At 38.3% G+C, this 61,187-nt stretch overlaps 8 protein-coding genes across 19 annotated transcripts in view; 3 read left to right on the top strand and 5 right to left on the bottom strand.

Moving 5' to 3' along the window:
* Positions 1-5,682: 5,682 nt before the first annotated feature.
* LOC112288221 (photosystem I reaction center subunit III) lies at positions 5,683-6,959 on the top strand. Its single transcript, XM_024532200.3, has one exon. The coding sequence runs from the start codon at positions 5,722-5,724 to the stop codon at positions 6,655-6,657; it is 936 nt and encodes a 311-aa protein (XP_024387968.2). The 5' UTR covers positions 5,683-5,721; the 3' UTR covers positions 6,658-6,959.
* Positions 6,960-8,268: 1,309 nt separating this feature from the next.
* LOC112288219 (aladin) lies at positions 8,269-12,575 on the bottom strand. Its single transcript, XM_024532196.3, has 14 exons — positions 12,409-12,575; positions 12,201-12,256; positions 11,756-11,962; positions 11,503-11,620; positions 11,179-11,278; positions 10,814-10,993; positions 10,592-10,650; positions 10,261-10,348; positions 9,940-10,015; positions 9,756-9,855; positions 9,593-9,644; positions 9,352-9,495; positions 9,031-9,118; positions 8,269-8,787 (listed from the first exon to the last, which is right to left on the bottom strand). The coding sequence occupies exons 1-14, from the start codon at positions 12,464-12,466 to the stop codon at positions 8,713-8,715; spliced, it is 1,401 nt and encodes a 466-aa protein (XP_024387964.1). The 5' UTR covers positions 12,467-12,575; the 3' UTR covers positions 8,269-8,712.
* Positions 12,576-12,713: 138 nt separating this feature from the next.
* On the top strand, positions 12,714-16,893 carry LOC112288218 (uncharacterized). The gene is made up of 9 exons (XM_024532195.3): positions 12,714-12,895; positions 13,086-13,324; positions 13,918-14,230; positions 14,439-14,631; positions 14,748-14,795; positions 15,026-15,185; positions 15,307-15,541; positions 15,914-16,049; positions 16,168-16,893. The coding sequence occupies exons 2-9, from the start codon at positions 13,184-13,186 to the stop codon at positions 16,487-16,489; spliced, it is 1,548 nt and encodes a 515-aa protein (XP_024387963.1). The 5' UTR covers positions 12,714-12,895; positions 13,086-13,183; the 3' UTR covers positions 16,490-16,893.
* Positions 16,894-17,242: 349 nt separating this feature from the next.
* On the top strand, positions 17,243-19,713 carry LOC112288220 (uncharacterized). The gene is made up of 5 exons (XM_024532198.3): positions 17,243-17,812; positions 17,977-18,175; positions 18,322-18,390; positions 18,495-18,642; positions 18,755-19,713. The coding sequence occupies exons 1-5, from the start codon at positions 17,584-17,586 to the stop codon at positions 19,010-19,012; spliced, it is 903 nt and encodes a 300-aa protein (XP_024387966.1). The 5' UTR covers positions 17,243-17,583; the 3' UTR covers positions 19,013-19,713.
* Positions 19,714-20,705: 992 nt separating this feature from the next.
* Positions 20,706-25,627, bottom strand: LOC112289130 (scarecrow-like protein 3). 2 transcript variants are annotated; one of them, XM_090254327.1, is made up of 3 exons: positions 25,491-25,627; positions 24,203-25,380; positions 20,706-23,119 (listed from the first exon to the last, which is right to left on the bottom strand). In XM_090254327.1, exon 3 carries the CDS (start codon positions 22,945-22,947, stop codon positions 21,304-21,306), a length of 1,644 nt encoding a protein of 547 aa, XP_090110453.1. In that variant the 5' UTR covers positions 22,948-23,119; positions 24,203-25,380; positions 25,491-25,627; the 3' UTR covers positions 20,706-21,303. The 2 variants fall into 2 exon arrangements, with proteins under 2 accessions (XP_090110453.1, XP_073393543.1); XM_073537442.2 differs by lacking the exons at positions 24,203-25,380; positions 25,491-25,627 and adding an exon at positions 23,300-23,471.
* A 6,738-nt stretch (positions 25,628-32,365) lies between these two features.
* Positions 32,366-37,583, bottom strand: LOC112288900 (transcription factor bHLH140). 3 transcript variants are annotated; one of them, XR_016505541.1, is made up of 8 exons: positions 37,376-37,582; positions 36,632-36,789; positions 36,163-36,320; positions 34,834-35,780; positions 34,071-34,679; positions 33,747-33,939; positions 33,250-33,595; positions 32,366-32,994 (listed from the first exon to the last, which is right to left on the bottom strand). XR_016505541.1 is itself a non-coding variant. In XM_024533622.3 (8 exons), exons 2-8 carry the CDS (start codon positions 36,777-36,779, stop codon positions 32,677-32,679), a joined length of 2,544 nt encoding a protein of 847 aa, XP_024389390.1. In that variant the 5' UTR covers positions 36,780-36,789; positions 37,376-37,583; the 3' UTR covers positions 32,366-32,676. The 3 variants fall into 3 exon arrangements, 2 of the variants coding, with proteins under 2 accessions (XP_024389390.1, XP_024389392.1); XM_024533622.3 differs by having other exon boundaries at positions 33,250-33,420; positions 37,376-37,583; XM_024533624.3 differs by having other exon boundaries at positions 33,250-33,420; positions 36,163-36,311; positions 37,376-37,577.
* A 2,875-nt stretch (positions 37,584-40,458) lies between these two features.
* LOC112288249 (calcium-transporting ATPase, endoplasmic reticulum-type) lies at positions 40,459-46,867 on the bottom strand. Of its 9 annotated transcripts, none has more exons than XM_090254324.1 (10): positions 46,143-46,613; positions 45,503-45,563; positions 43,871-45,330; positions 43,601-43,706; positions 43,358-43,479; positions 42,914-43,192; positions 42,373-42,756; positions 42,033-42,142; positions 41,701-41,929; positions 40,459-41,540 (listed from the first exon to the last, which is right to left on the bottom strand). In XM_090254324.1, the coding sequence occupies exons 3-10, from the start codon at positions 45,224-45,226 to the stop codon at positions 40,959-40,961; spliced, it is 3,168 nt and encodes a 1,055-aa protein (XP_090110450.1). In that variant the 5' UTR covers positions 45,227-45,330; positions 45,503-45,563; positions 46,143-46,613; the 3' UTR covers positions 40,459-40,958. The 9 variants fall into 9 exon arrangements, with proteins under 9 accessions (XP_090110450.1, XP_090110452.1, XP_090110449.1 ...); XM_090254326.1 differs by having other exon boundaries at positions 46,153-46,293; XM_090254323.1 differs by having other exon boundaries at positions 46,120-46,262.
* Positions 46,868-60,660: 13,793 nt separating this feature from the next.
* The window catches only part of LOC112288973 (alpha-galactosidase 2), a 3,881-nt gene continuing 3,354 nt past the window's right edge, over positions 60,661-61,187 (bottom strand). The window contains exon 11 of the mRNA XM_024533784.3: positions 60,661-61,094. Within this exon, the coding sequence (XP_024389552.1) occupies positions 60,760-61,094 (335 nt within the window). The 3' untranslated portion in view covers positions 60,661-60,759. The remainder of the gene's footprint in view (positions 61,095-61,187) is intronic.

Here is a 61,187-nt window from a genome sequence, read left to right as displayed (position 1 = left end):
TTTGTTTGATATGTTAATGTAGCAAGACAAGAATTGAACTCAAATCTAAAGACTTTTATAGGAGATTTTTATTATATCAATAATACCTATGACATGAATCCTTAAAAGAATTGCTTCAGTAAGAAACATCAACCTACAAGATTATTTTTGTTGAAATCCAATAATATTTTTGTTGATATAGAGGGCCCTATACAATGGTATTTAGTAGGTGACTTGAAAAATATTAAATATTTATACAACTTTATATATGGAGCTAATGAAAAATACTATTGCATCTATTGCACTCAAAAATAATCTAAATCTATAGTTTTGATTGTTGTCCAAGCATCTAAACAACAAAAGATATGAGATATTTTTTTATAGAAAATAACTTCAAAACCAAATAGAAGTGCTAATCTTAGTCCTTAAGATTCCATCTTTGCTATTTGTGAGGCCAAATTTCACCACTTGTTGAAACCTATGCCACACAACAAGTCCAAGAGGTGGAATTGGAGAGCTCCCAATTGTGTAATTATTAGATTAATTTAAATCTTTATATTAAAAATTCAATTAGTTTTAGGCCATCCAAGCAATGGTTACCAATATCAAATTAACATGTTAAATAAAATTTACTATGCAAATATAGTAAAAATAATTAACTAAGTTATTACTATTAATTGACCATAAGAATAAAAACTTAAGTTTGAATTAAAAGTTAAGTTAAAAGTTAAGTTAAAAAAATTAAAGTTAAAAATTAAGATTAAAATGTTAAGTTAAAATTTAAAATTAAAAGGTTAAGTAAAAAAAATTAAGTTAAAAGTTAAGATTAAAGGTTAAGTGAAAAGTTAAAATTAAAAGTTTAGTTTAAAAATTAAAAGTTAAAAGTTAACGTGAGAATATTAAAGTTTAAAAGTTAAACTTAAAATTTATTAGCAAAAAAGTGAAATGTGAAGATTAGAAGTCATTGTGAGGATGATAGTAAAAATAAAGTAAGAGAGGTGAAAGCGAAGGTACCTTGATAACACATTAGGATTGAAGGCAACGACCCCCTTCTACTCCAAAATTTTCCAAAATTTTTAATTAGCTTCAATTTGAATGATTCTTAACTTATTGCAAGGCTAATTTGAAGGCGCTTTTGATTCAACAATCTTCGTTGCAATCTAATGATCCACTCGTGAGAATTCTTCCTTTGAAGTTGAGTGATCCAAACTACCATGGTGACCAACCCTCTTCACTTAGAAATTCACTAAAAATTCAGATTGTCTTCAAATTCAACAAATCTTTCATCCAAGAGCCAATCTCATTACCAAGGCTGATGGCTCTTGTCAGTGGTCAAGAAAGCATTTTTTTTATAAATCTAACTTCACTATTGTAATCAAAACACCTTTTTAAGCTAAGATTGACTATTTACATGCCTCAATCCATGCTCAATTATAATTTTCATGGAATTTTTACTTACAAGGATCTTGGCAAATTTTGTTAAATTCTTCAAAATGAGAATTTCATTGCTTCTCTTGTATTTTAAAGGAGAGGTTGCTGATCTTGTTTTCTTCACTCCACGAGGTAAATCTGGGCCACCATTGCATTAAAAAAACTCCCATTAAGTAGAAGAACCACCATGTGGCTTGAATTTATCGAATTTGGAGGAAAATCCAAAATTATCATTGCTAACTTCCTTAAATCTTTTAGAGAATTATAATTCCATCTCCTAAATCATGTGAATGATTATAGATGTACTCATAGGCTTTTAGTCAACCCTTATAGTAATGACTAACAACCTCTAAATTATTAAACTAACTAAATTGCTATTCTAATTTTCTTACTCTTATCATTTTAGTCTTAATTAATCTAATTCAAAGAATTAGGCTATACTTTATACCATCAAGGGTTGTAATCCTAAAAATTCTATAAAAATAAATTCCACTTACATAAATCCTAATCTAACGTGTTTAATTATCATAAAATAGGAAAATAACAAAAATTTAAATTTTAGAGTATAATTGAGAGCTCACACTATTATATTGAAATGAATGCACATATGCACTATATATTGTCACTTTCATGTAGTAGAAAAATTCTTGCACCTATATTTTATGTACATATAAAATATTTAAGATATTATACTTCAAAAGGTAGCTATTAAAGATGTTGAAAATGCCTTGAATAAGACTAGCATTCATAGAAGGAATATTATTATGATGACAAATACAAAAAGGTTGAGCTAGAGTAACTGTAACTCTAACAAATTATCACTCTTTGGCTCAAATTTCTTAAAAATCTACCAACCAAGTTCTTAATTGGGAATAGATAAAGTTTACAAAGATGTAGTGACCATTGAAAATAATATGTTATAAGATGGAGAAGCAAAGATAGGAAGGATTGTCATATGGAATACATAGAAAGAAATTTTTTTCTATCTTAAAGATTTAAGTTTGATGCTTGAATAATGAAAAGTGTATCAAACAAAAGTTGAAACTTGTGGCAAATTTTACATTAAATACTTCAGACAAAAACTCATTATCCATTATATAGTGAATAAAAAAATTAATGACATACAATACCTTTCTTTGAGTTAGTATCTTTATTTGATATTGACTTCTTGATTTGCATGGATACAACATATTCTAATCAAGTACTCACCTTTGTTTATGAAAACATATGGGAGTTTGTTTACTTGATCTATGTAAGGCATAGAATAGTTCCACTACCAAGCTAAATTTGTATACAATAAAATATAAACAACATGTTAGCTTCTAAAAAAAATATATGAATCCAACTTTATAAACATTGATATATATATATATATATATATAATATTAATGTATAAAAGAAAAAAATGATCTAATTTATTCACGACTTTATTAGTATCAATTAATATAAACCTAATATAAACAAAAGACAAAAATTATTTGAAAGGACATAAAAATGTATCTTAAAATTGTAATTTTCCATTTGAAAACTTCATTTCTTAATAACTTTTAAAGTATTTTTATTTAAATCCTCCACCTTCATATTCTTTTCATTTTATCCATTGACTTGAAATAAAATAATTCACTAAATAGATTTAGCAATGAGGTAACTATAATCATATTCAAAAACTAGTCTTTGTAATATTTACTTGCCATATTGAGCATTAGAGTATATGGAGAAAAGTAACCAATTAAAATAAAATAATATTCAAGGTTGTAATAAAGAAATAATAATATAAGTAATGAAATAATAATAACACAATTAATATCTTCTTATTACTTTTTTATGAGAAGATAAAAGATAGTATAGATATCCTTAAATATAAACAAAGTTTTGTCTTACAAATACAATTTGTAATATAAAATAAATCTACCATTACATCAATTGGCATCAACCAATATAAGCAAGTGTTTTGACTCCCTATGGTTGCTTTCAAACTTAGCAATAGTTGCTTTCAAGCTTTGTTCTAAAAGCCTCACTTATTGCCATATTGGATAAAGATCAATTAGAGTTGTCAAATTTAGTCAAAAATATTAATTCTAGTGATTCAAAACCATCTTGCTTTCTTGCACGTAAAATATCTTATGAATCATAGAAGAATATTTGAATGTGTAAGAATTTACTAAGATTGGAGTTGAAAAAGATTGCTACCTCTATTTATGATTGCATAATAATAATAACATCTTTAATGCTTTAAAGGTATATATCTTCTTAGCATAATACAAGATATATATTTTTAAGTTTGAAAGAATAATAATTATAGATGTTGATGAAAAATTCATTTCAAATTTTTTTGTCATATTGAATTTTGATTTAAGTCAATTACTTAATCAATCTATAATGCAAATAATAATTTTTGTAACCTAGTAAAATGATAGTCACTTACTTCTTTCATTTTAATTATCAATCATTAGAATAAATAATATTACATATAATTAATTAAAAAACTTACAATTGCATATATATAAATTAATGTAATGTAATTGGATGTGAACACATCCAATGTAAACTATCTTAAATTTCACTTGTGAATATACATAACAAAAACATCTCCAATGAGGAATAAATCCCTATTGTTCATATTCACAAAAACTTATACAAATTAGAGTTAAGTGCTTAAATTCCTCCACTTCAAAAGAATCTTTATGGAAATAACATCTCTAATTCTCATACTAAACATCGAAATATCTAGCAACAACTTTGCTAAAAATAAGAATCTCTAATCAAGCTCTAGTAACCAAACTTGCCTCTATAGGCTATACCAAGAGAAGAATTTGTACTAAAAAAAGAAGAAAGATGACACAGTCTGTAAAGGGACACGTTCCACATATTAAGTGGCTAAGGTTGAAGGTAGTGTATAAACGGACAGCAGGTAAGTTCTTCAAACTTGGGGCTTTTTATTCAACAAGACATTTTCTAATGTGTTTTTGTAATATAAAATTTTAATAATTTACTTATAATTTTAAAAAAAATAAGATTGTCAATTTTAAAAAGAAAAAAATATTAAACAATAGATGATTGGAAAAAAAGAAGTTAGATGGTTTATAAAAAAATCTATCATGATAATAGGTAAAAACTTCAATAATGGTAAAAAAAAAAAAATTATCCTATTTTTTTTAATAATAATTGATGGTATGTTGCAAAATACTACTTCATTATTTAATTATAATATTTTTTCTATATATAATAATTAATAAATATTAAATATAAATTAATTTCTATTCTTAATTTTATAAAAAAAAATTATTATGTAATACTATTAGAAAGTAACGTTGACTATTGTGCTAAAAGTTTTAAAATGTATATTTTCTTTTAAAATAGGCATATATTGGAGCAATTATTTTTTATAAATAAATTTATATATTTATAGAAAAAATAATAAAATATTTTAATGAAAATGAATATATCAAAAATGTCAATATAAAAATTTCTCAGTTTATAACAAAAAATCAAGTTAAATTATATTAAATTTTTTTATCATACAAAAGAATAATAATTTATATGTAAAAATATGATTTTGTAATGTGTCAATTGAATTATATATATATAAACTAAAATTAAAATATAAATACTAGAATTAAAGATAATATATTTATTTTTCATAAATTTTCTTAATAATATTTTTGATAAGACTCTTTGCAAGATAGTAAAGATTCTTTTGTGTTGCTATCATAATAAGTTTAAATAAAAAAATAAAATTTTCTTTAAAAGACAACATATCAATAAAAATTTAAGTATTAGCTTTTTTTTGCAATTTATTGCAATAAATTTTATACAGATTATAACTATCCATTCTATCCGATTTTTATCATCCTAAAATAACACTATTATTTAAATAAAAAAACATTGTGCTAATATTTTTTAAAATCATATTCTAAAGACTTAATTGAAATCATATTCTAATGTGCCATCACATATAAAGAAGAAATCTACATTGTAATGAGAATAAGAATAGCACTATCTTACAAAAAAATGATGCAATTTTGAAAAGAACAACAAATTTCTCCGACATAACGTATACTTTCACATTCACTCAACAATGAAATTGATTGTTATCTCCACCAAAGAAAGAAAAAGCAAACGGGAACGAACGAACGTCCAATAGACGGGCAGTCGGACGAACGAACATAAGAACAAACGACGAGCGGACGGACGGACGATGGAAGGAAGGAGGAGGAGGGGGAAGAGAAAAAGGCAGAAGTGTAATCCAGAAGACAATTGGCTGTCCAGTGAACTATCTCAAAGCGAACTATCCAGAGTTGCCAGATCAAAATGAAACGAAAGGAAAGGTTGGTTGGTTGCCCTTCTTCGGATCAGATAAAGTTAGCTCTGGTGCTGCAGAAATTCCACATCCTCCCTCGCACATATTCTTCGTCCCTCCCTCTCCTTCGACATCCCTCCTCCCTCATCGTTCCCCCGCCCATTGCTCTTTGTGCTCCTCGTCCCCCCCCCCCCCCCCCCTTCGCCATGGCTGCGTCTCTCACCATGGCTGCGTCTCCTGCTCGACTTGTATCCTCCTTCACTCCCTTGTCCAGTTCCAAATCTTCCTTCCCCGCCGCTACCAGAGCCTCTGTCTTCGTGAAGAACGTCGCTAGCAGGATCGTCTGCTCCGCTAGCGAGGAATCTGTCGATGTCGCACAGACTGCAGGTAAATTCGCCACTGCGCTGGCGCTGGCTGTGCTCGTTGGTGCCGGTGATTTCGTTGTCCCTGAGGCGAAGGCTGATGTTGCGGGGTTGACGCCTTGCAAGGAGAGCAAGGGGTTCGCCAAGCGTCAGAAGCAGGAGATTAAGAAGCTGGAGGGTAGGTTGAAGCTGTACGCGCCTGACAGCGCTCCAGCGTTGGCTATCAATGCCACCATCGAGAAGACGAAGAGACGGTTTGAGTTTTACGGTAACCAGGGTTTGTTGTGTGGTACTGACGGTCTTCCGCACTTGATTGTGGATGGCGACCAGGCTCATTTGGGCGAGTTTGTCTACCCCGGGCTTGTGTTTTTGTACATTGCCGGGTGGATTGGATGGGTTGGGAGGGCGTACTTGATCGACGTGAGAACTTCCAAGAAGCCGACAGAGAAGGAGATCATCATCGACGTTCCATTGGCACTGAGGGTTATGTCGAAAGGTTTCACCTGGCCGTTGGCCGCTATTGGGGAGCTCAGGAGTGGTAAGCTAGTGGAGAAGAGCGCCAACATCACCGTTTCACCTAGATAAATGATTTTGAAGGTTGTAGACTTTAATCACAGTCCAGAACTCGTCATGAATCAACATTCCTCCCATAGTCATTTGATGGACTGAAATGCTGCCGTCCATGGATCCGAAGTTGTTGAGAATGTGAATTTAGCCTGTAACATCTAGCTTAGGTTTCGTCTTTTTCAAAGCCTAGTCTTCTGTGACACCAGTAGCTCTTAAAATCTGTCGATATCTCCAACGACCAGCAACTCTAACTGCTGATCAGTATGTTATAATGGCCCCGAGGGGCGATATCCTGGAATCAAAGTAGAATCTTAGTCCAATGATTGCTGTGTCCCACTGCCTGCTGACCATCTCTGAAATGTCCAGTGTATTGCTTTCAGATGGTTTGTGTCTTATTATGTATGACTAACACTTAACTGAGAGTCGTATTGCTCGAATTTCTTATCAGCATCTGCTTTTCATTCAAACTGTTATTTTAGTGTAAATGTAAGTCCATGTCGAACCGAAATTAGGATTGTAACACGTTACACACGCACACTGGGAAAAACTGAGTGACCTCGCTTCATCTAATTAACACCTATATAAATATCATTCAAGTTAACCCAACGTAAAATCTAATTCGACTCCTGTACTTGTGTCACTGTTGCGTGCGTCCGTAAATACAATTACTCCATAATAGTGTCAACTAATGTGTGTACCTGAAATACACCCCGGCTGGACAACAGCTTTAGAACAATTGTTTTGAACAGGTCTTTTGCACTCGCCCTCGCGAGTAGAGTCCACCATGGATTTTAATTAGAAGCATTTCAAGCAGAACGTTTACTGTATACCACTTCAAACCGCTCCATTTGATTCCGCATAATCAGAATTATAATTACAAACAGTTAATGAATGCTTCTAATTAAAATCCATGGTGCCAACTTGTGACACTTACTTTTCACAGTACTTCGCCTTCTATTTTTCAATGTTGTACGATTGATGTTGGCAAGCAATTCATGAGCAACAATTTCATACTATTAAGAATTTTTTTCCTTTCACAGTCTTTGAAAAAGGTTCATCACTACTGAATGGACGTCAAGCAATTCAAAAGATACCATCTTATCGTATGATGCTAAAATTCGACCCTCACATGACTATTTAAACCCCATTAATGCAAACAGTTACATGTCTTCATTCATTAATACACTGTATACATGTAAATTCACAATCATGTCATGTACATCAATGTTATGATAAGACGTGACTCACTAAACAGTACATTAATTTTAAAGGCCGCAACGTCCAAATTTGATCAAGTGCGAATTTTTCATATCAAAAGCTGATTTGCACTTTTGCGAAATAAACTGGTATTTTCAGAATAACCTAGCCCACAAAGACCAAGACTCACCCACAACCTAGATGCTCAATATCACATAAACACATTTAGTAGAACAGAATGTGTACTTGATCAGTTTCTAAGTTGATCGAAGATAGAATAAGAAAGATAATGGTCTTCGCAATGGACTTAACTTCCAACCACGATGTGTGCTATGCAATACTACGGAAGTACCTAGACTGTCTCAGGTAAAACTGTCCTACAACGTCTAGCATCGAAAATCAGCTGTGAACACAACCGAAAGACAAAGGCTCTGGCCCAGTAAAAAGACTCGCGTTCTCTTTAACAAAGGTCTTCACACTAACACAACAATTCTCTTGAAGACTGTACTTACAGATCAAGAAGAATGGACCCCATCCAGGGTATCCAGTCAATCTTCTGTTAACGAACTATTGGTGTCTACAAAGACCAGTAGGTTATGTATTTTGACGACATCAAAGAAACACCTTCATTACAATGAATGCAGTATCAAATTCTCCCAAGAGTTCCTAAGGGGATTTATAGTGATCTAGAGTATCCCTCCCGATTTAACTAGCTGACTAACCGAAGACTTACATGGTATTTAACTCATATGAGATATGTTTAGATCCGAATGATCTTTAGTCGTTCCAATCATCAACATAAGGACGTCTAGTTTTCAAGAAGAATTGAAAGTGACCAGCAGTTTGCAAAAAGGCCTAAAAAGACGAGAATCCACTCTAAGCTCGCACGAGTTGTCCACCATGTCCTCTAAACAACAGCGGGTATGTGCAACAAACTCCCGTACTCCAGCACTGCAAAATAAATCTCAATATTACTCATATGGGAAAATCCAGACGGTTGATTTGACAATCCTGACTTCTAAATGGCAGCCTAGCACATGAACATTCCAAACCAGAGGCAAATTATGGTACAGGCAAGAGGAGCCAACTGAAGAACAATGTGGAGTCCTAAAAACTTTTGTTTCAAGAAGTGTGCACAAAAATGGTCAAACAACTACTATGATAGGTACAATTCTGTTCAGAAGTGCCACTTACCACTGACAAAAGTGCACCCTGCTTCAAGTTGTTGTGGAAAGCGAGTGAAATAGGTTTTGAATCCACGCCAGGGCCGCGTATAAAGCCCCTGTTTGCACATGTAGCATTAAATTACACTTTCGCAAACTAACAAAAGAACTGTGACGGAATCGATAACGAGGTAACAAACGAAACCGGAATTAGCAACAGTAACAGAAAATTGTTAACACTGGTTAATCAACAACACATCTAACTCCAGTTAATCCTAAAAATCCACAAAGAAATTCAACTATACGTTTTGAGGCCGTCGTCAAAATAGAATGACGAAAACTGATTACTTACAGCAACGATGTCGATACTATAGGTGTCTGCCGAGTATCAAAGACAGCCACTAATCCAGCATGGTTAGCATTTACAGCCCTGCTGTAGGTGACTGCTAACCTCTCCCCAGTGCCGTCCCACGCCATCCTTTCTATTGCACCATTTCTGCAATACCCAAGTAATTCCAACTTGGTAAACCAGTCTTTTAACAATACCAATTTTTTTGGAACAGCAAGCAGAATATCAAGAGGTTTGACCTCACCTGCCAGTTATGGCTTCAATATCTGGCAAATCCAAGGGAAGCAGGTGTACATCTACGCAACGACCACCACATGTCAACATTCACATCAACGCTAGTATTAGCATGACTAATAACCATCTAATCATTGCTCCAGTGAAGTGAGATGATAATAGAGGAATTATACCCAGAGAGGGAGGTTTGCCGGCAAAGTGAAGAGCAGCCAAAGAAGTTGTTTGATCAAAAGCTGCCAGAAGAACTTTTCCATCTGGACTCCACATCGCGCTCTGCCAATTGAAATTATATCAGTTTTGCACATAGAGAAACATTATTTGACAAGACACATTATCATTGGCACTCTGATTACTTACCACAACAGATCCACCGGCTGATGTCCATGGCACAGATGTCCACTTGCTTGTTTCCCAGAGATGAAATACCCCATTGCTGCCAGCAAAACACGCACAACACATATGTATCAAATGTCACCACACTGGGCATCGCATAATTGTTCAAGCATAGCACAGAACATGATAAAAGGTGAACATGAGCAGCAACCACCTCCAGTCTTAAGGAATCAGTAGCTCTCTTTCACGTGTACAGTCTTTGTAAAAATACACACAAATGCGTAATTGCTACCAGGTACTTAAGTAGGCCAGGACCAATAAAGCCACTGGAAGATCACCACTTACACTTTGGCTGAGACGAAATAATCTCCTGTAGGCGACCATTTCAGCAAAGAAATATCACCAAGGCCACGCTGCAAAGGCGTCCCCACACCTGAACACACCAACCGGACATGCTCAAGTCGCTAGGAGTATACACAGAAGAAACTGTTAGGAACATGGAACTAAGTTAAGCAGTTTTGACATCCAACACAAATTCTTAAATGCATTAGAATACGGTGGCTACAAGAGGTATATCAATGGGCACATAAAGAAACAGCAAAATCCAAGAGACAGACGAAGCTTCAAGTGCGTGTATGACAGCCAATATCAAACAATCTGAGGACAAGAGCAGCACCTTGAGCCACATCCCAGATGGTAAAGGTTGAATCATGTTTCGAAGCTGATGCTAGCATTGTGTGATTGGTCAAGGTGGCAGCAAGTATCTTCAGAGTAAATCATCTTTCCGCTTACTTCAGAGTCACATCTCATATGGTTAGACTACTAGTAATTTAATTGAACTTTTGCAGTCATGAGGTTGAAGATGGCAAGATATACATGTCACAAAATTAAAGGATATCTGCCGCAAGGGCTCCACGATAACGCTGTAACAGGCGCATTGCTACCAGTTCGCAAAAAGTCGACAAGCGCCCAGCGAGCCCCAGCGCCTCGGTTAGGTGTACCGAGGATGGAGACAACCCCGGCCCGAACAGGTGCCATATTTCCTGGGTAATTAGCACTCCATATAGCAATTCCTCCCCTATACATAACACGATGATTTTCAAAAGAAACACACTAATCCTTCACAAAGTAGAAAAGAGCCAATTTGCATGATACCATTCGTAAAGGAACCTAAATTGCCCACTAACCTGAGACTAAATCAACAATTTTTAAGGAAAAGCGAAGCCACAGACACAAATACTACTAGAAGAAGTGGCAAAATACCTGCAGGCAATAGATAAAGTCGAACCAGCACTGGGCCTCCATTCCACACACTCGATGTCTTTATGAACGTCATTTGCGAGTACAGCTGGATCCCTTGGAGCTGCCATCAACGTGCAGGACGATCAGTGTTGACCTTATGCAAAGGCATACTGAGCTTTGATGGACTACCAAAATATTTTAAAAATTGCTCTACTGATGACGGCCTTGTTTGCTTGAATGCTCAAATTAAGGAGTAACGATAAAAACGTAAGTGCTCTACGAAGAGTAATAAGAGCTTTTCAGAATATATTATATAGGTTTTCGTGCCAGAAGGAGGACCCGCACCTGCATCTTCAAAATCGTGAACAAAGACTTGATCCTGGCCTCCAATGAACGCAACCCAGTGTCGGTGCATGTGCCAGCTTATCCCTTGAAATGAATATGATTTCTGAGCGCCGTGGGACTGCAATAATATCAAATAGTTACATCCTCAGCAACTTTTCAAAACATCGAACTTCTTTAAAACAGTAGATAGTTTCTTTTCAAAAACACCGCAAAAAGAAATTTTAGTCTTGAAGAGAACAGAGCATCCACTTACATTTTGCGAAAGTAGATTCTGCAACGCTGTAGACACAAGCGTTTTTGCATTTTCTAATTGCCTGCCAAGAAATCCACTGGGTTCGCTATCAGTCGTATTCAGTTGATCTGCGTCTTCATCAATTGGGCCTCCATCTTCCCCTTCACCTTGGCTATTACGTGCATCTGAATCCCTAGGCTGATACGGAATGCTGGGATACACGCGACCCTAAACCTCACCACGCCAGCCCTTCCTATTTAGGATTTTCTAAGATGAAGAGAACTAAATTCAAAAGCCAACTGAACTGCACATAAATTCACCAACATATCATCCTTTACAATCAACAACAAGATAAAACAAGATATGGTTGATCAGTACTCTAAAAACCAATGAATCAAATGTCAGACACTAAACCCTAAACCCTTCGACAGAATTGCATCACCACAATGAGCAGCTGGGTACAGACCAAGATTTTGCAGTAAGAGTCTTGCGCACTTTTATCAATGTCATCTTTCGCAGTCACTGCATAGACAAAAAATCACATCATTATCAGAATACAACCCATCTTCAAAGCCGATCCAAAATAGAGATGCAATCGCAATATGGGCAGGAGCGCAGCAACATCTTGGATGAACTGCCCTTTTCTTGCTACTTGAGTGAGATAGAGATTGTACGGAAATCGCGATTGATCTCGCAGACGGTGTACTCTCCAATTGCTGGAACCCCCGGCATTGTTTGATTAGATTCTCGGAGATAGAACCCACAAGGAAATTTACTCGACTTTCAAGCGGCAACACCATCAGCAGCAAAGCTCCAACTGATGGAAACTTCGAAGACGAGAAATATGTTGGTGCACTCTTTGAACCAACGGTCGGGAGCAGAACCCTAGGTTTCAAACCGGCGAGCGTCCGACGGTCAGTGAGCCCTCCCCTAGTTTGCCGTCCCACTTCAGTTGCCTTCACAATTACCACAACGCATGTGTCGCAACAATGTCTTATATCAAATGCCGAATGCTGCTAAGAGGATTTGTGTATACTCAGGGGTGTCCATGGAGTCACATTTTTCCAGAAGTAGAGAATCCCTAGGGCACGTCTGGATTGCTGAGCTTCCGTTTGCGCCCCTTATAGACAGCTGCTCTCAAAAATGTCATCGTTTTTCGGCGTGAGTGACGTCTTCACGTGTCTAAGTTGCTTCCCAAATTCCTTTGATAGTTTAAATTTGGTGCAAGATTCTTCATTGTTCATTGATGCAACATTTCAGTCGCTGTGACTCTTAGAATACTTTTTTCACCGGGAATTCTGATGTCCCTTCCTTAGGATTTAATTAGTGCTGTGTTGAATTCCTTGCGCAGGAATGAGATTATAGAGATGGGGCACTGGTGCTGATGAGCCGAAGTTGGTAGGGTTAGCGGGGTTAGTACGGGTAATTGGGTTCAAGAGAATCAAGTAAATGGCGAGCTCTCTGAAGCGACCGAGGTCGCATGAATCCAGTGAAGTGGGAGAGGAGGACGACGAGCTAGTTAAATTGGTCCGTCGTCGCGTCGGTGATGTGAAGAAGCTGGTGACAGATATTAAGAGGAAAGAAATTGAGGTCTGTCTCTAACCGCATCAGGACATGAATGCATTAGCCTGCTCGGTGCAACACTCAATTCTCGCAATTGGGATGTACGAAGTAAATGTTGTCCTTATCCTCTGCGAGTGTCTTCTTCTGACTTGGGAGTGATTTTGTATTGTGATAATTCTTCTTGGTTAAATCTCCATCGCAATTAAAGTCAGCAATTGCCTTGAAACGGCCGCGTGAAGTACTCCACACAATTTGTGTCCCCGCCTTAACCGATTAGGTCATAATTGGATACTTTTTTTTTGTCTATAGCTGATCGACCTTGGTTACTTGATTATAGGCTAGAAGATGTGTGTCTTTACATCATAGAATAATTTGCTACTCTGTAAGGCCGTTGGTTTTGATTCAGGGCTAAAATCCCCTTTGTTCATGTATTTGTTTGAAGAGAGGCTAATTGCGTTGGGGGAGGGAGAGAGAGCGAGTGAGGTTATGTATTGAATGGACACTAGTTCCGGGCGAGCTGCCGCAATGTCAGAAAAAGCCGACGGTGGAAGATGATAACTATTCAGCATCTGTAATGATGTAGAGTTCTGAATGGCCGAATGTCGCGTGATGGAATGTAGTTAGCAGATGCGGAGGCCAAGCTGGATCACGCAGTGGCTATGCTGGATCAAATTAGGGGTAAGAACGGTGATCGGAACCACCCAGCATCTAGACATCATGAAGGTGTTTCTAATGGTGCAAACGGTCTTGCTGATGGAGAGGAAAACGCACTCGCATCAGCCTCCCCTGCTAAGAAAGTTGCCACAGTCAATAAAACCGCTGGTGGGAGCTCGGCATCACGCCTTGTCTCCACCCGTGAACAGCCAAAGCAGTCTGTCGTAGGCGAGTCTCCTGCGAAGCGGAGCCAGGATAAGCGCATTAAGAGATCTTCAGGTGTGTGTCTGGAAAAGTCACTAGTATTTTGAGCATTCTGTATGTCAACCTTTATGCACCACCTCTATGGAGCGCGAGATATGTAGCTCTTCCATCAGTTTGGCCCAAATTCAATGAACATCGGAAGTGCCTCAGTGTATAATTTCTTCATGGTTCAATAACTGTATAGCTTTCAACAATGAAAATAATGCATCGAGTCATCATACAGGTGGAGAGATCAAGTTGAACAAAACCAAAGGTGTTGTACAACGGGAACACATAGATTTGATCGCTAAGATAAGAAGTCAGGGTAAACCAAAGAAGATGGATGTGGCAATGCCAAGCTACATTCCTCTTCAACACAAACGCAAGCCTCGGAGTCTCGTGCTGAGTCCAGCCATTGATCACCTATGCGCTACAAGGTAGTAACATTTGTAACTTTTGGTTTTGTGACTAGCTTTCAGCAGCATCGTTAGTAATTTGAGTGATACATTTTCCATGTCAAGGTCCTCTAACTGCTTCGGGCTCTTTTATGCAGTGCATTGGATGGTGTTGTAAATTTTTGGCAAATAACTCAAGATAAAGGGTAAGATCGATTCCTATCTCTATTAATCCCAAAAGTTTTCTTCCTTTGGTACGTGGATGTAGGGAACGTGGCTTTTCGGTGCAGTGACATCATTAGATTTTACGATAGGTCCAAAGAGGAAGAGAAAAATATAAGATCCTATTATTTTATCTTATATTTTGAAACCTTTTATTGCTAGAATTTTCTTCTACATAATGTGGCTGATGTCTTTTATGGACTTTTCAAAACAGGTTTGGAGTCAATTTGAGCCATACTGTAGACTGCATTTCACCTGGTCAGAGGAGGTGGCCTGAAGATTTGGCTTGGCATCCTCTTGGCGAGACATTGTTCGCTGTGTACACTGCTGATGGAGGGGGACCACAGATGGGCATTATTAATACGTCTAAAAAAGTGAGTTCATTAAGTTAGAATGTCTTATTCGTATTCATGTGTGGCATTATTTATATAATTAATTGTTTTCGGTACTTGGATGTTCCTATAGACTCACTCAATGTTTCCCATTTGTGTACAGAAACCTGGGGTCAAATTTTTAGATGACAAACCCCATCAGAAGGGAATAGTCAATAGTATTCAGTTTCTGCCCTGGAGCAATGGATCACAGCTTGTTACAGGGGGTTGTGATCATGGTGTTGTACTCTGGACAGAGAACGACGAAGGATGGCGATCTCGCCTTCTTCATAGATTTCATTCATCTGCAGTCTCAGGCGTGGGTGGTGTGTTGAGCAAGAAGTACATTATGTCTTCAGGTTAGTTAGTGTTTCCGATACATGGCATTTGTATCATATTGGTTCTCAAAATTCCATGCTTTGTAACAGTAATAAGAACAGTTATGCTCCGTTCTATTTTCACTGATGCCCTCTTATCATTCAATTCATGACCTTGACAGCTTTTATGAAGTCAGTTTGCCTGATTTATCTGCTAGCTTGTGGATATCTGGACTCCAAGTTCTTGCCCTTGCTTATAGTAGTCAATAATCATAGTGAACTATGATTATCATAGTTTAGTGACTTGAGCAGCTAAAACCTCAATTTTATATATATATAGATAGATAGATATAGATGTGTGTGTGTTTGTGAGACTGCATTTTCTAAATGAACCCGTGAACTCTAAACTGGCAGGATTGGATAAGCGAGTCTTTGCAGTAGATCCCAATTCTTCTCATGGCAGGCCAACCTTCCAGCATCAGTTAGACAGCAAAGCTTTGGGGGTAGCACCAAACCCTGCCGACCATAATTTAGTCATGATTCAAACTGGGTGAGTCTTCCCTGAACTTGATGGTTTCAGTCATGTGTGGAAGGTTAACCTCTCCAACAACGTGTGCTTCGAATGTCATGAACTGAGTCTAATATTTGATGATCATTTCGTTGGATAGGTCACCCGGAAAGCAGTTACGCTTGTTTGACATACGAGTACAAAGCACGGAGCTTCACTGCTTTGGGTGGAAGCAACAAGCTGGCAACTCACAGTCTGGATACATCAGCCAATCCTGGTCTCCAGATGGTTTGTACGCCGTGTCGGGCTCCACAGACCCTAAGATCCATGTTTTTGACATAAGGTACAATAGCGAGGAGCCCATTCAGAGTTTAGATGCCCATCAGAAGAGAGTCTTCAAGGCTGCATGGCATCCCAACCTGCCATTGATGATGTCCATATCCTCAGACCTCTTTATTGGAATGCACAAAATATTTGGATGAGCGGTGTCGCTGTGGAAGGCACTGACCTTTCACCAGGAAAAAGCTGGTAATCAAGACAAGTTTCGCTGGTTTGGACTCCTACGAGACTAAATGTTTTTAGGTGTACATTGCAAGTTGCAATGCACCTTTGATTGCTAGGCACACATATTGTGCTTCATCTTTAGATACCACGGATCTCGTTTCACCCAACGGCTCTGTTTCGAACTGGCAGTTGTTTTCAGGACTTAATAAGTTTGACGTCCTGGGCTTGATTTCGTCTGCAAGGCTAGCGTGCTGGTAGTTATTAAACGGAAGGAAAAACCTCCGCCAGGATGCAACGGAACAATTTTGTACCAACCATTGAAACCAAGGTGCAGGCTATCATCGACCGGATGAAGTATTGCATTGCAGCATCATAGCACTCATACCTTGTTCTCTTTTGAGGATTGCATGTGTCCGACTGCCATGTTAGGTGTTCTAGGACGTGGGGTCTGAGCTTGAAAAGCTTACACTCTTGACGAAAATATTCCCTCCGGAAATATTTTACTGTCCTCCAAGAGCACAGTGAAACGTGTTTTGAATCATTATCTGTAAAAGCTAAACAGATTCTTTACCTTGATAAGCTTGTTCCAACACAGACAGTTTTCAGTACAAGTGGAACGAGTCTCATTCGAGATGAAAAGTAAAAGTAAACGCCGCCGTAGTCAAGAATAAGGAAGGGCAAAGGCACTAACATATGAATCAAGCCCTAATATAAAGCCGCCGAAGACTGAATGCAGCATCGCAACCCATAAGATATCCCCGCACTTCACGATCTGGACGTTTGATCGATAGTTACACTGGGCAATGTGTCACCACAATGGAGAGGACAGCATGGCAAACAGGTTTCTCTTAAGTGCCTAAAATCTTATTCTGGGTCTCAGTGGAGAAGAATTCGATTATGTCAAGTTTGCGGCGATGCGAACTCTGGGGACTTAGCGGTTGGTGATTGTCGTAGCCGCAGACTCGTTTGGAACTGGCCTTCCAATTCTTTTAAGGCCGATACAACGTATTGAATTCTAGGGTTTTAGTAAAATTTTAGAGGAGTTTGGTTAGCCTTTGAGGAGGTTTTAGTCATGGGCACTACAGCGATAGTACCCGAGGATTCGGTGTCGGTGCCGGAGAGCAAGCTGTGTCAAGAGTGTAAGAAGAGTGAGTGGAAATATAAGTGTCCGAGGTGTGATCTTCGGTCGTGTGGATTGGATTGTGTTAAAGCTCACAAGGCGCGCACTGGGTGCTCGGGGAAGCGTGACCGGACGGCGTTTGTGCCACTGGCTGAATTTTGCGACAACGTTCTTGTTTCTGGTGAGTTAAACTAGTGTGAGAAATCACCGTCAATGTTGGATTCCTTGAATACTTCTATATTCTGGAGAATTTTCCCTCTAGAAAAATAAAATTAAGTTTTCGAAGGTTGTGATTGTGCCTTCTTGGGGTACATGGTCTTAAGAGGATAATTATCTCGGTTGCAGATTACAATTTGCTAGAAGAGATGTTGAGACAAACAGAAGCTGCGAAGCGAGCTCGTGCTCCGTTGGGTGCACCGAAGAACGAAATGCATCCTGCTATGAAATCTCTTCAACAGCAATGTAAAATGCGAGACACTGCGTTGGTGTATTGGCCGCACGGCATGAGCAAGAGGAAGAGCAACTCTACCTTTTTTGACAGAAAGTAATTACTCATATCTTATCAATCAATCACTGTTAAGTATCAAGTGACATTTCTGATATTTACAAAACCTCGCCATGTTAATTGAATCCTCATATTAATTTGAAAATTCGTCCATTCGTGCCTTTTGTGTTGAATTGCAAGTGCAGGCGTAAGTGTATCTTCTGGAGGATAGAGTGGACTTTTGAAGGCACTGATGTTAGAATTGTCAATGCAAGGTGAGAATCTTTACACTATCGCAACATGTGAAACAATCCTCATTCGAATTATAGTTGGTGCATTGTCGATTGCAAGTACTGATCACGGTGGTCATGTCTTGCAGAGTTGATGAAAATTCCACTTTGAAGAGTCTCATCGAGAAGCATTTCGAGGCTAGGGCAGACAATGTTCCCGTTATCACCCAACTCCGACACTTCACTCGATGCCATATCACTGAGTTGAAACTTTACTTTCAGAAAGAGCCTTGCGAGGTATCAATCAATCAACTCTCGCCCTTACACTGACCTTCATTCAATCTTTCATCCCGCTCCTTGTTTTAGCCAATGGTAATCAGAATATGTGTTTTTGTTGATTCTCTTGCAGGGCAACAAGAAGATATATTACGAATTGGATATGGAAAGCACTGTTCGTTCTCAACTATCACACAAGACTGTGTTTGAGTTTCTCGTCATCCATGTAGCGTTGAGCGCAGACCCTGTCAAGTTTCCTGTTGTAATTAGCCAACCTCCGCCACCTGCTGCACCTGCACCTCCTGTGTTTGAAGTAAACCCTGTTGATGAAGAACCCCAGGGCAAGTTCTTTCGGGAAGAAGATATCGAAGAAGGAGAGTTCGTCCCCTGAAAGCTACATTGCAGTACAAAGTTCTTCAGTTTATCTGCTCAAAGAAGGGGGGGGGGGATGAATGAACTGAGAGGGAACTGAGATAAGGTTCAAACTTTGGATAAATCCAAGATTTTGAGTGTAACATCTATACAATTTCCTGGAGACTGTCTTGCTAATCGTAGTCATCCATGGAGCTCCGAGATTTTTTCTAACCCAAAACTAGGCGGCTTTTGAAATCGGTTGCTGTCTGCCATCACTTAGATAATCCAAGAAATTATTGAGAAACTTGGACCTGCAAATTAGAGAACCGCATTATTAGCATATTTTGACGTAGATCATCAGCACCCTTAGGTCTGGTAGCGTAATTTAGGATTCCATTAGATTTCATATATCAGGACTAGACTGCCTGGTGACATATGACTTGCAAATAAGGAATTTGTCACCTTAGGAAATGTGTGCAGAATTAAGTAACGAATGAAGTGAACAAAATGTAGGAAAGATGGTAATATGGTGGTACTGTAGACCTCTGCTTTGTTCTTGTTTAGGAGGTTTTCCCAGTTTTACCGTCAATGCGTCAGTATGCACAATCTGTTTAACGGTTTGGACGTTTGGGAGCACTTGGCGCAACAATATTGTTACTTGCAAAGATCAGTTAGTCATTTGTGACTGAAAAACCTGAATTTATAACAATGCAGAGTACCATTCAATGTTCAGTAGAACATATGTACAGAACATTGACACGTATATTCTACATAACCAATGTTATTGAAAGGTGTGTGTCCACACCAGTTTCAGTAGTCTAAAAATGATCCATTAGAGTACTGGCCAATGAAACTGAAATCTACAAAACTTGGATGCGAGTGGCTTCGCTAGGTCAAGGTGGGCCAAATTTTACCATCTTTACTTTAGTTTAATTTGATATTCCAAGGCACCAGGTAGTGATGATGATCTAATAAGACTCCGGCAATCTGTTGTTTTAGAAATTAATGACGTACGCACGTCAATGTTGTTGACAGGCACGTGTTACATTTCAGGTATTCTAGGGATCAAGTGCAGAAATCGTGCCTCGAATTATGATTTTCATTTTCAATTTCTTTTTTAAAGAAGGCATCAAAACAAAGTTGAGTGTGTAAATGATAAGCCTGGAACTAAGCCGGCAGTGCTTCACCTATCACAGGCTGTGTGTGCGGAAGGTATTACTAAAAATATGACCGCATATGTGGGAGAATAAGAACAGCGTGCCTCGTGCACTAATTAAGGAGTACCAATTTTTCTTCACCAGTCTGACAAATGCTCTTAAGTTGACTAAACAAAAACCAAGCAACCATGGTGAAGTTGATGTGAGGAACTATGCTCTTGAGCAAAAGATCCAACGGTGTGACACAAGGATAATTCTAAAAATTCAAAGAAAATAACTGTAAAACTATAAATTCATCAGCTCACAAATGCTAACCTAATGATTAAGAACTATGGCTAAAGGCCTCGAGAATATGGGAAGGGCGTGACATGGACACAAAACATTGCGACTCATGACAGTAACATTGGTGGTGTCTAGAACTCATTTCCGATTCTGAAATGTACAAAAATTACACGTTACTGAAAAGGGGAGTCGGCAATTGAGACAAGCTACCACAAATGCCAGAGTTATTATAAGCAAATGGGAGTAAACTGCAGGAACATAATCCCAAGGATGGAAGGGATGGTCAAAAAATGGCAAATCAATGTGAACCAATTCAGTTTGAAACTGTCATAAATGTTCTGTTAATTACAGTGCACCCAGGTCCTGACTTCAACTACCTGCCCAACATACCTCCAACATCCAAACTTCTACACCAACCTTCACCATCAAAACCCCGTGCCTACGTGCGGTGACCAGCACAATCGACAAGAATGGATGACCCCCACCGTCTGATCATCTATTCTTTTCTAAGAGGAAATAAACCGTTCGATTATTCGCAAAATGTGGAGTGCCTACAGAACAGCGCCCTCGGCTTGCTTCCTGGGTGGGGTGGGTGCCATGGTAACCGTCTTTCTCAGTTATTAAGACGACTATTATCCTGTAAATATGACCAAAAAATAATCGATTAACTCCAGTCAAGCACTCAACATCAGTTCACCGACCACTGATCAGTAGAAAGTGAAATGTATCATTTTGTTGTGGGCTGTTGACAGCTCCGCTGGCAATTACAATCCCAGCAAACCCCATCAACCCCCTCCCCTGGGGATGAAAACGATGTCGAGTGTCGTTAAGTCGCCAGGAATTGATTGATGGCAATTTACGAGATACAACCAGCCTGGCTATGGTGATCTTAAACTGTCCATGCGGATGCTGTGTAGAGAGGGGTATCCTGCCAGCAGAGAGTGAGGCAGCCCTGATCATCCTTGACGCGGTACCCATCGCAGGGGTAGCCATGCAAGAGCCGCTTGGCTTGAAGGGCCGCAGTAGAGCTTAATGGCCTTGCTACAAACCCTGCTGACCGCATCCGAATCCTCCATCTATCCAATTTCTCATGCCGTTCCACTCTCTCCGCCCCCTCACATGCCACGATGTTTTTTATCTCCTGCCCAAGAAGAAACTTCTCTAGCGTCACCCTCTCCAGACAATGCTGCGGCAGTGTCAAGTCCAGCGAGTCGAACATGGCGGAGTAATAATGCAGGGCTTCCACGAAGCGGTCTGGCATGGAGCCGCTGTTGTGGTTGGAGTCCTGCTCCACTAGCACCATCACTTTTGGCGACAGGCTTTGCAGCTTTTGCAAGACTCTTTGCACGACACCAGAGCCGAAGCCAGAGTCGGAGAATGAGGACTCGTCTCTGAGAGGACGTGGCACTGAGTTGCCTCTCGGCTCCACACAGCTGCCGTTACCATCTGATTGCGACGTACTTCGTGTTCGTTGCCGATCTACTGCTTCAGATCCATCCACCGGGACTTTCAAGTTCTCACCTGCCACCTCGGCAGCTGCTTCATACGTCTCTCGGGAGCGTTTCAACCCTCGCTCTGGTCCGATTTCACCAGTAGAGTTGATGGCCTCGTCTCTGCCTGCACTCGTGATCTTTTCGTAGCCGCCACTGGACGATCTAAAGTGATGAATTTCGGGATGACTGTGATAATCAGTGTCCGTTCTGATCACAGTGTCGGATTCTTTAGCAAGAAGTGGATGGAGTCTCATCATAGAGCTGATAGCCACAGCTTCGCCACTTTTCACTTTCAAGGAGTCGACGTCCAGATTCTCAAGGCTTGCAACCAGCGGGTGAAACTGGAAAGGGATGTCCAACTTCTCGGCTTCCTCTGAAAGCCGCTGGCCGGTCTGCTCAAGAACATCTCTCTTCAAGCTCACTCCTGTAATGCGCAAGTGAGGAGGACCTGCTTGCCGGTTGCTGAGCTCCTGCAGTAGGGCAAGCCATTGCACGGGGTCCGAAGCCTCCAGATCCACGATGTGCACCACCATCTCCCCCTCCATCGCATCCAGAATGGCCTGATTGCCCATCAAGAAGGCAAACTTGACATAAGGACAGACGCTAAAAAATAACTGTCGAGCAGAGATGATGTCCATGACGAAAGGGAGATGAGTAGAATGAAGCGCTTTGTGAAGCCCGGGCCAGGACTTGGTAATCCGAGCTGCAAGCCCCTCCATGAAATACGTGGCCACCCGTTGCATGGGGTCACCTGTCAAGCTTGCTAACACTGAGAGCTGCTCAAGATATACATTCGTATACTCCATGTTGTTGTTAGCCACTGCATTTGCACATGCCAGGAGGAGATGGATTAGGTATAAGCCCCTTTCCTCCGACCGGAGCTCCTGGAGCCATGTGAGCTGCGCAGGAGTGCTTGTGGACGACGAAGAGGACTGGTGGGCAGATACATGCGACAGCGAGGAGAAAGACGTGGTGGAGACGGAAAGCGACGGGGAGTGAGAGATAGAATTAGAGGTCTCCCCCTTGATCATTCCTGGCATCTTCTGGATCAATTAATTTGCAAAGTGTGGCAATCTCCTCTCTAATTTGAAGTCAATCAACCGACTGATAATCCAGCTGCCGATTATTCAATCAACTTTTGCCTGTCGGTGCACAGCTGATTCAGAAAGCGCTTCACAAAGAACAACCCGTCGTAGAGGAGCGCTGGCGATCCTGTCATTAAGGGATGGTACAACACTGTTAGCTATTAAAAAGTACAGGTAAATTACAACACGCTATATGGCATGATTACAACAAAAATGAACTCAGTTGTTAGAATTAGTGGAAAATTGAGCTACATCACCACAATTATCCATTTCAAGATCGTCGCAGGAAGGGTGATAGCAAGCATACAAAATATTCAATTGTCGGCTTAATGACAGGCTTGACTCTACAGTGTACTGTGCCCTGGCGGAATGTTAGGTAGAGAATTGCAGGCCTGCATTCAAATAGCACGGACTCGCCATCCGAGACACGATAAAATCAACGAAAGGGAGGAAGGGCCTAACAGGACACCAACTGCACAACTGCCGGACCCATTGAGCTACTGAGAAACAAAGGGTTTTCAAGCACAGCGTCTTAGGCAAGCTTTTACGACCGCATCGTCTCCCAATGGGTGGCGCTCGTCAACTCCCGCTACGACCTCCCCCATTTTCAGAATCCCTGCAGATATTGGGTCCCATAATTTTCTTGTTTTATAAGTTTGAATTGGGACAAGCCAGGTCATCTTACTATTAACGCGCTCCGACGTACAACATACCAAGCAATGATAGAAAAAAGGAGCGCCAGAGAGATGGGGACAATTAAGCAGCCGTTATTATAGGGTCTTAATGGAGCACCAAATTTCTGCTCCGGCGCTCGCTTACACAGCCAATCCGAGAGGTTACCCTCACGACACAACACATATTCAAGTTGTGCTGAATGCTGGATCAGTCATGACGCTCGTCATCGACGGCTAAATGTTTGGCTCAACTCTTGCGGTAGAACCCTCGAACTCACGCCCGTGGGGTTTGACAGTGAATAGAGCAAGCGTCAAAACGAGACTCGCAGACTAATTGCGGAGTTATGTTCAGCTTAGTGCGGTAAGATTAGTATTGTATCACCGTTTTTCAACACACTTCAAATGAATTTCTCTTGCGCTCAAGAGGGCGTGCATGCAGACATTTGAAACTCTTTCTGCGACCCTAGAAACACCACCCACGACTCCCCGAACCCGGAATTATTAATCATCCTCCAGTGATGGAAAATAGAACATACCTTGGATTGCCTAGAGAGCACCTTCAGCAGGATCAATAGCGGGGATGAAGAACAACTCAATGAAAGTAGCAAAGCGACGCGTACGAAAGCTTTGATAATATATAAGTTCAGCGCGCCCTGGAGTTGTAACCTTCTCAGGAGGATAAGCGACATCCAATAAACGTGTCCGAGAGCGAAACCAGCTTCATGAATAACACCTTCGTGCCTCACGGTTCGTCAACTCGAAATCAGTAATGCGACGTCGGTAACCACCTCCACGAACCCACTATCCGGCAAACGAGGTATGCAGGTCTGAGAGTGACTAACACTTAACAGCATATCCCTGTAGAACATTGGATGCATGCTCTTGTTGCAATGCGCGGTGACCATCAGCAATGCCAACACTCGACCGAGAAAAAGGACGGATCCGATCGAAATTGCGCTTTTCGCAGAGAGAGGCACAGCACAACAGAAACTCCGCTAATCTTATCTAGTGTAGCCGCAGGCTTGGGCTCTTGAAATGCTTTTCAGACCGTGACCTCCACATCTCAACAACAGTGCGCTTGCCAACGTGAACGACACTCGGAGACCAAAATCAATCGCTACACTCCAGACACGCACGAAACCAACCCTCACACAGGAAGTCTAAAGAAAATGTGGGAGGGTACTCATCAGCAGGACAATAACCTCATGACAAAGGTCAGTGACGAGGCAACTCCACCCAACCTCAACAAATTACACAAAACACGCCCCCAAACCCGGAATCCCACTTACTTCCAACACGAAGACCGGAAGAAACGCTTCTTCACTAACTCCCTAGCTCTTTCTGCGCTGGTTGATTGTCTGATTGCGGAACATGTCGACGCGAATGAAAGCGCAGCAAAAAAAGTGAGTAAATCGGGACACGCGGTGGTGTCCCGAATTTCATTACCGCCTCAATTAAGACTACAGCTCCTGGAGAGTTGGAAAATAATAATAATAATGATGATAATAATAACAACAACGACGACAAAAAAAAATATATATATATATATATATATATATATATTACAATGAAATCCGGTCAATTTCGAGAACAAGTCCAGAAGATTAAACAAAAAACGCGAGCGGGTAGGAATGAACGGCGCGGTGAGAATGACTATCCGCGCTTGAGTGGAGGAGGAGAAGGAAAGTGTGAGTCGCCCGCTCTTAGAAGAGGACTGCAAAAGAGAGGAGTGAGGATCGGAAATAAAAGAAGTAAGAAGAATACATAAAAATGAAAAGGAGGGTAGAAAGGTGAAAGAGATCGGCGGGCGTTGCGGGCAGACACCTGACGACGGTCTCGGAAGTGGCAGAAACGCAAAGGGCTTGTCTGTAGCGACGGTGCTTTTTCCCACCTCCTTGGCTGTTTGCTGGGAGACGACGGCTGCCATCGCCGAAACAAACTTGGACGGGAGGAAAGGAAAGGCGGAGAAAGGGTGCGGCGAAACACGACAGACAGCTTGCGGTATTGGAAGGAGGCGGTGGAAGGGGGCGTCGCGGATTTAGATCCTGTGGTCACTCACTCCCTTTTTACCGTCACGGTGCAGGAGCTCCCCAAGTGGACGAGGTCGCCGCCCATCGGTCCGTGCTTTTCCATGCCACTCTGTCCAGCTGCCCCATGGGGGCCACTTGTTCCGCTACATCTTCATCCCCACCCAATTCCGTCGATCATTCATCCATCCACTCCACAGGCTGCATAATTAGTATTACCTGTGAAGATGGTGTGACCACTGCCCCCATTGTCCATGCTTTCCAAAGTCTTCATGACGGTAAAGATATTGACATCTCATCATCTGGCTTGCTTTTCAAATCTTTCCTCCTTCTCCCTCTCCTTTTCCTTTTTCTCCTTTTCAATGGTATCCAGTTGAAAGTAATGGAATTATATGAATAAGATTGAAAACAATAACATCACATGGTATGTTTCAAAATTTTTGAACACCCTGCTTATGCATTTTAATGACTTGCAAACAAAAAGAAAGAAGAGAAAAATAAATAAATAAATAAATAAATAACAAATAAGTAACAATAACCAGTCAGTGTTTAATGATCTGATTTGTGGTAACCTCTGCAAAGATTAGTCACTTTCTTTTTTTTAGGTATGTGAGTGTGTAAGTACATATTTTTATATATTCTCTTCCTGACAATGATAGTTTTGTGGGAACACACCTCTATCATGCATGGATGTGCTAGGAAGCTTTGTGAACTTATGGTGATGATCCACCAGTTAAAATTTATGAAAAATGAAAAGGCTAGTCATTGTTAATACCTCTTTCTTCTTATTCTTTTTGTTTGTTTATGGTTTCTCTAACACTTCCTTTTGCATTTCCTTTATTATTATTATTATTATTATTATTATTATTATTTTGCTATTGCTTCGAATGAATAAAATATTCAAAAATAAAATCTTACTTTCCATTCTCAATTCAGACTGGTGACCCCCTTTTTTGAGTAGGAAGAATAAGAAGCTAGGCAATGACTATTAGGGCTAAAACAACAGCAGAGGGGTGTAAGTTGCCATATCAGCTCCCTGGTGGCAAATACCCACACATCACACTCCCCACAAAAAGGATAAGAAGATGCTATAAATTACCAGGACTAGCACAAAGAAGTAGCACTTCAATTAAAACACTAGAACCATGTATCCAGGTAATGCTCAAATACAAATACCAAAGACCCAATTGAGTATAAGTAGGTATAAGTAGGAATACTACAACAACTGGTGCTTTTGGCTGCAGGTGACAATGGGACAAAGCACACACATCAGTTGTGATCTAGAGGCAATCTTTCCATATCACCCCATTTCCTCTCTTCTATTCATCTACTTGTTTTGTGCACATTTGATGGTGGTGATGATGATGGCAGATCCCCCCTTTTACAGTGTGAGGACAAATAGAGCCTCCCCTTGTAGTTTGGCTTGGCTTGGGGCATATGGGCTACATTTACAACAACACCAAAAACGAACTATTGAAGCTGGACAAGAAGCAGGGGACCAGCACACAAACAAACAAAGCAAATGGCCCCCACTAGAATGGAATGTTGTGTGTGGAGGATGGAGGAGGATTATTGTGTGATGAATGCATTTTTTGTCTTTCCTCGGTGATGAATGGACCCAAGAGGGTGCTACTACAGCTGTACGCACTATGGATGTGTAGTTTTTTTGTGAAATATCGTCCATCTCAGCTTTCGCTGACATGAATTGGGTTGTTCCTGTGGATTGATTTTGCTTGGAAACTGTTGTGGAGAAAAACTACGTCCAGTGCATTGAATGCTCAAGGACTGAAGGTTGTATTTGACTTTGTTATGCCCTTTACAGCTTTGGTGGTCTTTTATCTTCCCCCTTATTCATGTAGAATTTGCAGTGATTGTTGAATTGAAGTGTGCATGTTCTTCGTCCTTGGCTGTGAACAACCCATTTAATGGGGGTCTCTCCTGATGGCAAATAACTTACCCTATTGAATATACTTCAGTGTTAGGAATCTGTGGCCACATAATAGCAATAAGTTTGCAATCAATTTGGCTCCTCCTGTCTCCTTCTGTAGCCCATTCTGTCACTGAATCCTTGTGAACTTTTGACCTTGATTACTCATGCAATTAAATTTGTTATGATTTTTTTTCATGCATTGTCTCTGGTCTACACAAGAAAGTTGACAGCATTCTTCACATTTTGAAAATTTTGGTCCATTTTTAATGCTACTTTTGACAGATATATTGTAAGAATGTGTTGCAATGTGAATGGTTCCCATGTTTTTCACTCTGATGTGGCGTAATGTTTGTTCTCAGAATCATAATCAGCATGAAAAAGAGTAATTTGAAGTGGTTTTCTGTGAAAACTAATTTCTGCCAATTTACATGCCTTTTTTATGCTTTGGTAGCTTTCATCAGCTCAACTTCCCAGAAAAAACTAATGAGGTCTACCCTCCTAATTCCAATCCATATAAACCCAACTCTATTATACTCAATCTCATGTGAGCAGCCTCTCATGATTTTGCAGAATCAGTTTGTGTGCAAATTCTCTACCTTGCATCAAAGGAGTCCTTCACAATCTTCAAAGCTCCCAGCTGTTTGTGCTGGAACTGTTGTGCTCTCAGTGGAACACTCCTCAAGCACCATATCCACAAGAAAAAGGGGACAAGGTATCCATCCTGTGCCTCTATCTTCAAGCTTAGAAGCAAAACACTGTTTTCTTGTGTTTATTTGTTTCCCCATTTTTTCAAATGTACTACAATCTCTTTAACATTGATCATGTCTTGATTGAGGGATGGAGATTTCACAATCTGGGAAGAAATTTTAAAACTAGATTTGATCATAGAACACAGCCTCAGATTGGCCACTTGCTGAATTAACTGCATGCATGCGTGCATGGGAAGAATTGAGGATGGTTGATAAATGGCATGCTATTGAAACTCCCCAAATGCTGTAATATTCCACATCAACCCCACCTACAGATCCAATAACAAATAAGTTCCTACTTGGTCACTCCCATGTGGATTAAAAAACTTGTGACTGGTTTTCACCAAAGCATGTCAGAAAACTAGCTGCTAAGTAACTCTTTTTTGTGTGCTGTTGTTAGTTGACCCTCTTAAATGGGACTGAAGACATGCAAAATAAATGCAATTGATTGTGAATTTTCAGTTGTTCGTTTGTCTAATCAATGCCATAGTTGGAAGTAGCTGGAAGTTTTTATTTCATTTTATTTCTCCCTCTCATTTGGTGATGTGTGGCTTGGAGAGTGAGTGTCACAGCATTTTGTTCAGGGTGTAGGGCTCCTCATTCACTTTGAACAACTACATGCCAAAGTTAGGACTCCTACCACCAACTTAGGTTAGGGAATAGATCAAGCATAATCTCACACAAAGCATTGTAACAGTAGTGTTACTGTAGTGTAGAGTTCAAGGGAGGTAACCACACACATGATCCATTTCTCTAAGTAAAAATATATATATATATATATATATATTATATTCTCCTTATGAATGGATGGTTAGATGGGTGAGTACACAGTTGTCTGTGGATGAATGAATGTATTCTTTTTGCAACATTGCTAGATTCTATGTTTCCAATTGCAACTTGCCCTTGCAAGTTTACAAAAAACAGACCATGATAACTTCCAACTTTGTCTTCTTCTTTACGAATCCAAGTCATGAAAGCATCCAAATTCCTATGGACCAATTTATTATTAATAATATTGCTGTGGATTCTGCGTACATGAAATCTATATGCAAAAGTTGTGTGGGGATGTAGACTTATGGTCTATTGCTCTTTATGAATTATGTCTGTTGATGGATGAGTGACATTGGCCGTTACCTTTTAGTGTAAGGATTGAAATCCAGCACATTGGCTTTCATTACTACTACTGCTTAAACAATGCTGGTCATTTTTAACAATATCTCAGGCATCCGATAGCTCAAAATCTGTGTTACAATATTTCACAAAAAATAATAATGTTAACAAATTGGCTTTCCTTGTGTCTCTGTAGAGAGTGTTGGAATGCTCTTAACAGCTTTGTTTTTGGGGGCAAATGAGGTAATGAACGACGTGCTTTGTCCTTCATCACTTAATGCTAATCAAGCGAATTTGGTCACCTTTGATGCAGCTCTCGTTACCCCAGGCGGCAGTAGTAATGGAGCCAGCCCGTTTAAATTTAGCTCTTTGGATCCACCTTTGTAATAAAATGGTCATCAATGTCAAGCCAAGAGCAGCATTTGGGCTGGTAATCAATCAGTCATAATGGAGAGGTTAAAAACAAATTTCTTCAAGTCGTACCGTGGGTACAAATTGAAGGAGAGAGTTAGTGAATGACCTCGCTTAAGTGTTCCAATAAAGATTTTTTTTTTTTTTTTTTTTTTTTTTTTTCCAGATGGACTTGGATACAACACAAGGATCTATCTGTCGGATAAAACCCTACGTGAATGAACAGTTAGGGTTTGTGGGTTTGCTGACTAACTTAGTTGCCCTTGAGAATTCCTATGCCCTAGAACCACAGGATTCAGATTCTAAGATCTGGGATGTGATAAATGCTCACAAGGTTTGAGTCACTTAAGGCTTTGGGGGAGCACAGCCCCGTGAATTTATTTAACTTACTCTGAGAGACACAAAAAGAGCGAGAAGAGATTGAGCAAGACAGACAGACAGGTTTTCAAATTTCAACCCATACTCGTTGGATCCAGGATCTGCCTTGGAAGTCGGGACACTAGGACTGCAACTGACCACAAAACCCCCATTTACTTTGACGATGACTTCATGCTTGGCATCTTTTGGCTTTGATGAATGAATAATGTAAAAACTCCCAACAAAACGGGGGAAAAAAAACAAAAAACAAAAACAAAAACACACAAGTGTGAGGGAGCACTCCAAGAAAAAAACAAACAAAAAGGCTTCATCCATTTGTCCGAGGGAACTTGTGCTGTTTGCAATTTCTTGCTCTTTTTTCTTCTCTTCTTTTTCAACATCATCAAGGACTTTGGCACAGAGTGAGTTGAATTCCTGGTGCTTAAATTACAATTGTTGATTATGGCTGTTAACATTGGTAAAGAGATGCAATCATTTTTTAAGTATCCAAATTCAACATGTAAGGTTGTTGGAAAAATAATAATTTTGGGAAAGCGTGTTGAGCACATTAATTCCTATGCCAAAGCATCTGTTCTACAAAATGTTTTGGATTGTACATTTTGTTGACATACACTTCAAATGTTAACAACTCTTATTACAAAAATTGATAAAGTAGGGTACAGAAGCATGTGCTTGGCTTTGGAGTTCAATTTCACTTGAGCTTTGCAATTGGTCATTACTGCAAGTGGAACTCAATGTACCCACAAAGAGTACTTCTATTGAAACCTGGAATTGATCATGTCCACGAGCAGACAGTGTATGTGCTAAACTGTACTCCAAATGGGTTGTTGGCTATTGAGCAACTCTAGTGTAGAAGAAGAAGAAGAAGAAGAAGAAGAAGAAGACTCGAGTGGCAACATAGAGTTTTACTTGTGAGCTTTGGATTTAGTAAAACAGCTGTGTGTGTGTGAACAAGCAAACCTTATAAAACAAAACAAGAAGAATCTGGGGATAAACTTAACCTTGTTTGGTTGCTAAGCCTTGCATGCCAAGCAAGCATATTTTCAAGTCTTTGCATCCTCTTTCAATGGATTGACTCATGAGTACAGTGGTGTACTGAGCTTGTCTTAGCTTTCTAACCAAGCCACCAGAATCCATGAATAGGGTTTTTTCCCCCAACTCATTAAAACTTTTTCATGCGGCAACATAGAGTTTTACTTGTGAGCTTTGGATTTAGTAGTGAAATATTTCATCATCAGTGACCAAAAAGAAAAGATGGGAAGGGACAAAGTGCAAAAAAGAGAAGAATGTAAGATTATTTGAAGATGAGAGCAGATTTATGACCACTGAAAACTAAGACATTATAATTATTTTATTATTTTATTATTTTTGTGATTTTAATAAACACGTCAAAACAATGTTTCTCTTTAGCAAGCCCGTGTCATATTTAAATGGACATCGATCCTGCAATGCCTAATGTACACCTGCCTCATAATGCTCCAATGCCTTTCAAAAAAATATGCTTGTCTATGATTGCTGCCCATTCAAAAAAAAAAAAAAAAAAAAAAACGAAAAAAATAAATGGTTCTGGAAGCTTTTGTTCTCTAATTTTGGAGCCACACAAGTACAATCAACTCAGCTTCAGAAGGACGAGGGTGGTAAAGCAGACCCAATTTATTCGAATGTTTGAGCGACTATTCCTAACAATCAATCAACACATATTTCATTCTCAGAACAACAAAGAGAGCCACGCAAGCCTTCCGAGGTTTCAGTCCACCACAAAAAGCTAGTGTATGCTGCAGCGCTGAACAAACTCTATTCACTTCGTGTAGCAGTAGCTTTTTTAGTTTTATTTCTAAGTTCATATTCAAAGGGTGATGAGTGCATGGTGTTCTGGAGCAATAGCTGCATTACATTAAGCAGCACTTGGTCACAGTCCCTCCAAACATCATCTCAAACTGGTATCTTGTAGAGTATGTTTCGGCTGTATTTGAATAGTGACAAGGTCCTGAACAGTATCCACTAATGTTATCCGATTTACCAGCTACGGATAGCAAATCATCGCTGGGACACTCCAGAACCATAGGGTTTCAGAAAACCAACTCATACGCATCATGAATATAATATCTTTCTAAGATCACATGGAGGAGAGTATCGCACCCCATTCATACGATAAAAGAAGTTCCAAATACAGTCGATTCTGCTACAGTATGCACATATCATTTTCATGAATTTAATACTGAGCATATACTGTCCTATAATACTAGGCATACTCAACTTCACAGTAAAGAGTTCTCAAGCGATGAAACCTTGGAAGTGATTGCAATAATTCAAGCATCCATCAAGCGAAATTCCGAAGCCTGTGGTGACATGATCTATACACTATTCGGAATTTATTCGAGAGGTAAAATGTGAAAAGGCAGTCACTATTGTGCAGGGCCTGAAGTGATTAGAAAAGGGCACTCCAACGGAGCCTTGCAGGTCGCCACATGTTTCTTCAGACGAGGTATGTTTGGCTGTGCGCTCCGGCATCGATGGCAACGAAGCTCCAGACTCAAAAACCTCGCCTCTACCTCAGGGGGACATGGCATAACTCGCCCTTTTTCTTTCACTTCAGCCAATACGTCTTGCGAGTCCCGGAAATATCCAGTGGTAAAGGAATTCCAGTGCTTCTTGTTTTTGAGACAAGGTGAGTCCAAGTCTTGGCTTATCACATGCATGTGTAGTTGCCGCATTGAGGGTGCCTGAGAATAGGACTCACAAAACCCTGAGTTGCAGATTTGAAGATAGTGATCAAGAAGGACATTTGTCTACACGAATTCTAAACTAAAATAAAGGATTTATACCCGCAACATTCATTTATGTGAGGAAAAGAATCGCACTGCACCGTAATAAAAGCAAATTACATTGTAGCGCGGATGGATCGGGAAAGGAGCATGCAGAGAACAGGTAAAAGTTGACGCAATTTTAGTGACACATATAGATCGAGTGCGACTTACCCAGTGATATCCAAGACGAAATATTAAACTAGGGTCCTCGTCAATATACTGCTTTGCCCAAGTCTCACCGAGGGTATGCATATGTTGGAGGATGGGAAGATCCTGGGTGCCAATATCTGTAATTGAATCCAATCCATCTTTACGCGCGATCACCAGCAAATGCTTCTTGCTCTGTCAAATTACTGTTGCTTCAGAATTTTGTGCACAACCTCCTACAACGTTACGCATGCACTTGCCAGACTGATTCTACCAATAAATACGAATCAACTTTTAGGGATAAACATCCACTCGGATAATAAACCAAGTATGAATGTAGACACCGACAGTGCTTCGCCTCCTTTTCAACCTTATCACATTTTGACAGCGAACTTAGCTGTTAAAAGAATTAAACATTCTCAGCACGTTATTCAACCGAATCATCAATAACGGTATTTGAGGTTACCACAATTAGACAAACAAAAAGGGTTCAGGTTGAGATGAAGGTAACTAGCTCATACCTTAGCAAACTTATCAGAAATGACCACTGCGTCCTTTGAAATTTTTAGAACAGTGGGAGAGTGTTTGTCAGGATGTAATGCGATATTCCGCAATGACTGAGCCCATGATGACCATTGCTGAGATGTTCTAGCTTCGTCAATTTTCTTGAGCTTGAACTCAGAACCCATAAGGCTCAGAGTATTACTCCCTTCCCTGCAAACAAAACCCAGACTACCTTCAACAAGTTTCACAAAACTCTATTCATTTAGCACCGTCGCCAACCACAATCCTGGAGTTTTAGCCTAAAACGTGAAGCACTTGTTAACATAATAGTGCGGGCATACCCAGAGTGTTCCACACGGTTGCCAACGACTGCATGTGTCTTGAGGCTTCCCGCACTGGCATCTACGTCATTCCTATTATCATCTTCCAACGCAGATAATCGCTCCCGTTTACGTTCAGACTCCACAACCCCCCCTACGACCTTCCGCTTAGCATTTTCCATCAAAAGAGTAAAGGCGTTCTTAGTAACTGCTTTAGAGGATCCATTTGTTTTAGATTGACCTCCAGCTACAGAACTCTGACCACTACCTTGTTTCGTACTCCGCTCAACCAATGGCTTGTAAGGAGAACTCGAGGCCTTTTCATCCTTTAGCGCGATTGATGAGAAAACCTCAAAGAGTGTCCTATAAGCCTTACGTAATATATCGCAACCTTGTTTATAGTCTCCAGCAAGGGAATTTGGTCTTTGGGAATTCATATTGGGACCAAGTACATGGATGACATGACTTACTCCCTGAAGTCTCCGCAGAGGGCTTGTAGCAGGTAAAGGGACTGCCACAGCGTCTCCAGGTTCAACAGTTTGAACAACTGCTTTGGTTGCCATTTCTAGCTCATAACCACCAGCCTTAAAAATAGCTGCATTAACACCACCACCACCTGGTTTCAATCTCCTGAAAATGCACACATCGAGTTGACTCAATCATGTGATCACAAGTGTCTGATGGCGAATCTAGAGCACACACTGGTTGTTTTGCAGTGATAATTGCATATAGACTAAACCATCAAATCAGGAATTTATTGAAGAACATGTTGGCGAAGTATTACCAATTTGTTGCATTAGCAATAAAATTGCACCGCGGACCTCCTGTTGTGTGCAATGTCGTTATGTCTCCAGCGTATATGAGAAGCTGCAGTGACGAGAGGCCAGCTTCAGCAGCTTTCGCAGAAACCCGACTTAGCATGTCCGAACTAGGAGACAGATCGACAAAGACAAGTCTGAGCCCGGCATGCTTTGGTTTTCTGTGGAACTCAACAGCAGTTTCCAAAATGATGTCTGCTGCCTTTCCATGATCAAACTGAAAGTCTGCTGTTGATATAGACGGAAATGCTAGAGATCTCGCTCCAGCTGCATACCAATCCTTGCTTTTTCCAGTTGTCGGCTCTTCAACGCTGGCCTTCGTTTCTCCATCTCCATCATTCGAACGAGAGCTACCAGCAACGTTCATTGGTCCTTGCAAGCTGATTTGGGTGAGAGAATTAGCCCTCAACTCTTGTTTATCATATGTGGGCTTTAGACTCGATTCCTTATTTTGGAGGACAGACTTTAATTTCTCTTTTCCTTCCTGCACACTGGCACCAAATACACCCAAAGGGAGATGATCCCAAAAGCCTAATTGTGAATAAACACAAACAATGTTTTCAATTTCTGGGTCTGTGCGGCAGTACGTGACGCGTACAAAGCCTTCTTCCAAACTTGGTGGTACTCGTGAACGTGCAAAGCGGAGCGCGATTCCTGCAGCATTCGAACCATCTAATCCCCCCTCATGTGCAACCCGTTCCGACGCCCGCTTGATGCACTCTTTCACCGGAATGTTAAGAACCAGTGCATGGGATTCTACCCCCTTATCTTTAGCTAACTGAAGAAATTCCTTGCGTTGTGAAACGTCGATATTGCAACGGTCTATAAGGACACTGGTTCCCGCAGACAGTGCAGCGGCTGCATCCTTCAGACACTTCTGCTTAGAACCAGGCTTCCCATTTGAAATCACGTCCTGCGAAATCACAAGAAAGGTTTGGCACATATATGATTACCAGCACGAACTGAAAAATAAGGAAATTCGCTAAATTAGGAGCATTAAATAGAACGTCTTGTAACTATACACAGAAAATCTATATCTACATGGAGTTGTATGTATGTCAAAACCTTGAGCAAGCACTATTTAGGATGAATCAACTATCCAAATTGCTTAGTTCCTTGTAATGGAGGTGGCTCGAACTGCATATTTAATCAAGAAGAGTTCAATCCTTCCATTACAACATGACCCATCTCGAGTCTAAACAACCTGTACTTCAATTATAAAGAATCAAGGTCACAAGCCAGCTGTACTAAGCTTTAATAGCTGAGAGGGATAGTTACGGCAAGAAGCGACAAACCTGGCAAATACGCTTCCAGGGACGGACTGCAATTTGGACAATTTTCTGACAAACCGTGCTCTTCCCAGCCCCTGGGGGACCGACCAGCATCAAAAGTACTAAATTCTTGGTATCAATTGAGCCCTCTTGTAGAGTCAGAGTTGCGAGAGCTGCAGATGCTGTTGTTGTGTGAATGTTAGGTAAATACAGTTTCCTATAATGCAAAATCAATTCCAACTAGTATCTGAGCCGTTAATTTGCAAAGGCACCTACAAACTTCATCAACAAAAAGAAACAGGATTATACCCTAATTTCAATGAGCACTAACACCTCCAACTCTGAGGGTTCGATTGAATTGAGAATGGTTCCCACGTACCCGAAATTCTGGTACAAATACTTTGAAAAAAGACGAAGAATCTATTGGATCGTCCATTGTTTCCAACCAGATCATGATCATAAGTACGGGAAAAAAATGCTTAAACAAGAGTACCTGACTGCTGCGAAGTTGAAGTTTTCTCATACGATTGATTGGCCTGTGTCCCTGATGTAGGATGTCGAAACTCTCGTAAGTGCTCAGGATTTTTCCTATAGCATGAGGCTCCCCACTTACAATCCGGTAAGTGTTTTTCCCTGTCCATTAAATACCATCTGCATCCATAAGAACTCCAAACCGAGTAAGATCTTTATAAACACAGCTTGCAGTCGGTGCTTGATTCAACCACCATCAAACTCCTTGTCGGTAGCCCATGCAAACAATCAGACACTTGGTACATGAGTAACTACAATCCTGCATCCCGAATGAGTCCATGTCTAGGAAACACTCCAACATCTTACAAGAACAAGTGCACAGATAGCCAGGGTACTCGTCAAATTCAAAGGCTGCATAGATGGCAGGTGCGCACTGTATTCAGACCCATACCTATTCCAGGGTTTCCAGAAGCACAATTTCCGGCCCCAATTTGACGAAATCACACAAAGGACAACAAACAAGTGTACATGTACTCGAATTTGTTCTCCGAAACAACTTCAAACTCAATCTGAGAGAGCTAAGACTGCGCTTCAGATTGATGAAAGCACAAAATGAAAAGCTTTGACAGTCGTCATTGAGGGCGCGTTGAAACAACTTGAGATATTTGCGAACATTTTCGCAAAGAAGAAAATAGCCAGAGCACTTTCATGCTGCTACAATCATCGACGCTGGCCTAAACAAAGACGGGAATTCTGACGAGCTTACCAACACAACCGATCGTCGCAAAACCAACAGCCCGTATGCAAAATCACGTATGCATGGAATGTGCAGAGTGGGACTTGGCAATGAAAAAGCCTAAACCCTAAAACCCACAAACACTCTAACAATACAAATACAAATAAAAACCTCCAGAACTAAGTCCCAATGTCTCAAAGGAGATGCCTTTCTTCCCCCAAAACCTGATTCTACTTTAACACAGAGTTGGGTTTCACTCAACCAGTGAGACTAAATCTGTCTGAAATGTCTAACAAGAAGGATGAATGTGTGCCAGTTGTAAGAATTTGAGCAGGTCCGAATTCCTTTTGGTATGCATGATTGTTTTGGTAGCCCAATAGAAATAAGGGTGATGAAGTGTTGTACAAGGATATTGAGGATGATGAGTGCGAGTAAAAATATTGGAGTTCAAAATAATGTAGAACATTTAAAAACCATTATTCAAGATTGAATATTGTATGAATCGTTACTTACATTCAAACCTAAGAACTCATGAGATAGAATCCCTTCTTACTATGTAGACCATGGTCTCAAAGCTTTGTTATTTTTGAGAAATTTTGATTCATTAATGCAAAGAAAGGTATGTCTTGCCAGTTACTTGCAAAACTCAAAGAACAACATGAAGGATTGAAAGCCTTTGTTCAAATGTCACCATTTATGAATAATATTCCATATTTAAGTACTTCTTCAAAGAGTCAAGTTTGAGAGTAGTTTTGACAAAAGCACATTGTACTCATCATTTTCATAGTAATTTATAACAATCTTATTGTTATATATATATATATATATATGTGTGTGTGTGTGTGTATATGTGTGTATGTAGTGTTATTAATGTCACCATAGTTTTTAATATATTTTTTAATATTTTAATATTGGCATATTAATTTTCCATGCCACCATAGTTATTGTTATTATTACTTCAATTTATTCTTACTAATTTTAAAATTATTTTTTATTGAAATTAAAAATTATTTTTGGATAATTGTTAAAAAAGTAAAAAGTAAAAAATAACATATTGGAAATATTTATAGAATTTTATTATTGGAATATAAAAATAAAAAAAAAACTAAAGAAATATATCAAATGGATAGCGAGTTGTGGTAGTAGCAAAAATATATATATATATATATATATATGTGTGTGTGTGTGTTTTTTTTAATAATGAAAACTTATGATATCTTGGTGAAAAAAACATAAAAAAGTATAATTTATGGAAAGATAAATTTAATATATCATATAATATTTTTATTTGGAGTTATTAGAAATATATTTTCTCTCTCTATATATAGAAATAATCAAAAGCAATATTGATTACAAACAACAAAAGACCATGTCTTTTAATAATGCCAAGTTTTATAAAGATTGTGATTCTTTTATTATAATATATTTGAGTTGAGCAATTACATAAATTACTTATATTTATATACTAAGTATATGTTAATAAAGTAGTTATTTGTATATCTTGAAATAATAATCAAGAAGATTGTAAATGTGACCTTAGAAAGTTATAAAAGATTTTTGTAACAATTATAGATAGTCTTTTTAAAAACAATTCATATCTAAGAACTATTGTAGTATCATGTGAAAGGATGGAACTATGAAAGATTTTAAAAAATACTAAAATGAAATGTTATCTTCTATTGTCTTTATTCCTACATATCATTGTAAAAAGATAACAAAGTTGTAAAGAAATGTGGCTAGTTGTGTAGCATACTATTGATCATTTGTACATGTTTTATTTGTTGGAGAAGAGATCATATTCATATAAAAGAATCTTGTTGCGTACTAATTAACACATAATATATAGAAGAAGTTGTTATGTAATCACATAAAACAAAGAATATTTGAAATATGGTTCACTTATGAAACAAATTTGAATAGAATAAAATTTAAGTGATTAATTAGCTCATTATTTTATAAATAATATTAATTTTTGCTTATAAATTAAATATATAATAATTTGAATCTTGTTACTCATTATATACATATATACATAATTATACTTGAATATAGAGCTATTAAATTTACTTATATTATTTACACATAAATTTAATAAAAATATCTATTTAGAATATATTAAAATCACAATCAATGTTCTTTTTTGTTAAATAACATGTAACTTAAACAATTCAAAAATATTTTATTTTGGTCAAATTTATTTTATTTTTAATATATATATATATATATATATATTCTTATGTATAATGTTACACACATGTGTATGTATACATAATAATATATATATATATATATATATAAATAGATTTTTACATAATTTATTTTTGAATCTACATGTTACACACACATATATGAATAAAAATTCTCATTATTAAATGCAATACTTCCAATACCATTAAATGCACTAATCTCATACTTATCTTATGAATTCATGTGTTGCCAACGTGTCTTTTGAAAACCAAAATGAAACATTATCTACAATACCAATAAAACACTTCACTCAGTTTCGGAAGAAATGAATGAAATTTAGGGTAAGAAATCCGCTCCACGAAGCTCCCAATTGATCAATCGAAGCTTTGCGGAGCTTGAATTTCATTCCAATGGTGTCACGGTTGTGCTGCTTCTCCTCGATCGTTGCTGCTCGCAGATTCTGCATCAGGTTGCGTTCATGGTCTTGCTCTCTTGTTGCCAAAAGGATGGTATGTTGTTCGTGAAAAGCGCGTTTGTCCACGCAACAATTCTGTGTAGAATCGAAGAGGTGCCCAATTATCAATGACATCTCTGCGAAACCCTAACTATGTGGCCAAGAGGATTTGGTACGCGCGGCTGTACGCGTCGAATCAAGCTGTTTTGGAGTTCCACAAGGTTTAGGGAGGGATTCAGACGACACCCATCTTTACTAATTGTGAGAGGATAGAGAATCTGTAAACCCATGAAGAGCGAGTTTCTTCCAGAATGTTCTACCATGGGTCTTGCCCAAGCACATCTGTTGGTTGCATCGTTCGTCGTGGAATCCCTGGAAGCAGACCTTGGCTTGATCAGTGCAAACATTTTTGAGTCAAGTTCTACCAGGTTTCAAGGGGTCGGAGGCAGACACATTGGAAGGTAATCCAAGATTTAGTCAAAACTGCAACTCTTATTACTGCAAAATAAGCCTGCATAACAACCATCGCATGCTTGGAAACAATATAAGTTGGCATCGAAAGAATTTTCAGAGTTTGACAGCACTAATTTGATGAGGTATGTAATAAAAATTACATTTCGACAGACACCCAGTTCCATGCGACTGTTCGGGTGTAGTCTACTGAGGGGAAAGCAAACATTGAATCTACCTCGTAATCCTAATCTATGTTCGGCATACAGACCGAACCCTGCCTCAACCTCACAGCGTCGCCGGACATAGAGAAAGGCGATTGAAGTGGGCACAAGCGGTCAGCAAGCAATCATGTGCTGGTGCTGGGGTACCAAATGCTTCAGTAGCTTGCAAACCTTGTCCGAGTGTCACTGGACCTGTTGATGTCATCATCTAAAATGCTCTTGAGCTAAAAAAGAAGAAACAAGGTTGAAATGAATGAAATCTATGGGACTGGCTAACCTACGGACTACCATTAGCAGTCTAGAGCTCTTTAAGTTTCTTGGAAAGGGCCAATTGCCTTTCATTGATAGTCATCCTTCTTCCGATGAACTTCAGAAGCTCGTCTATCAAAATCACAGGGAATGCGAGAACGAAGACAAACAGCCACTCGTTCGAGTTGAGTGGCACAATACCGAAGATCGACGCCAGCACGGGTACATAGAGAACCAAGAAGTGGAGGGAGAAGGAAAACAGCATAGCGATGAGTAGCCATGGGTTCATCCAGGGCGGTATCTGCAACAAGCTGCCGTCTTCAGAGAGGGCGTTCAAAGAGTTGAACATCTCGATGGCGACCAACACTGACAAGGAGAGCGTCGTGGCCTTGACCTTTCCGGTGGTGAAGTAGTCACAAGGGTTGTCCTCGAAGGAGAGGGTCAAGTTGCCGGCTGTGAACGGCGCTACCTTGAAGTCTTGCCAATTTGGGCAGTCTCCCCAGTTTCTCAACTGGGAGAAGCTTACGAGAGTGTGGCCATCGCTTGAGAGGTCGATTCCAAGGAAAGAGAAGCGCGTAAACCACAGAGAGAACGCACCAACAGTGGCAATTCCAACGTATAAGCCAATAATCTGCGAAAGCGTACAAGAATAGGTGATGCGCATGTTTAACATCAATTCCAGCAAATCATCAACACAGTCGAGACGTTAGATAGGGATTTTTGTACGCATATAAGGGATTAAGTAGAGAAAAATTTGGAGCTGAGGATGTTGAGTATGTGTCCAAACGCACCAGGTAACGCAGGAGTACCCACGAGTTGATGAGGACATCAGTGCTCTTGCGCGGAGGCTTCTTCATAATGTCTGGGTCTGGAGGGTTGAAGCCCAATGCGGTAGCTGGAGGGCCGTCGGTGACAAGATTCACCCAGAGAAGCTGCACCGGGATGAGACCTTCAGGAAGGCCTAATGCTGCAGTTAAAAATATGGACGCCACCTCTCCCATGTTTGAAGAGATCATATACCTGTAGAATCCACATGATGCAGTTCAAGTTCTGGAATAGCTTGAAGACGAGAATAGGGACTCATGCATTACGTAAAGTTGACGGGAGTGGAACAATATGAAACCTGATGAAGGCTTTCATGTTGTTGTAAATTGCACGACCCTCTCCAACAGCTGCCACGATTGTGCTGAAATTGTCGTCTGCCAGCACCATGTCAGCAGCTTCTTTGGCAACCTGCACAAGTACAGCTCACAAGTTTAAATTTCAATGTACTAATTGAAGTAGAATTTGAGTTCACAGAACATTATTTGAACGTTAAAGATCATCACTGTGCTAGTTTCACCTCCACAAGTGCTAGCACAAGCACCAGGTTAACGATTAATGCAACGATTGGCGTCGAACTTGCAAACGATTAACCTACAAAGACGCTAGCCATACTCATACAAATGATATGACATCTGTACCTCGGTGCCAGAAATTCCCATTGCTACCCCGATGTCTGCCAGCTTCAAGGCAGGAGCATCATTAACACCATCTCCAGTCATAGCAACCACCTCTCCACCATCCTTCAGAATGCGAACTATGTCCTGTTTATGCTTTGGCTCTGCTCGTGAGAACACACGACCTCCTTTACCGAAGAGAATTTCCTTGCGTTTCTCTGGAGTAAGATCCATAAATTCGCGTCCGGTGTAGCTCTTCTCCCGAAGATCTTCGTCTTTAGAAAAGACACCAATCTCACGACAAATGGATTCAGCAGTGTTCTTGTTATCTCCCGTGATCACAATCACTCGAATTCCCGCTTCTGAGCAGTCTTGAATCGCACTATGCACTTCCTCTCGAGGAGGATCCTGCGAAAGGTCACCAAATTATCCCATGAATTTCTTCAATCAAATGGTTGAGTGCCTCACTTTGCTAATTCATCATTTCACATCCTCTATTCCAACTTATGAAACTAGTATCAAAGCAGTCAAAACAGTTAACAGTGCACAAACGTAGAAAATTTACCCTCAATCCAGCCATGCCTACGAAAATGAGTCGGCTTTCGATGTCGTCATAGTTCATGGGATCCAACAATAGTTTGTGTGCACTGTGAGACTCTCCATCGTAATCACTAAGATCCCCCAAGTCGTCCGTGTAAGCTAGGCCCAAGCACCGCAGACATTTTGTGCTCATGCTATAAATTTTGGAGAGCAAAACACTTCGAGCCTCTTCTGTCATCTCCTTCACTGTACCGTCCAAGAGTTGTACATGGGTGCTGCGTTCCAAAACATTCTCAACAGCCCCCTGAGACGGAAAAAACAACAATATTATACCACAGCAACAACTCGAAAAAAACACTCCGACCAACCCACAAAACATCCAATAGTTGCCCTAATTCAACATGAAAAAAATGAGACATCGGTTTGCAACCACAAACAAACCATCACCGACAACGTTCAGGTGGAATACCTTCACCAGGAGCTTGTTTGTTCCCTCTTGGGTTCTAATGATGGAACTCATGGATTTACGACAACGATCAAATTCCAAAACAGCTAGACGAGGTCCTCTCTTACTCCACCAGTCGTTGCAACCTGTCAACGTAAATAAAACGAGGGAAAATCAATACGATTGATTCAACATTGAGCAATCGAATGTGTACCGGAGGAGTGCACTCGCTGTACAAAACACCACTTCAAGGTCTAGTGTACCTACCCAGTTCAACGCTGTCTACATCAGCTGAAGGATCGACTGAAGCGCGTTGCTCCATGATGAAGCGCTGCGCATCCGTGTCTGGAACTCCCATTTTCTCCACTACAACCTACGAAACATGAAGGAGAAAGTATATGGTGAGGCAAACATGGAAGTATTCCTCGAGAAACTGGTGTAGCAAACGAAACAAAACAACCGCAAGATTCCGATACCTCCTCTTGGAAGACCTCTCAATAGGTCAGTTCTTTCATAAATGGACTGGTGAGAGGTTACCTTCAGAGCCGCCTCAGTCGGCATCCCAACTGCCTTGAACACACCATTTTTTAACGACACCCTGGCATCGTTGCAGCGAGCAGCGATTTCTGCAAATGTTTCCAGGTTGCGGTCCAGATTACCAGGCTCCAAACTTTCAATTACTCCATCTTGAAAATCGTAAGAAGTGCCTCCAACGTGAAAATTTCGAGTTACTCCTGGTTCTGCGCCATTGAGCACGAGCTCCGTCACCGACATTTGGTTCGTTGTCAAGGTACCTGTCTTGTCGGAGCAGATCACGGTGGTGCATCCCAGAGTCTCAACACTCGGGAGCTTCCTCACGATGGCATTCTTGGCTGCCATTTTCTTGGTCCCTAGTGCCAGGCAAGTAGTGATCACAGCAGGAAGCCCCTCTGGAATGGCTGCCACCGCCAACGCCACCGCAATCTTAAAATAATACGTGCACTTTTCAAAGGAGAAACGTATATTCGTGGGAAAGCCGTTCTTCATATCCCAAGACAGGAAATGCTCGTAGTTAATCATCCACACGAGAACACAAATCACGCCAATAACTTTCGTGAGACGCTCCCCAAACTCATCCAATTTCTTTTTCAATGGAGTGTCTGCCTCCTCGAGAGAAGCCTCTGCAATTTGCGACTGAATCTTACCGATCTCTGTGTTCATCCCAGTGCTCACCACAACCGACACAAAGCAACCGTTGACCACGACAGTGCCTGCAAACACCATGCACTCCTTCCCCTGCAGCTCTATTTCCTCCTCCACGTTCTGATTGGATTTCAACACCGCCATGCTCTCTCCCGTTAGTGAGCTTTGCTCCACTCGCACAGTTGACGTCTTGAGAGAAATTACCCGCATGTCGGCAGGAACCTTGTCGCCGACACGAAGCTCCACGATATCTCCCGGAACAAGCTCCCTAGCTGGCAAATCGGAGATTGCTACTCCGTCTCGGATCACTTCGGCTTGGGCTGATTGCATCTCCTTGAGAGCCTCCAAGGCATTCTCCGCGTTGCTTTCCTGCCATACTCCGACTATGGCGTTCAAAATGAGGATCATGACAATAACCATAGGCTCCACGTAGGCTGTGGCTCCTTCTTCAGCCGAGTGATCATCAATATACGCCAAGACAAGGCTTACAAATGCTGCGAACAACAGTATTTTCACCAACGTATCGTCGAACTGCTCCAGCACGAGCTTCCACATGGGTTTTCCTGGTTCTTTCTGCAGCTCGTTCCAGCCATACTTCGCACGGCTGCTCTGCACTACGCTCTTGCTGAGGCCCTTCTTTGGGTCGACGTCATAGTGTTGCAAACACTGTTCTACTGACCTCGCCCATGCGGGGAAGCATTCCTCCGCCATTTGCACTAAAGAAAATATGAACTAAAGTCTGAATGCTTGCAGCCGAAGTAGAGGATGAGACGGATGAAGGGTTGTTTAAATGAGTTGTTTTGCAAGGAGGGCATCTGCGTACACAATATACTAAACTGGAGCTTCAGAAGCTGTACCCACTACAGGTCGTGGGCATGAACAAAATGAACTACATCACCGGATCATTGAGAGAGACGCCCTGGCACTTCTGCATATCGATAACCGCAGGCTTCCACCACAGGGTAGCATCACAATACTAGTGAATACCTGTTGGTGACAATTACAACTCGCCTTTAAGAAAAATCAGTCAAGTAGCTCCAACGTTGATCTGCAGCAAAGTAGTGGCTAGACGTCAATAAGAGCACGCTCGCGCCACTCTTTCGTGTGAGCAAGTCTAACCCCCGCACGAGAAAATAAACTGACTACTTGTTCACACATACACCGTCACAATGTACACGATCACTAAAAAAATCATAACACCTCGTGCTACCCTTTCTGTGATCTCTTATCAAGTCCCGCACGCAACAGCAACAACTCGTTCGACCAGCGCAAAAACTAGAAAACAAGAAACTAGAAACGAAGGGGAAAAAAATATACACAACTGATGGGTTTGCAGCGAGAAGGCAGATTAGTACCGTGACCAGAGCATGCAACCCCGAAATGAGATGGTGTTGAAAATAAACAAATGTGTAAAAATACAGGTGCGGTTTCACTGAACCAACGAGCAGTATCCAAAGGAAGACAAGCCAAGTGAAAGCCGAGTTAAGCAAGCGGGAGCGGGAAGTGAGGGGTGCGAAACAACGAGACCTTCCAACGGCATGGGTTTCGCTATTTAACCAAAAAGAAATAAAAAGCAAAATCAAAATCAAAACGTTACCACGCACCAGAAAGGGCGAAGAGAGTCTACCGCAACGCACAGGGAAGGAGGCAAGGGGAGCTCGCGACTGCGACGAGCCGTGACGGAATCAAACGAGAAGAAAAGCTGAAACCAGAGATGAAAATAGGGCCACCCAATAATTACGACGTGTGATGAGGTGGAGATCGCGGATCTGGTCGGTAATCGAAAACGATGTTCTGCGGGAGAGCGAGAGAGAGAAACCAGCGCCTGCGCCGCAGATCAAGCTTGCGTGCGATAGGGCCGGATGTGAGCACACTCCGAGTCCCCTGGTATGGCGCAATACCGCGTTGGTTCAATCCACAGGGGAAGGAACCCTTGCTTGATGCACGGGTAAGCGCGTTGAACGCTACCAACCCATAGATGCACAAATATCCCCCCCAATCCTAATCACAAACCAGTGGGAAGGGTTGCACAAAGCTCGCACCTTAATCCCAGATTGCTAATCATTCACCGTCTAGCAACTGCACCCCCCACATGATTAGCGGCGACTTTCGCTTCTCCAAATTTATAGTACGCGTATACACAGACTGACACTCTAGCGTAAGACAAAGCTGGGTCCAAACGTCTACCTCACGAGGGGAAGTGGAACGGTGGAATTCCAGTGGCGTCGAATTGTGGAACGGTTGATGTCACGGGAAAAACGCAGTTGGTGCCGCTGTCACCCCCGCTGCCACAACTGACATTCACTGCACTAGTACCGTGGAAACATCGCGTTCCGGTGACGACAATGCGAGAGCACGTGCTTGGAAGTTCACAAGGCCGGTTTACGATTAAGATTGGCGTTGCTGGGATGTCAGATTTCACTGGTGTCCCCTGCAACGGGCATTCGTGGGTTGACTCCTCATTTTCAAAGCGTCAACAATCCAAGGAATAGTTTCTCCCTTTGATCGCAGGCTTAAGTCGGCACGTTTGGACCGTGTGCACCTCCGCGACTCAGCGATTTCGAACTGTGTGAGGTGGTTTCAGTCGGCGGGTGCAGGATGCTCCTCCCCCTCGTTTCACCTTCGTTCCGTCTAGCAGACATTAGTCGGAGGCCTCGTGAGACCGGTATGTGTCGTCGCGAAGCTTTTGCGCCCCGATTCCCTCAGCTGAAGCACTATTTGCCGCGACCTCGGCGCGACCTTGTATGAAGACATTGCATGAAGCTTTGTCACCGCAAGTGGCCACCTCCAGCCCAGAAAATTAAGCTGTATTGGTTCATTTTAAGGTCGAGCTAAATCCAGCTCGGGTATTTATTTTTGGATCCAACCTGGGTCGTTTATTTGAAGGATCTACGGTATTGACTTTGGCTATTAGATCCTGATTTGGTTTACGTTCCACTACTAATAAATAAATAAAAACTTGTTATTAAACTTTTTTAAAAAATCATATGATTCTTGGCTGTTTATGACATGGCAATTTTGTGTTTTGTCAGCGTGTGTTAAACATTGATAGAGAGTACATGAGGGGGCTTTTATTCTTATTTGTTTTATAGCCGGTCTCGATTATTCAAACAATGGGCTTTTCATTGCAGTTTAAAGCACTTTGATTCTTTCTCTGATTTTTTGACGATGGTACTGGAGTTTGTTTAGTTTGAAGAATCTGTCTATGTTAAGAGTATACATCGAAGCATAGTGCGCAAGTGTGATTGTTTTTGTTGGATATTTGTGATTTTTCTTATAAAGAGCATTAATTGTATTATGTTTTTGTTTTATTTCCATACAACAACACATTCAATCCAATCCACCGCTAACTCAGTCGGTTACTTGTACCTACGTGTCTGAAACTTCAAAAGAGAATATGTAAAAGTAGACACCTTCATGATCAAAATAAAATAAGAATGTAACATAATTTAAATTATATATTAATTAATTAATTGCAAAAATTTCAATACGTTGAAATTGGGGAAAGAACAAAGAGAAGTGAAAAGAAGAAGAAAGGAAGAGTGGGTTTCAACACTATTATTTGTAAATTACAAATTTGCACGATGACATATTGGTATTCTAACCCATTTTAAACAACAAACTCCATTCCCAAGACCCAATATATATAAGGATTTGTTGAATTGACTCAAGTATTTACTAAATGGATTCATCTATCTTGACCATCATCAAAAACTTCTCCACTACCAAATCCATATTGGTCAAAAACCAATGATAAAATGGTTGGACCCTTACCCAATGATGATGTGTGGGTTGATTTAGTAAATGCATAGGTCAATTTGATATATATATATATATATATTCATCTATGATTAAAAATTTTAACTGACCCAAGCATATACTAAATCAACCCGCCCATCATCATACATATGCACACAAATTCTTGAGCTCCTCTTGAGCTCCTCATACAACTATGGATTTTTTTTTTTTTTTTTTTTTTTTTGATGACGGTTAGGATGGGTGGGTCAATTTAACAATTCCCTTTGAATATATAATATGTAATTTGATGCAATTCCAAAAAATCAAACATTTATTAATTCACTTAATTATGTATGCATAACACATTGATGAAATGCGATAATCTTCAAATAGTTGCTAAATTTAGCAAATTTAGTTGATAAATCTCCAATAAATGGATTCCGTTCACATTTCCACGCTGGCCCACCACTTCCGTCGTACCCAATAACCGACGTCCAACGTCAAAAAGCTAATGCCTCCACGGTCTCATCCGTATGGTAACAACTACATTCATCCATTGGCCCATCCATAATGCACTCTTCCTGATTTCCTAGATTCCTGAAATGTACGCCCTTCGTTGTTATCCAGTGATCCGCTTTCGTGTCTAGCTTTTTGTCTGTGAAGCTTCTATGTCTTCGCTTTCTTTCGATAACAGTGGCCCGTCGTCGCAGCATTGCGCTGGAAGGTGGTCTGGGGACACACGAATTATAATGCTTACGGGAATCTGTAGTATTGCTTTTTTGAGGGACTCTGCCTTTACCCTCTTGATTTAATAGTGAGCTTTTAACCCCACCATATGAATATTTTTATAAGTACATTTCTGCGGTTTTGTATTGTATATTGAGTTTTTTTATAGTTTCGTATCCTCGAGATTATCTGAGGTGATTGGAGAGCTGTGGTGATGAGGTGATTGAGGGGTTATTTTTTTATTTTTATTTTTATTTTTTTCAAAAATGCGAGGATAGGAACAATCCGAAGGATTTCTTTGGAAGCTTTTGCGATGGGTTCTCGCTTCCTGCTGCTGCAGTAATTGGGGGTGGTGTTGCTACTGATGATTTGTTCCTTGGACCGGATGCACGCAAGCTCCAGATGGCTGTGACCTCGCCAGATGGGTCGCCTGCTCCTGTTGCTTTGATGACTCTCGTCTCAGCAAACTCCAGCGGGGTTGGTTCCCGGGCTACGATCTCAGATCAGCAGGAGTTTGCGTCCCTCTGAAACGGAAAGTATGAATTGGCGCTTCTGTCAAACGATTTTTCTCTGGGGAAGGACAAGCTGCAGATTTGTGCATTGTTGAACAGCGGTACAAGGTTTCTTGGCTACGATGGTTATGGTGACTGCTCCTATTTCGGTGTCCAATGTCAACACGGTTTTATTGGATAGCGAATGAGGCCCTTCCCTGGTCGGATGTCAAACCGGAGTTCGAGCAGACGGCAACGTTATCAGCGAGCTACTTCCAGAAGCTCAATGTGGCACTTTAGGTCAGTGGTCCACCTGGAGTCTCATTTAAACCCCAACATGCCATGCTCAAGCTCAGAGGCGAGAGTGGCGCAGAGCAAACCTACCTTGAGCCTATGACAGGGAAGCAGCACGAGCCCACTTAGGACTTCGCCCAGATGGTGGTGAAGCTAAACCGTCCGGGAGTCTACACTGTTGACCTAATTGTCGGTGATGATGTCATGGAGAATTCATTTGTGTGGCCGTTGGTGACTGTGGATCTGAACCTATAAGAGGGTCTTCAAATTTGCTCCCACGGCGGAGATTGCCCACATCTTCTTCCGGCAGCCCGAGAGGATGCATCCGAATTATCTCTCGATGATGTTACATAGTCCTGACCTTGCTTCCACTGGTCGGGTTCTTGGTGGACCTCCCTCCAGCTTCTCGGTGTCAACCTAAAGAATCTTCCACTTAGTGGATTCCCGCTGGTTGCCGATGCTGGGTTCCTACTTTGCGAGCACACTGGAATCTATAACTGTAGCTTATGTTTTGGTTTAAGCTGAGACTGTTCACGACTTTGCAGATGCTCGGATTTCTAGGTTTGTTGACTCACGCCTAGATTTCATATTCCCTTCCACTTGGCGGACCTTCCTTCAGCTTCCAAGGTGAGAACATCATAGTAACAATGCCCACCTTAGTTTTCGGTTTTCAGTGCAGGTTTCAATCTTGCCCAAGATTTGAACTCTGAGCCCAGTTTTGGTGTCTTTGGAACAACGTTTGCAATTTTTGTCAATAGAAGAACAAAAGAGAAGAATTTTTTAAACCTTTTTCACCTTTTCTTCTTTTGCATGGTCCAGTCTCTTCATGGTGATTTGTAGCAGAAGTTAGGGCAGAAACATCCACAAAAGGGTATATCTAAGCTTGCCACATTTCAATCAACTAGATGCTTTTATATGTGGCCTGAAGCAATGTGTTACATCTGTATCTTTTGTTTTTGGTCTTGTAATTAGAAGATGAAAGGCCAAAACGAATCAGAGCTTTGCAGTAATACAGTAGCTGAGAAGGAATTGCTCTACCTTGTCATGCTGCTCGCGGACATGTGATGCATTGTCTTACGCCATTATCTTGTTGTGGATTGAGAGTAGTCTAGTCTCTCGTTAATTCATGAAATTCAAATGCAAGTTCTACTAGCAGTTTTGCATGGCTGGTGGTCCACTTGTTATTTAACTCTTTCTTAGAACGCACAACATTTACATGATCAGCCTTTACTTTAGAAAATACCTACCACATCTATCTCTGATTGATTATTTTGAAAATTCGTATTTTCCTTAAGAATTGTTATACATTATTGTCTGTATTTTAAGTGAAAATGTAAATGTTTGTTTGGTGTGGTATGACACTGATTGGAAGATTCAAAACTGAAGGATATCATAATAATGAGTTGAAATTTCACCATTCTAAATAAATGTTATAAATCATGATCTATATAATATCAACCTATCAAAGATGAAAGGGAATGCTTCAATTTTGTGATTGTAACTTTGCAATGCTTTCAAAAATTCCAACTACAACTGAAACTTTTGTTGCTCCATGATCACAAGACACTTCAAATGATTAAGTCTTGTCTTACAATTACATGCATGTTAAAGGTGATATTAAGTTTGTTACATTTGTTAACAAATACTTCCTAGATATGGACTATTTATTCCTCAAATTCATATGGTGTTTTTTGTAAGCAAGAAACAAAAATATTATCAATATTTTATATATGTATATATGTATATATGAAATAAGTATTTAAAAATAGAGCCACATGCAACATATATATATAAGAAAATAGTTTTGTGAGACAAATGCAAAAAATTCTAGAATTGAAAAAATAAACCTTAATGGTCTTAGTTTACATAGAATATATCCTTCATTCAAATTTCATAATACCTTTTAAAAAAAGTACAGCATTCATTTGTGAATGTTTGATCCATTGTCAAGTAAGTGTTATTCTTATTTACAATGATGGCTTTTAACTTTCAATATGCAAACAAATATGATATTGTCAATCCATCCCATATTATTCAAAGAAAACATATGATTATAAGAGTATCAAAGAATAATATTTAGTAATTACAAATTAGAAAATATTATTAGCATTGTGTTCAAACATCAACAAAAGATTGCAAGCACATTTTTAATTGGTCATAACAACAAACAATTAAGAAAATAGCAATTTGTTTTTGGAGCCAAAGACAAACTTGTACATTCATTTTTCCTTTTTGTAGAAGAGTCTTTAAGCCTATAAAATGCTTTAAAATTATACTATTATTTTCATATCAGTAATACATCTTTTACATGTATTATCATGTAATATTATAATTTTTCATAAAAATTTCAAATATATATATATATATATATATATAAATCACAATTGAAGTTTAGTCAATAAGAGAATTGACTAAAGCTTATACTTATTCTCTATTAGTTGAAATTTAATCAATCACTGAATTTTGCAAATAAACTTCAATTCTTTTATTTTGTTTTATATAAAGTTGATATACTTCTAGATAAGACGTCTTTAAAAAAAAGGGTTATGTTTACATATAAATACATTCATACATACATATTTAAAATGTGCCATTGATGTAATTTTAATCATTTCAGGTTATGATTTTAAGATAGAGGTTATTGATTTATATGTATTTATATATATATATATATATATATATATATATATATGTCATTCATTTTTAGATTTGCTTTTGTAAAAATGACCAATTTTGTCATTTTTTCAAGTTAGTATCATTTGAATTACAAAACCATGTAAAAAAATAAAAAATAAAAAATACAACAAAGTATTAGAATTTTCTTTTTTATATAATTGAAAAAATAAACAATCCACAAGTCAAAACCTTGATTTTATTGAGCCTACTTCAAAACACCAATTTGCGATACTTTATGAAGCTATCACAAATTGGTGTTTGCAAACCAAATCTGATTTGGAACTATTAAAAGAACATGGTCAGTAATTTGTGACCTGTTTTTAAGATCAAATCATCTAGTTCAGGATTTCATGCATTCATTACATATGTTAGTTCAACGTCCTTAAATCAATATACAGTTTTATTACTGTGCCGAGTTTGTGCCCTTAATTGAATGCTACTGGCTGCTCATTACACACACACCCACAATGCTAAGAATAATGGTCTCCAGATTACGTGTTGCTTTTTGTTTTTGTTTATGACACATTAGTTTCTTTTTAAAATTGCACTGCACATCTATTGGGCACTTGACATTGAGCACCTTTTCTTTTCTGTATGTGCTCATCAATACTGTGTTTACACACTCATCAATATTGTCTTTAGTGGCTTTGTTTGCAAATGGGTCACATTCAGGGCATCTCAGCGCTAGAAATGAGCTTTTGCAGAGGATCTTCACAGCCAGGCAAAGAGTTGCGTTGCGGTGTTTTGATTCTAGAGCTCATGAATTGGCAACGTTAGTTGGTTTCACTCGGAAGACCACTTCGCCAAAGTCCAAAAGCAGAGATGCAAGGCCAAGTCCACTCGCTTGTACCAAATACAAGCAAATCTTACCCGGTCAACACATTGCAATCCACTCAAAATCAACACAGTATTAATAGCAAATACATTTTTGTGAGTTTCGAATTTGGGCGTGAAGTGTTTCACCAGTTCGGCGATGGAATTAGCAAGCGATCGTGCTGAGCAACAGACACAGTAGCGAGGTCCAAACGAGATAGTGGGCGGCAAAAAAAAACCACAGATCCAGGGCTTACCTGGTCTCTTCCTTTTTGTAGTTTTCTAATCGCGCTGTTCACTGGTTTGCTACCGACGGTTTCAGGTGTAGAGCCGGCAGAACCAGAAAATTCTACAGACTTCCCGAAATCGTGGTGAATCTCCTTCGCGGTGGTGAATCTGGCCAACGTGCTCCACAACCATATTAAGCCTCCTCATCCGAACTTGACGAATATTTTCTAGATTGAGGGAATGACCCAAAATCCGGCATCTCTGCAATCAAAACGTGTTGCAGCATCAAGTTGTGTAGCGATGGACTTTGATTGATCCAAAGCAGGTTAAGGTTGCAAACTGGACAATACCGTGGTTGTCGGTCCAAATAGAGAGACGCACACTTTGATGCGTCTGAGATACAGCATTGCAACGCATCAGATTGTGCAGATGACCATATTTTGTAGTATATTCATTGAATGTGTTGCCTCCAAAACCAATCCAGTTAATTAAATTTACTTGATCAGCTGCTCTTACAGTCTCCAATTCATTCCTCATAGCCGAACAGATTTCCATTTTCATGAGCGTGATTCAAACCGGTTTCGACGTTAGAACCCATTGGCATGTGAACACATTTGTAACGTGAATGTGTCGGTTTTTATTTTTTTTTTGAAACAACAGGGTGTACTTGTAACATTGGCTGATGAAAGTGTAGGAAGAACATAAACTATCTGGGTTCTATTGTCACTGGAAAGGTGAGTTTTTGTAGCATAATGTATGATACAAAAACTATAGGTTTGGCTTACTATACCTCAATTCAGGGTATGACAAAGGTTGCTAAAAGGAGTTTTTGTTGTTACATTGGATTTTTATTTTTTCTCTACTGCTTAATATGTTTTTGGTCACTTTGTTTCACCAACTTAATGCAACATCTAGTTGTTTTGGATGTTTTATGTATGTGTTTACAAATATTATCTCACATCATTCTTATGTAGTATAAGATGTTGGCATATATCAATTGTCTTATTCAATAATACTTCCAAATTTATAATTCAAAGATTAGGACATTTTTTTGTGTTTGAATTATCCAGATGCATATTCCTTGTAGTAGTGTCCAAATTACCCAAAACCATTGAATTTGAGAAAAAAAAAGTCATAAAAAAATACTTCCTACCATAAAAGGCCTATATTTGTATAGATCAAAGGCTAACATATAAATAGACAAAGTGGCATAATTCCATAGTCTCTATGCTTGAATACACTCTAAACAAATCTAAAGAATGTTTTCTTCTATATTAGACATACACATTGTATAATATAAAGAAATATTTTCAATTACTTTTGTTTTGTATTTGTTGAAAATCATGCCTTTATGCCATATTAAACAAATAAATGTGATTTTTTAAAATTTTAGCTCTTAATTTAAACCATAAATATTTATAATCAAATTAAAAGTATGGATTAAAAATAAAATTTTATAAAAAATAAAATAAAACTATATATTAATTATATGTTTCTAAAAATTATTTTTCTAAATTAAAAAAATATGTCATAATTTTAAAACTAAAGTTCCAAAAATATACATAAGAATTAAAGAGTATATTTGAAATAAGACAAAAAAAAACTCATCTCTTTTTTCTTGGTTTTACATTTAGTAGTTTTAACTACTCTTACAACCTTAGCATTCAATTAATAATGCATAGATTTATTTTTATTTTTATTATAATAATAAATTTATTTAGTAATCTTAGATCTAATAAATCTTTAGATGCTACTTCATACAAATTTTATAGTTATTTTTTTAAGCTTTTCAATTACTTTGATAGACCTAATTTATATAAAAATAAATAAATATAGTAAAGATAAGAAAAAAATATTTACTTTGATAGTTCTTTTTGTAATATTAATCCATAGACAACACCAATACTTAAGTTTCTTTTATAGGCAACTTAAGAAAAATTTCAAATCTCTAGCTTGTAAAAAATACCAACTAATACATTGGAGTTTACTTACTTCTTACTTATTGCCTAAGCCAAGCTAAAATAATTTTTTGAAAAGGATATGTTTTTATTTTGATTTTTTATTGCCATTATATTCATAATATACTCTAATTATTTATAACCTTGAAGTTTGGTTAAATCTATATAATATAAAAACTATATTGATTAAGGATTCTTCATTACTATTTAAAATTAAGATAGAATCATTTGCATATTGACTTAGATTTCTTTGGTCTTTATATCTTTATATTATATTTTCTCTAACTCTTTTAGATTAGATTAGTTCTTCTATTCCTAGCTTAAGAATTTAATTGGAAATTAAAAAGATGCAGGGTATAAGAAAACACTCTTGTCTTGTGCTTCTTTGGATATAAAATTTCTTGATGAAGTTGTTGCATATACAATTTTTGGCTTTAATTCTATAATCTATATATATATATATATATATATATATATGCATATATATAATATTTATATAAATTATTTATAAAAATTATTTTTTTATAGTAATCCAAAAATATCAACATATTTGATTATAGAATTTAAAAAGATATAATTTAAACAAAAGAAAAGATTATTTGGACTTTTTGGCCAAAAATATTATTTTTGATATTAATAATATGTTATCATGAGTGTATCTTAAGGAAAGAAAAATAATTTGAATAAGATTAATAATGTCTATAGGATTCTTTCGGAATTTTTTTTATAAGCTTAAATATATATATTTCATAAGATGAGTTTAAAAAAAGTGATAAGTTTGTACTAGATTTCACAATTTTTTTTAGTAAAAAAATTACATTATCTCTAACTATGGATTGTAGAAAAGTCTCTGTACTAAATGTACTATTCATTATGATAAATAAATCTTTATGATTAGTTCTAATAGGTCTTAAAAATCATATTTTAACTCCAGTAAGACTTGGAGCTTGTATATTGCCATATTTCAATTATGTTTTGTAGTTATTTACAAGGAGTAGGTTTTATAAGTCTACAAATGAATTCATATAGTGACTTTAGAAAGATTTTTATTAGAATTTTAGATCAAACCATCAATCTAATAAAAATTATTTTTGTCTTATATATAGTTTATGATAATATTTTAGATAAGACTTTTAAAAATTTTCTTAACTACAGTAATAAATTTTATCTATTTTTATAGATATAGTAATACAAGACTTAAAGTGTCTTTTTAATATCTTTAAATAATATTTTAGAGTACATATCTCTATGTTTCTTCCATCTAAGATGGAATTTTAGTCTTTAGTATTGAATTTTTTATTCTTCAAATTTAGATGATTTATTTTATAGTACCTCAAGAATTTGTTATAAGTATAAATTTTGTAGATTATTTTGTGGGTTGTTGTGAGCCTCTTTTACTTTTCTTTTATAATATATATTATTAAAACCTCTATTGATTGTTTTTTCTTTGTAAAATTCTTTTGGAATCTTAAAAGTTAAAATTTTACCTTTAGAAAATTTCCATCACTAAGAGTATAGACTAAAATGCATTGCATTTAATTGCACACTATTAGATTATTAGGGAATTTGAAATTTATTTTAAAAGCCAAGTTTTTGGATTGTTTATTTTAAAGTTGAACATAAAATTAAATATTGAGATAATTAAATAATGTATTGTCTTTATAAATATAATAAGATTAAATTATATTAGTGTTAAAGTAGTCTTAACTAAAATATAATTTTTTTTTATCTACATAAGACTCTTAATTCATCCTTTCTAAATTTATATGAGTATTTTAGGTATCTTTTTACTATCAAGTAGTCTTTAATGTAGAGACTAGTCTTCAATATGTTCTATGATGTTTCTTTGTTTCTAACCAATCTTCCACAATTTTTATGTCTTTTTTTGTAGTTTTTCATATTCTAATTTCTATCAAAGATCTAAGAGACATGGCTCGTTTCAATTTAGAATCTCTTTTTATTATATTATAAGTCTATTTCTAAATAACTATTGTTATTTGTCTATTTCTCATGTTTATTTATTGGATTATTGGTCGACACTCTATGCCCAATTGATGTGTTTTACTGGTAGGGGGTGGTTATATTTTTTTATTTTTTATTTATTTTTGCTTCAAATAAATCTTGCCTTGCAAATAATATTCATACTTTAGTACTTTTTGTTTTTTTAGCTAGTTTGTAAAGAAAGCTTACCATAGACATGTCTTTTCTTCTTTAGACCTTTATCACAATAATGTTTTTTTTTTTACTCAAGGCTATCACCTTGTAAATCCTTGTAATATCTTTAATCCCATGTACTTCTTGCCAATTAATTGATTGATTTATTTTTTTTGAGCACAGTGCTAAGTGTTGGTATTATCTCTTCGATCTTACAAGTTGTCATCATGGTAGAAATGAAAAGTATAAGAATTTTTAGTATCCTTTAATATTGTATTCTATTCTCCTCTATCTTCTTGTAGTAATGATGGTGACTAAACTGATAATAAAATTAGATTTAAATGCTTGCTTGCTTCTAAATTATTACTTAAAAACTATTTTGGTATTTTTTATTATCATATATTTAAAACTTCTTTAGCCACTTATCTTAATATCTTTGGATAGTTAGATATTTGCATCTATTATCTTTTAATTAATATTAGAAATTATTATTAGCATTTCTTTTATTTTGATTACTACAATAAACTATATAATAATCTTTTGAGCTTTTTTGATTGGCTTATGGTAATTTCTCTTGAGATATCTTGTAATCACTTTATTTTCCTTCCTTTAAGAATTGAGAATGTACCAATTTCTTTTTAGTCTTTTTGATTTGAAATATTTATTATCAATGGCCTTTTTATTTTTTTATATTGATTTTTTATCTTTTTTATAATTAATATATTTTATTACATTACCAACTTATTGTTTTTTTATTTTATTTTATTCTATCATTTATTTTTTGGGAGATGTTATAACACCATGGTATTAATGTCTCATTTTAACAATAATTTATATAAAAACGAAATTATTATTATAAGATAATTTATACTAAAAGAGATTCAAGTATTATAAATAAACAAGATGTGGTTTCATTTTCTGAGGCTTGGAATTTCATGAATTTAGATAAAAATTTATCTTAGGGAAAAAAACTTTGATTGTCAACAATTGCTTGAGTTGAATATTTGCTTTTCTAATATAGTTTCTTTTTCAACATAAGTTTTTCATTCAAAGTTACATAAATTAAATTTCCTCTATTTTAAAATATATTTTTGGCATGAATTTTTATAAATCTTCTTTTTTAAATAGATAGTAGTCTATTTTATCATTTATACAAAGTTTGTTATATATTTGTCATACCATAATTTTTGGACTATTAAGTTGATATAGGCTTGTATTGTTTAAACATTGTTGGTTACTTTTAGGTTTTGGTTTGAATTTAATAATAGTAGTACTTCTTGTCCAAATGTTTGGCTTAACTTGATGTTTTCTTATGTGTAATTTCTTTTGAATTTACAAACCAAAATTTGTAGCATTTGGTTTGTCTATTTTGATCAATTCCTTGTATCTTTTTAATTTGTTTCCAAAACTATTAAGTGATCTTATTTTTCTTTGTATATTTAAATATTTTCTTCTTTTTTTAACTAATATGGATCTCTCAACATTGCTTAACTTCTTTGGCCCATGTTCCTTATATGATTTTCTATCATTTTAAGATTTTTCCTTTTATGTTCCTAAAATGACATATTTAGCTTTGGTGGAGAATTACCTTCTTATTTGTTTTTATTTAATTTTAATTCGTCTTCAATAATCTTTGATTCTATACTTAGTTTCCAAAAAGAATTTATATTTAAATAATAAAATTTTATAAATTAATTATTTTTAATTTTTTTATATAGATAATAGGATTAATTATTTGAATCTTAATTTTTTAAGCATTTCCTAAATTTAAGGCTAAGAAAAGTTGTTGCTCTAAAAATCTTTGTTAAAATAGCTAGTTTCTACCACTTGGTTAAAATTGGCTATAATATTTTGGGCAACTTTTAGAAATTTATTTAATAATCCTTTTAGGTTAATCTAAGTATATATATATATATATATATATATATATATTATCTAATTCTTCCAAAATTTTAAGATTTCATATAGTTCTTAGGTTAAAATTAGAGTCTTATCTTTCAAATGTACATATTCTAATATCAATCATGTCTTTTGTATTTGTATATAAATATATAATTATTCTTTTATTCTCTTATTTAATTATTTGTTTTTTTTGAATTTATTTATTTCTATTAAATAATTCTAATTATGTTTCAAACTTCTACTTGTATGATTTTTCTCTATAAAATTAAACAATTGCTACAATTAGATAGATATTCCATTTTATCACAAACAATGTCTTCACCCACGTCTATATCTCTTAGTTGATTCTAAGCAATCAATTGACACATCTTCAGTTGACTCCAAGCTCTACAAAACGTTTTGATAATACGTCCTTTATCTTTTTTTTCTTTTTTTTTGGTTTGCATTAATATTGCACTCAATCTCTCCCTGTAGAACTGCTTTGCTTTCAGTGCTATCAAGTTCTCTCTTTTCTTGAATTCACAATTCTTGCCGACTTCAATGTACCTCCCCTATCCTGAAACCTTAATAATAAAAAAATAAAAAATGATTTAAAAATATTAACAATTCGAATCAACACGTGCAACCGCAATTGATTATGATCACAACTTTGAGCAGATACGGCCATAACCACACCCTGGATCAAGCCAGTTTCAGTCCCTCTACTCTAGATTTAATAAATCTAGAGCATTCGGCTACATCTCCACAGCAATTTGCCCTAATGTTCATTCACCCATTACACCATTTCTATTCAATGGTCACATTTTTTTTTTTATTATGTCTTTAAAATAGAATTAAGGTTCGGGCGAATTAATGTTCACAGAGCGCAGGAAATATTTAGAGGTCCATGATGGTTGAAAGAATCTTCCGCATCATCTTTAGTGTAAAGCAAGTTCTTTGCCTGAGGATCGGTCCCACAACAGCTTGAAATGGAATCGACCATGTCCATACGCTATCAAAAACGAGCACATAGTTCATGTGGATTTTCAAATAAGATAAGCTTGGCGAGAATTATCGAAGCTCCAGCAGCAAAAGATGGCACCAGAAACCGAAATGGATTATAGCAATCACACATCCACCAGTGCAACTAACAAAATTGCACATCTCAATCACACGGATACAAAGATCCTATGAAGGGTTACTCGAAGCCTTGTTGATTCATAGGTTGCACTTTGCTTACATTTGTTTCAAAGACGATTTCAATATTTGAGATCATCTTTGTCGATCAGAGGCCTGCACAAGTGAGAGCAAACGCAGCGGCACCGTGCGCTTCCACAATAGCACCGATAGACTTCTCGACCACGTCTAGATCACGTCCGTCCCACAAATCGACAGCCTTGCAGACCAAGTAGGTGTTCTCTGCGACTACTCCACGTCTAGGAGGGTTTCGCCACATCTGAGCAAGATACGACCATGCATCAGGGAATATTTCGTGAAACCGAGAGAAAACCGTTCTTGACTTGAGAGACGGCACGAATCTGCGGACCACTGTATCAATACCCACTGACATTTGGGCCTCCTTGGCATCCAAATTGAAGAAGACCACATAGAATACCTTATCTGAACAAAATTATCAACAATTCAGAAGTCAGTTAGTACAGAAACACCCAGATTCACACACTGTATAATCCAACATTATTCATAAATACCACT

This window comes from Physcomitrium patens, chromosome 11, assembly GCF_059467195.1.
Source record: "Physcomitrium patens ecotype Gransden chromosome 11, ASM5946719v1, whole genome shotgun sequence".
Classification (NCBI taxonomy): domain Eukaryota; kingdom Viridiplantae; phylum Streptophyta; class Bryopsida; order Funariales; family Funariaceae; genus Physcomitrium; species Physcomitrium patens.
This window is presented reverse-complemented; position numbering and strand designations above follow the sequence as displayed.

Coding starts and splice junctions, on each gene's coding strand:
- LOC112288221 (XM_024532200.3), top strand. CDS start 5,722: ATGAAACGAAAGGAAAGGTTGGTTGGTTGCCCTTCTTCGGATCAGATA.
- LOC112288219 (XM_024532196.3), bottom strand. CDS start 12,466: ATGCCGGGGGTTCCAGCAATTGGAGAGTACACCGTCTGCGAGATCAAT. Junction 10,016..10,260: donor TATTTCGTCTCAGCCAAAGT/GTAAGTGGTGAT, acceptor TTTTGCTGGCAG/CAATGGGGTATTTCATCTCT. Junction 9,856..9,939: donor CAGCCGGTGGATCTGTTGTG/GTAAGTAATCAG, acceptor TTCAATTGGCAG/AGCGCGATGTGGAGTCCAGA.
- LOC112288218 (XM_024532195.3), top strand. CDS start 13,184: ATGGCGAGCTCTCTGAAGCGACCGAGGTCGCATGAATCCAGTGAAGTG. Junction 14,796..15,025: donor CAAATAACTCAAGATAAAGG/GTAAGATCGATT, acceptor TTTTCAAAACAG/GTTTGGAGTCAATTTGAGCC. Junction 15,186..15,306: donor TTATTAATACGTCTAAAAAA/GTGAGTTCATTA, acceptor ATTTGTGTACAG/AAACCTGGGGTCAAATTTTT.
- LOC112288220 (XM_024532198.3), top strand. CDS start 17,584: ATGGGCACTACAGCGATAGTACCCGAGGATTCGGTGTCGGTGCCGGAG. Junction 17,813..17,976: donor CGACAACGTTCTTGTTTCTG/GTGAGTTAAACT, acceptor TCTCGGTTGCAG/ATTACAATTTGCTAGAAGAG. Junction 18,643..18,754: donor TTCAGAAAGAGCCTTGCGAG/GTATCAATCAAT, acceptor ATTCTCTTGCAG/GGCAACAAGAAGATATATTA.
- LOC112289130 (XM_090254327.1), bottom strand. CDS start 22,947: ATGCCAGGAATGATCAAGGGGGAGACCTCTAATTCTATCTCTCACTCC.
- LOC112288900 (XM_024533622.3), bottom strand. CDS start 36,779: ATGGACAGGGAAAAACACTTACCGGATTGTAAGTGGGGAGCCTCATGC. Junction 33,940..34,070: donor AACCGTGTGGAACACTCTGG/GTATGCCCGCAC, acceptor TTTTGTTTGCAG/GGAAGGGAGTAATACTCTGA. Junction 33,421..33,746: donor TTTCTGATAAGTTTGCTAAG/GTATGAGCTAGT, acceptor GTAATTTGACAG/AGCAAGAAGCATTTGCTGGT.
- LOC112288249 (XM_024532255.3), bottom strand. CDS start 45,226: ATGGCGGAGGAATGCTTCCCCGCATGGGCGAGGTCAGTAGAACAGTGT. Junction 42,757..42,913: donor TAGGCATGGCTGGATTGAGG/GTAAATTTTCTA, acceptor GACCTTTCGCAG/GATCCTCCTCGAGAGGAAGT. Junction 41,930..42,032: donor AACATGAAAGCCTTCATCAG/GTTTCATATTGT, acceptor TGGATTCTACAG/GTATATGATCTCTTCAAACA.